Genomic DNA, 60,948 nt, shown 5'->3' with positions numbered 1-60,948 from the left:
TTCAGAGGGCTTCTAGAACACATTTTTCTTTCTTTTAAGAGTGAAGTATGTGAGGAGAAACTCTCTGCCCTTCACCATCCTATGCTTTCTTACTATGAATTCATCATGTAAGGATGTGATGCTTAGAGCTGCTGCAGCCATCTTACAGCCATGAGGCATAGGTGAAGTAAATCACAGGGTTGTTAATTTCAGTCCCACCCCACAAGCCAACATTTAGCTCCTTAACTAATGGTAGCCAAAAGCTGTACTCTGACTTTCAAAATTTGAGTTCAAATCAGAATTCTAGAGGAGAATCCTAAAAGAATTTCTAACAGATACAGCATCTTCTTTCATTTATGTTCCAGTGAAATACTTCCTGGATCCTATTTCCATCCATTTCCTTCAGGATTCTCCTCTGTCATTGTTTCCATACTCTCTCCTATATATTATAAATCTTTTCTTTCCTACTGACTTTTTGTTATGAGTATTAAAACATGCTGAAAACTCTACCAATTAAAAAAAATCCCCAAACCTTCCCTCTACTCAACCCTTCCAGGCACTTCCCTATCTTTCATCTGAACTATTAAACTAAGTTCCTGGTACCTTCTGCCTGCTCTTGCTGACTCCTCCTCCCACCTCCCACCTGCCTCTCAACATTGGCAATCTGGATTCTCCTGGAACTTTCAAGGTTACCAAGACCTCTACATTGCCATCCCCTCAAATCTCATCCCATCATCAACACCCTTTCCTTCCTCAGCTTCTGTAACACTGCCCCTCTTTGTGGAGTTTTCTCCTACCTTCTCAGCTGACTTTCAGTCTCTTGTATTGAGCCTCTGTCTTCTGCCCACTGCTTAAAGGGTTCTCTGACGGTTCTCTCCCCGTCTTTGTTCCCACTCTCTTGGAAATTTCACTGACAGCCCAGTAGTCATTTATCATCCATATGCTCCCACTTCTGTTTCTAGTCCAGAACTTCCCTGATTTGAGATTCACATATTCATCTGCTCTTAGACAACTCCACTTGGATATCACCCAAGAACCTCAGTCTTGATATGTCTCAAATCAATTTCAACATCTTCTCTCAAATTTCTTTTAGTCAACATCTTTTACCTAGCTGCCTAAGCCACATACTTGGGAACCACTGCTGACTACTTCCTTTTTTTACCTTTCTTCTGATCTTTCATGAATGTTGGAGTTATATTCTCTAAATATCTCTTTCGCTGGTTCCCTATAACCTCTCCCCTAGTTAATTTCTTCCTAACTTATTTCCCTGTCCCTGTCTTGCCTTATCATATATGTTACTCTTCTGCCTCGAATTCCATGCTGGCTTGTATGATATGGTCCAAACTCATTACCATGACTTAAGAGGGTCTGTCTCCTGGTCACTTCTTCCCTTATATTCTCTGAGGCAGTGTTGAGGCCTCAGCCTCAACCCTTTCTGGAAATGTCCCTTCCCACCTCCTCTACACTGCTCCCCACCAGCCTGGATGGCTACTTCACTTTGGAAGCTGTCACCTGTCATTCACTTGCCTGGATTAGGAGCCACCCCCATGCCCCACTACTTCCTCCTACCTTGGAGCACTGAACCCACTGAATTCAAGTCATTTCTTTATCTGTCTGTGTCCCTTTTAAGCTGTAAGCTCCCTAAGGGCAGGCCTTGTGTCTGACTTGTGACTGAATATTTGTGGAATGACAATAGCAGGATGAGCAAGCAGCTATGGACATGTCAAGGTCCTCCACTGCACCACCCAGTTGCCCTCTCCCTCTGCCAGTGGTAGGCCCCCTCCCTCCTTTTCCAAGTCTCTCTTCTGTGCCCCACTTCTGACCCACACTGTCACATATGTAATCTTGTCAAATTTCATTTAAGCCTTAGGACAATTGTTAGGTGGCATTATTATTTCATTGCAGAGATAAAGTCCAGAGAGGTGAAGTAAACTCCCATAGGTCTCTCAGCTGAGAATGGCAAAGGCAGGATAAAAAAACTCTGTCCTTTAAGCCCTGTGTTCCTCTTACACAGTAACCATACATGAATGTTTTATGGAGGTGTGTCGTTTACAGTGTTGTTTAACTGTTCCTGTGAATTCATTATATATTACCAGCTGGAGTGTTGGGATTGGTCTATTGAAACTAGTATATTCTCAGGAAATGCTTGTTGGTAGGTTGGCTGACAATTCCAACTTCAAGCTGGGCATGGTTTCTGGGCAGAGGGGCAGGAAGGAAGAGTATCATTTTGGGCTGATTCTAGGACTTCACCCTTTATGCCTGCAGGAGGAACAGTTTGCCTCTTAACTTCAAACTCCATTGTTGACACCAAACAGAAGCATAATAAATGTTAGTTCTCTTCCCTCTGGCCTGCAAGAACTTTCATGAAATCTCTCTAAGAACCCTTTGAGGAACCTGGTTTCCTGAAGTTTGCATGACTTAAAAAGTCCGCTTCTAAATTTGTGTTTCTAAGCTGCTGTTGCAATCGAAGTTTTGTAAATGGAGCCCCAGGGCTGTTCAACATGGTAAATAATAGGCTTGTCAGTATCCCAAGAATTCTGAAGAAGAGTGTCCCCAGCATTTAGATTCCACAAGACCCCCTTGAGAAATTTAATAGTACCCTATCTGTCATCATTGTCTTTTCAACAAAAGATATTTGATTTCCCTCTTAGTGTTCATTTGTCCACTTATGTATTTGCCAAATATATATATGTGTGTATGTGTATTAAGAGTTTGCATATACAATAGCACACTTTGCATAACCCACTGGAACATAGATCACAAACAATTACAATGACTGGAAAAATTCCATGGGTGGAATGTTAGGAAAGGCCCTCTGGGGGAAGTAATGACCCAGCTGAGATCTGGAGGGTAAGAAGATGTTATCCAGGTACGGTGTGGGAAGCACTGTGGCTGGCACTGGAGGAGGACTTGAGAGAAACACAGGGCTGTGTCTTCTCTTTCAGAAACTTAAAATTAAGTTAAAAGGGCAAGGCAGCCTTCTGTAATATGGTTAAGCGACACTGCTGAGCTGTAACTATTAAGTTTCCAAATGGATGAAATAGATTTTAAATGCTAAAGAATTCTTATAAGATGAGATCATTGAGCTTAAGGAAACTGGAAACTGGAAAGATTTCAGTTCAATGAACAGGAGAGGGCTCAGGAAGATAGCCTCGCCATCTGAAGCTACTTCCTAAGAAAGTGAGTTCTCCCTCGTCACAGGTTTTCAAGCAGGTCCACAGGGCCACTTATAGATAAGGTTGTCTTGTCAAAAGAGGTGGCATAATTCATATACAGGGGAGAACAATGTGTTCTGAACTTCAATTATTCAAATTTTTGCTGTATCTCAACTCCAACTGTATTATTACTTAGTCACTGTTTCAATTAAAGATATATATTTAAGAAGGAAGCTAATGTAGATCCATACTTATAATATAAATTATCTCTAACATCTATCAAGCAAGAGTAACAAGATGTGACAGAGGGATGGATCCCACCATTTGTGTTTAAAAGAATACATTTATATATGTATCACATGTGAACTATTGCTAGAAAGTATGAAATAAGCTGGTAATGTTGATTGCCTTTGAGTGGGATGCCAACAGACCAGAGTACATTATTACATATGCAAAGAAAAGAAGGGAATGAGAATCATTGTAAAAACCAGTATCAATTAAGTGCTCATTTGGTATCAGTATCAATTAAGTATGTGACATATCCACAGAAAGAAGACTTGAGTTGTAAACACCAATGGGCTGCCTTTATTTTTCTATATTTTCTAAAATTCCTCCAGGGAATATGTACATGGCTTTTGATTTAACAATTATATTAAATGATGCTGTTGGATAATGGAGAACAAAGCAGACAGATGTAAGAATTGAGAGGGAGCAGCAAGACGCATACACAGATGTGGAGAGTAGAGATAGGAAAGCCAATGGCTATGAGACATTTGTGATCTGAGAGAGCAGTTTAGCCTGTTGGAAAAGGTTGGACCAGGGACTGGGGGAGAGGGGAGGTTCCCAGTGTGGGATCAAAGACTGATATCACTGTCCTCCAGGGAGGGTGTTGAGGGTGGAGAATGGCTTTGACTGGAGAAGGAGTATGGGAGGCTGAGAGCTAAGTGACCCTATGGAAAGGCAACAGGGGAGGGAGGCTGGGGGAGATGCAGGGCAAAGAATCAAGCTGGAGGTAAGATAGTGGTGACACAGTGCCAAGTGGTTGTCCAGGCCACTGATCCCACAGTTCTAGGAGGCACTTCACCATTTGTGATCACATGCATAGCTTCAATAGGAGCAGGTCATGCGGCTGGTGGGGAATCAGGAGTGGTGCTATGTGGGGTGAAGAAGGCTTAGGGGGACCTAGAGGCGAGAGTTGCATATGATCAGATAGGAGTCTGGAGCTTAGGAAGGGACCTGCACTGGGGTGAGCTGGGACCCAGATGATAAGGAGGTCAGATTGCCAGTCTGGGAAAATCTGGCTTGGATAAGCTTGTGTCCCAGCTGCAGAGGTTGCATGAGCTGTTGGAAGCAATGTGACCAAGTCATGCCTATGATCAGCGGTGCCTATGTTTGGCACCTAGCGAATGGAGGCACTGTGTTATCTGTGCTTTGTTGCTTAATCATTCCCATTCCAGTTGTGGTGGGTATGGCACACATTAGGAAATGCTGGCTGCGGCAGAGGTTAACTAGGCAGCCTCCAAGGCCATAGAACACCAGTAGATCTATGATTCTAGGCAACTAAGGGTGCCCTAACTAACTGGCATAGTTGAGGCAGAAAGATGGTCTCTGGTTTCTGGAGACACAGATGTCAGAAACAAAAGAAATCTAAGGAAAGCAGGGCACCCTCTGAAAATGGAGTTACTGAATAAATCCACAATGCCCTGATATGAAGAATGCGGGCAGCAGAGAGGAGAACAGAGTCATTTCCCTTTTTCTCATAGCTAATGGAAGGGGTCCCACTCAAGTAGAGTTTAATAAAATCAACATGGCCTTCCACCTGGACACAGACTGTAGAAAGTTCCAGTTAACATAAGGCATCTCCCTTAGATTGCCTGGTCAGTCTTCTTGGAAAGGCAGTTAAGGCCTCTAAGAAACCTTAAATTTGAGGTTCTAAAAATCCTCTTTTCCATAGTTTTGAAAACCTAACACTGTATTTACCTCTCTGTCTGGGATTCCATCAGAGATGAGTGTTCATTCTCCTTTCCAACTAGACAATAAGAAAGCACACTTACCTTTTTTCCTTATTTCCCTTAGAAGGAAATGACATTTGCCTATACAGTTCTATTTTTTTCCTTTTGGTTTTTAATGAGAGAAAGCTTCTAGCAGCTGATTTATTATATAGGGAACAAATTGTGTCTTTGAGACCCACTGCACCATAATTACTTGAGTTAGCACTGCAGATATCTATGCAGGGGCCAGCAGTCAATTTTGACTCAGAATAGATAATACATGGACTGCTATTAAATTTAATGTAGATTAATGTGAGTTGCTTCCCTTTGCACGTATGTATGCAGGTACCAATAATTAAGATTAATTTCCACTGGATAGAATGGCCTTCACTGTGCACAGTGCCAGAAAATGCTCCTTTAATAGCTGTTAATTGCGTATATTTGCTTTGATGGTGAAATCCTGATTAGTCTTGTTACCCTGAAAACTCCCCTCCTTGCTTCCACCACCCGCCTCCCACTCTTCAAGAGAAAAAGAGATTGAGAATAGCAGACTCAGAGCTTCAGAGGTGATGTGCTCTTTTGCACCTCCTTCTCCAAACCCATCCCGTGTACTCCATTTTCGAGTTAATCAGTGCTAGCTGCTTCCTCTTACTGAGTGCCTACTATGTGCTAGGTACTTTATTTCCACGTTCATTCTTAATGACAACACTGTGAGGTGGAAATTACTACCCTGCTTATACAAATGAGGAACTTCTGGTTCAGCCATGAGGAACATGAGGAACAGTGAGGTCACCAGCTGGGAAATGATACTCTGGGGGCTCTAGTCTGGCCACTTTCTGATTAACTACATAAGAATTTCATAAATTGTCTTGTTGCTCTTTTCCTGTTTCTGTGAGGGTCTTAGAGCCTAAATTGAAGTTCCATCTCCCCTACCTTCAATATTATTTCTCCTTTTCCCTGTCCTGAATGGTTCAGGGCCAAATAGGAAGAAAATGGACACTCTCAGAGTTGGTCAGAGGCACCAGCAAAAGCCTTTTATTTCTTCAACAGGTCCCAGAAGCTGCTTTATGGAAGGCAAGCTTGTGAAATATTAACAGTTCTAGAATAATGTTTTACTTTTTCTTAGCAGTAATCCCCTTCCATTCCCAGTCTATACTGGGAGCTTCCTCCCATATATTTCTGTGTTTTTCACATAGCATAGATTCACTCACAAAAAGCAAAAGTTCCTGGCAACTGTTACTCATGACCCATTCCTCCTGGCTTAGCTGGTGGAGACAACTGTGCGAGGAGGAGAGGAGGCTCCAAGATGACCCCCACCTCTCAGTTTTGCTCCAGGCAGGTGGAGTCTTCAGACCAGAGGTCTCATCTGGGGTACCTAGAGAGAGGTGTATTTGTGGTGTCCAGCTTGCTGCTCTTTTGCGCTCAGAGGAGGGACTTGGCTGCCTGGGAGAGCCATGTTGGAAGTTTGCTTCTGCCACAGATTTGTTGTGAGATTTTTGTCAGCTTACTTAACCACCCGAGCCTCAGTCTCCTTTCCTTCAATACCACCTGTTTCCCATTGTTTGTTTTTTTGTTTTTCAGAGAAGAAATGAGACCACCTGTGTTAAATATTGCACATAATGTAGGATTTGGCATATTCAATGAATATTGCCTCCCTTTCCACTTCTGGGGACTGTGGCTCTGCTGATGAGTTCAAGAAGAAGCAATGACATTCAGGAAATTTCTTCCTGAAGAAGCTGATACACACTGACATCACTGGGCAGAAAGACAGAAATCTCCCTAAATCTCTTTTGCAAAAATCATTCAAATCCTTCTTCATCTGTAAAATGAGAAACTTGGGCTCAGTCTGTGGAGTGCCACTGGCATTTTGAATGGGCAATTTGTCATTACATGGGCCTGTCTTACATGTAGCATAGCCTGTACTGTCCACTAATTGCCCACAGCGTCCCCAGTCATTGCAGCAGCTCGCTGTCGCATTTCTGAGTGTGTCCCCAAGGAGATCATATGCCCCCTGCTCCAAGTAATACTCCTGTGAGTTCCTCAGTCCTAATATTCCTCAGTGGCTTCCTGCAGCACCCTCTCCAGAGTGTGCGGTGCCATGAGTCAGGCTTGCCTGCCTGGAAGTAGCCTGCGATAGTCTTGAGATGGTCTATGAGTGAGGCTTTGTTGCCAAGCAGACAGCCCCTAGCCCAGGTGTGGGCTTCCAGGATTGGCCTAACCAGCCACCTATCTTCCAAACCACTGGTGGAGGATATCAGACTGGATTCCAAGCCAAATCATTGCCTGGCATGCACTGGCCAAGGAGCCTTATGATTGGGAAAAAGTCAAGTGACTTGACCTCTACTTGATACTCTGCCCATTGGTTCTGAGTTGAAAGGGGTTATTTAAGTTTTGGGTCCTTTCTGCACAGAGTCTTATAGGCTGGCTGGCCTCTTTGATAAGGACTTGAAAGTGAAATTAGAAAAAATATTACTGAGTTTTAGATAGCGGGGCATAATCTGGTTGGTAAATCAACAGATTATTTCATAGCTATGCAAGTTTCTAATTGGGGCTAGATTCTGCTTTCAAAACTCTGTAAGGCCCATTACAGTTGTAAGATGACTACGTTAAACTATGTTCTGATAGGAGTATAACCTGGTGTTTGGTAGCTCCAGCTGTGGAGTCTGGCTTGGGGTTAATCCTAGGCTGTTGTTTGCAAGCAGTGTGATGGTATGTGAGTTACTAAGCCTCTCACAGCCCCAGTTTCTCGTGTGAAAATGGGAAAAATGGAACCTACTTGGCAGAGAGTGGATGTGAGGATCAACTGCAATAATGTCACAAAGCATCCAATAGGATGCCTGGCATATGGTAGGTTTGCCATTAACAATGCAAAAGACAGTAGCCTATTAAAAGGCAAGCATCTCAAGCTCACAGAATGGGCTTAATTAGAGCAAGATGGGTCAAAATTAACTCTGAAAAAAAATCTCAAATGTGTATGTTGTTTTATCTTAGGACAAAGAGTAAGAGACTGCCTGGAAATCCTGGAAATCTTCTGTAATATATGTTCTATTCTAGTAGAAATAGTTCTTCTATGGCTTAACCCAACAGACAGAGAGATGTGGGGTTTGTGGTTTTCAAATCTCAGACCATACGTGATGGCTACATCTTCCTCACCTTCCACTGCACAGCTGGTGGACATGGATATATACCAGGAAGGTGTGCTGTGGTCTTGGCCAGCCACTAAGTGATCATGACTCCAGCATTTCCTGGTCAAGGATGTATTTGTGCAATTTTACCTGCATGGATGTGCACAGAGCTGACTTTTTAAAAGAATCAGAGCAGAGGCCCATTTTCCTTCCTAAGAGGGCCACACTTAAAAGAAGGAACTTACATACGCCCAAGAGAGTCCAGGAGATGCTGGATTCAGAGGTCTGCATACAAAGAGAGAACCTGGCAACAAAAATCACTTCAAGGTATGAATGTTTGGGACATGATACATTAGCATGGAGCAGGACTTGAGTGGGGCCCAAAAGACTAACCTCAGTATGACACAAGTAATCATAGAACTATGCCCTCTGGTGGTGCCAAGTACTCATGGCCTCTGTGAGGGCTACCTGGACATAGCAGGAGAGCTCAGTGTGATTTTTCTTAGGAATACTTAGTACAGAATTGTTGAATTTAATTCTGTGATTTTGGAATGTGTGATCAGTGAGAACAATTGAGAGACTATGCATGCTTTGAGGCTAAGGTATGGACATTAGCCCACCCACATGGGGCTTATGAAGATGTCATTGTTCACCAATGACACCGGGATTGGCACTGCTGGCAGGGCTGGAGTTTATGGCATTCCATTGTTAAGGGGCATCATTCACACCCAAGCTACACAATGGCATTCCAATTTGCGATATTTGAGGTGGAAGGATGGATGGATGGGGGGAGGACAGGTAGATGGAGGGAAAGTGGGTAGGAGGGACAAAGAAGGAAGGGAGAAATGGATAGATGATGTATAAATTTGAATCAAAGTGATCTGTGCATTTCTGGGTTTCATGATTGAGAATGGAACCTCAAAGCCAGGGAAGACCCAGAGAGGGACAAGGACCAAGGAAGAGTCATAAAAGAACAAGGGGAAAAAAACAAAACTCTTCCCTACAATCAAAGTGAGCAGGGTGTGCTCAGAGCCAGTGTTGAAAGATAAGATAAAGCCAGCTTGGGCCATCACAAAGCTCTTGGATTTTAGTCCAACAATCAAAATGCTTCAGGAAGGTAGTTTTAACATAAATTAAAAGGAACATTTATTTTCATTCTGTTAAATTACTATACGGAGCATGAGGTGGTTATGAATTGGAATTATTACTGGGACTAATGGATGGGATTTATATGGAGGCAGGTGTAGCAGGACATTTATCATTAAAAGACCATCCAGCAGTGAGTCAGACTTCCGGGTGACATCTGGAGCTCCTGGTCCTTGAAAATGAGCTGTGGTGAAAGGGGTTCCTTGTACCAGGCAGGGGGTCAATGGGCAGACCAAAGACCTCTCAAGTCTTCTTTTAATTCCTTGAATCAGAAAGGACTTCGGTAAATTCCTGTGTAGCAGATCCCATTACAAGTTGTTAGTGGAGGCTGTAAGATGGTATAATACAAAGTTTCTATTACTTTAAAGGATGCTAACCAGCATGTATTGTGCTAAGACTTGTGCTGAAGTTTCTATTACTGTAAAGGATGCTAACTAGCATGTATTGTGCTAAGACTTATGCTGAAATTTATATTGTTCCATTTAACCCTCACATTTAGCCTGTGCAGTGGGTGTGATTAGCCTCATTCTTACAGATCATGAGACAGATGCTCAGAGAGGTTAAGTGGCTTATCTGAGGTGACACAGCTAATTAGCAGCACAGATGGATTTTTGGCTAACTTTTTTGAAGCCTGAATCCAAGCTGTTTGCCATGTCACATGCCTCGTAAGAGAAAAAGTGACCTTGTCTGGAATCTCCAGGTGCTGTTGTCCAGCATGGCTCTGGCCAGATGGCCTTGGGTCTGAAGTGGTGCCACCTGCTTTACCTGCCGTCATCGTAAGGAATGCTCACCTTGGGGCAGGACAGTATGGCGGCTATTGAATCTGAGTAGAAGTAAGAATGCATTGCAGGTTCTCTCATTTGCTCAATTAAACAAAATCATCCACGAAGTAAGCAGATCACAGTCATGTGGATTCTGGTGTCAGGCAGGCTCAGGTCTGGGTCCTGACACTCACATTCCCAGAATCTTAGGCAGGTTATTCAACTCTGAGCCTCAGTTTCCTTACTGTAAATAGGTACAACTTTCTCCCAACTGCTCCTCAATAAATACATTATCAAAGAATTTTAATTGAGTAACATTCTATTACCTATAATTTATTGGTATAGTATTTTGACTTGGAAGTCAGGAAACAAGTTTCTTACCCCAGGGCCATATTTTATTCCTTCTGAGATGCAGTTACTTTATTTTAAAAGGAAGGGAAAGAAGGAAAAGCTAAATCATCTCTAAAAACCTTTCAAATTATATATATTTATTATATAATATGTAAATTATATATCTATATATGTATTTGTATATGTATGTATGTTGATATTTAAATCGACATCTGCTTATCTACACTTATATCAGCAACAGTGATATGATTATGCAATAATCAAAACCAGAAAACAGATTTTTGGTTTTGCCTTTGGAGTGTATTATTAGTGAGCCTGCTGCAGATTTATTTAAAATAATAATAAAATGAAATTTTATTCCCCAAAAGCACCCTAATTGTTTGGTGCAAATAAGTAGCCCAGGAGAACTGAAAAAAATTCACTTGGTTTGAAACAAAATCATCCACGAAGTAAGCAGATCACAGTCATGTGGATTCTGGTGTCAGGCAGGCTCAGGTCTGGGTCCTGACACTCACATTCCCAGAATCTTAGGCAGGTTATTCAACTCTGAGCCTCAGTTTCCTTACTGTAAAATTGTTGAAATTTATGCATGTGCTGTGCTGGGACAGGCTGGCGCCCCACAAATGTTAACTGTTATTGTCACATGGGTCCTTGTGATCATTCACATCCTGCCCTCAAGGGCACAGTCAGTGTCTCTTCTCTTGGGCTGGCATGCTGTGCGGGAGTACAGAGAGGCAACTGCCAATCATTTGGGTGAGTGGCAAGATCATCTTTAATGTAGAAATGAAAGTCTCTGAAATGCAACCTCTGGAAAAGTCATTCCTCATTTCCTTTTAGCCATGCCACTGGGTGTTCAGGGTATTCCCCCTCCCTCTTTGAATGAACCCCTGGTCACCAGCATGGCCCATGTTCTGCAGTGGCAGGCACTATTCCAGCACTCCAGCCAGGAGGGGGTTAAAACCAACATTTGCAGATAAAGAGGTAAACATATTTACATTCCTCTCTTCACACTTTATGCATATGTCATGCAGTGAATAGTTTTAGAGGTCTGTTTGTACTATCTCTCCAGAATTTTTACAGTCTGGAGGACACAAAATCTCTATAAAGTGACTTATTGAAATAGAAGCAGATTGGTAAAACCGTTTTCCTCTTATGAACTGTGAAGAATGATCCTCTAAATGAAATCAGGAAGGAACTGGACAGAATCTTGTTTAATGGTCTGACAAAATGAATCACAACGATTCCAGACATCCATCACTGCTAAAAGGGAACCACAAATGATCTGTGAACCACTATATATTGATTACCCATGTAGTACAAGTGTCGGATTTAATGTTCACACACCATAGAGAGGCGGCGGGGACAGATGGTGCCTTAACTCTTCTTTGATAGATTTTAATGGTGAAATATTGATTTCTATCTGGCCAAGGCCTGCTGTTAGGGGCCAAAGTCATTTGTTGGGTATTGCCGGACACCCAGTTGGCCCAGTGTAATCAATCATTTTTGGCAAGGCAGGTGGAAATCCAGAGAGAAGCACCTTGGAACCCAAACTGGAGCGTGAAGTGTCTGAGTCCAGCCACCTAGAGAAAGAGAGAGAGAGGACTCTTGGAGATGGTGCTTGTAAAGAATTATTAATGATGAGACATGTTTACTGAGAAGAGCCGCAGCGAATCAGAGCTGACATGAAATAGTCTGCGAGCCTCGTGGAGAAAATGAGCCTCTTGCTAAGAGGGACTATATTTTATTTAAACATCCTTCTCAGGCTGAGAACTCAGGTAATCTGTTGTGTTACAAGCCACTGGCTGTTCTTGCCATCCAGAGAGATAACACTGAGACGCTAATAGGAACACATCAATCACAATCAGGCTGCAATTTCAGTGGTGTCTCTCCTCCCAGCTCCTCTTTAAGCTCCTTAATAATGGTGATAACATAGTTCCGGGGCTGCTGAGAGGGGCCCTCCCCTCTGAGGGTCATACTCATAAAGTGAGTAGCTCGCCAAGTCACCGCCCAAGGAAACAGATCCACACCGGGACCTCTGTGTACGGAGAGAGACAGGAGCATGGACTGGGAGGGTTGAATCCAACAGAACAATTTTCTGTCATCTGTTGGACCCCTGGGTTCTGTGATGTCATTCCTACCTTCTTCCTAAGAAAGGGGTGTGAGTGTGTGCCTTGTTGTAATTATCAAGTAACAAAACTCATTTTCTCAGGCAGCTTATGAAAAGGTCTTGAAGGCATTCCCAAATGGGGCTCTCCACCTGTCTGGAGTGATAGCAACCTCATGGAAATCAGTGCGTGGCTCCCCAGGAAGACAATGGGAGGTGGATGTGGAATGCTGGTGGCAGCGAGTAACCTCAGCCTCTGCAACTTTGTGTAAGTCTCTAACCTGTCCCGTGCAAGGTCAAGCATCTGTTTGCTGGTTTGCTGTCCTCATAAGCTGTAAGCTACATGATGGTGGCAGTTGTGTCAAATTAATTGTTATATCCTCAGTACTAACACAATCTCGGGACTAACAAGATGCACAATATGTGAATATGGCTGAGTATATAAACGCAGGTGTTTTTGTTGAAAAGAATTCAAGTCACATTGCTTTGCACTTTTGTGTATCCACACAAACATTTGTGTTCTGTGTTTGTGTAAATGTACACATTTATGAAGGAATGCACTGACCTTATAAAGACCTATAACACATTTTATATGTATTTGTGTGATTTACTTTCTATGAGACATTATAGCACAGTGGATGACAGCCTAGACCCTACAGCCAGATTGCTTGGATTCAAATCTTGGCTCCAACCACTTACTAGAGGATGACTTCGGACAAGTTTTGATTCAACCCTTTGTGCTTCAGTTACTTCATCTGTGAAGTGGGGATAATCATTCTACCCGTGTTTCAAGGGCTGAATGAAGTAGTACACATAAAACATTTATAATAGTACCTTGCATACAATAAGCATAAATGTTTTGTATTGTTTTAATTTTATGTTTAGCCATGGCATTATATTCAAAGTCTTTATGGAAATGAATACATATATACGCATGAAATACAGAAGCCTTTAAATGGTTAGCATTAGGAATCCCAGCCAGTATTTGCCTCATTTTCAATGACACAGCAAGCCTGAACTCAGAGCAGTAAGTTTAGTTTGGTGGTAGTTTGGTGGGGTGGCAGGTGTTTTGATTCGTTGTAAATTCATATACTTTCATGCTAGGGTTTCAATGAGTCTCTGTTTGCTTGAGTGTGTTTATCTCCCAGAGATGTCTCTAGCTGCACAAGTGTATATATTGGTGCACACATACAAAGGCGCTGCAGGGCAGGATGAGCCGAGCTTTGGGGACCGCCCAGCTGTGCAACCTACCCCAGATGTGAAAGCACAGCCGGCAGATTCCACTTAGATTATCTTGCTTACCTAATGATTTTTGCTTCACCGCCTTGCTCGATTGTGTTCACCAGGAAGGCAGGTTATTAAAATGTCAAGGCACATTGAATTGTTGTTATCCAGGAGAGAGACCTTTCCAATCAACTTGTGTTCTGGGGGTTGCATAAACTCCGAGAAGGCGATTGGAGAAAGGCTTTATGGCTTTTTTACATAGCTGGGGGTGAGGAGGGAGGTTGGGGGAGGGCACAGGAAGGGGGAGGAGAGGTGGAGAAGGAGCTGGGTTCAGGCAGCTGGAGTGTGCTAATTAAAATGCCATCTCCTCAAACAGGTATTGGTAGCTCCTCGCCCTTGCATTTATGGGTAAATGCAATAGGGCGTTGCTGAGTGATGCGTGGTTTAGACAAGGGAGGGGAAGGTGACTCACAGTGGGTGGGGGTGTAGGGCAGAGAAGCTGCATCGCTGACAATCAGGGGTGGGGGGTACAAGAAGCAATTTTATAAGGCAGCAAGCAGTACCACGGAGTTATATCCCTGGCAGGAAGGGCTAGAGAGAAAAACAAAGGTTTCCCTAACGCTGCGCCTGTCACAGCGCTGAGAGGGCCACGTTCTCTGCCCCATGGACGCCGTTGGGCGTGCCGGGGGTGACAGGACGGTGCCAGTGTTCCCCACGTGGCACCTCTGACCCGGCCCCGCCAGGGCCAGCCAGAGCAGTCTCAAGACGTTCTTCTTTTATGCCATCAAGTCTCATTTGGCCAAGGATTTATTTTCCTTCGGGGAGAGAGGGAGAGCACGGGCAAAGGACGTTCTCATAAAGTACCCAGAGATCAGAGAAGCTGAACAGTCCGAGCAGAAACTCAAACTTCCCTGGATTGATTTCTCCCCCTTTGTTCACATCATCACAAATATTTAGCTTTCCGTGGGCACGTCTGTTTCATTTTTGTTGCAAAGAGATGGCTTTGTTTTTGCTTGAGTACGGTTCTGCGAGGCGCTCCAGGTCCCTCCTCTCGCCACGCGCGCCACCGGCAAGCGGCGCCAGCTGGGGGGCCGCGGCGCCGCCCCTCACCCTCGCCTTTGTCAGTTTAATCAGAGCGAGTTTCAGCTGCGCGCGCGCACACTAACCTACTGCGCGCGCGCACGCACCCCCCTCTCATCCCCAACAGACAACCCCGCGCGCATGCGCTTACTCACCCTCCACCCAGTGCCTGCCCTCCGTTCAGTTAAGTCTCATTCGCCCTTCCTTCTGAACTTGATCTCCCTTCCTCCCCAGCCGAGCCCTCCCGAGCTCACCACTTTATAGTTTCGGGGCCCTAGCTCAGCCCATTCTTACGGCTTGAACCAAATCTTGAATTCCTCTCCCGCTTCCCTTCCTCCTTGCTTGTCTCTCTCTGGTTCCCCGTGACTTCCCTGCCCTTGGGGCCTGCTTCCTGATGAATGCCAGGGTTCCGGGGCTTTCTCAGGTTCGCCAGACCTGCGTGACCCGTTTTTCTCATCGTTTGTCCAGAGACGACCGCTGCCCTCACAGCACACCTTTCAGAGAGCCTTACCTAATGCTCGCTCCTCCTCCCTTCCCGGGCCTTCAGTTCTTTCTTAGCTCTATCACTCTATTGAAAACGTCTGTTTGCCTCTCTTGAACCCTATAAAATTGGTAGTTCATTCATTTAGTCAACACGTATTTATTGAACATCTTCTCTGTTATGTGTTAACCTATTGTTATGTTTGGGGAAATAATAGAAAATAAAAAGCCAGAGCTCCTCCTCTCAGGGCAGATAAAAGATGCTTTCTGAGACAAAAACCATGTTATGTTTATATATGTGACCTGGAACACACAGATGCTCAATACGTTTTGAAGAGATGGATGAAAGCAAAAGTAAGTCTTCTCATCCTCTTGAGCAACCTTACCAGTATTTTCTGTTTGATGTTTCATTATTCAAAATACAAGTTCATTATGACAAGCTGGGTAGAAGATTTTTACCTTCTCAAATTCCTGTATATTTATTCTCTCTCCTAGGCTCTGAAGCCACCCTGTAAGGTTGCTGTGGTCCCGTTCTAGTGCTCCATTTTTTTAAGGCTCAGTGAGTACAATGTCAAAAGTCAAATTATTCATTGGTGATGGAGCCTAGAACCAGATGTGACTCTGGATCTGCTCTCTAGTTTCCTATATGCCACATGTCTCCATCTCCTATGCCTGCCATGACTCCCAACCAGAAACTTAGTAAAATGGTAATAGGGAAATGGGCTGATACCCAGTTTCCATTTAATATTCTTCTGGATTCTTCCTGGACCCTCTCTGGCAGAAGAGGTATTGCTTAAGAGGGAGATGCATTTAATAATAAGATATGATTTTCTTTCTTAGCTTCTCCTTAGTCCCTACCCTCATCCCCACTTATCTTACTGAAGCATGGGAGGTCCATCTCTATTTTAACTGTATTTTCTGACAATCTCCAGGAACTTGAGGCTGAGTGCTATGCTCATCCACTGGGGCAGTTTATTTCCATGATTAGATTTGTTTATTAACATAACAGGGAAGCCCCTGTACCTGGGCTGAGAGGGACAGGCAGCTACCCAAACACTTGTGGACACTGCTGATGGCAGCTTTGGCTCTATGCCAGTGACCTTAACCTCACCCACTTTATGGCACTTGAGACCCTTGCTGTGTTGGTGAGGCCAGGGCCTCTGGATCCCTGGGCTGCTTCCTTCAAGCAGCCACAGGAGGAAGGAGAAGAGAGCCATTGGAAGGACTGAGTCAGCATCAGTAAACAGCTCTCCTCTCCTGTGGTGCGCTGCAGACCGGGTGGGCTCTGTTATCTATCAGCTGGGGCTTCCTGGGCTTCATCTCTCTGAATTTAGGTTCCTTATTTGAAAAATGGGATTAATAGAGACAAACTTATAATATCACCACAAGGATTCAATGAGACAATGTCTGAAAAGTGACTATTTCAGTGTCTTGCAGAGTGCACCCAACTGCATTGCACACACACACACACACACAAGCTTCTTCATCCCAGCTGGACTCCCCTTCATTCTCTCACTTCCATTCACCCTTTGCTAATATTCCTTAAGTTCCCTTGCTCTGCCTCCTGCATTTCCTTTCCTCTTGCCCCACTTTTCTAATGCATCTTTTCACGTGGCTAGAGGTCCTTATAATTACAAGAAGTTTCCTCCTTTGGGCCCTGCCCAATGGCAATGAGTTGTATGATCTGGGGCCAGTTTCTTATGTCTTTGGGCAAATACTCCTCCCTCTCTTCAGGAGTACCTTTCTAGCCATGGTGTCCTGTTCTGGTGTCTCTCTAGTATTATTCACCTACATGTCTGGCCTCACAGCAGACTCAAGGCTCTCTGAGGGAGGGACTGTGACATAGTGAGCTAGCAAATAGGGAAGGCTTGAGAGGATTGGTGGAAGGAAGGACAGAAGAGAGGGAGGGAAGAAGGAAGGACTTCAAAGTTAGTCTTATGAATGCCTAAAGATGCACATGGCCATCACTGGCTCCTGCACACCTTTATGCAACTCCAAAAGAAGTGCTTCCCTCCTCCAGCCAGGTGGCCAGCTTGCTGAATGGGGCATGGGCTGGGTTTAGACCTTCTTTGTCTCCTTGGCACCTTAGCAGGGCACACGACACAACAAGTGAGTTCTGTAAAGGAGCTGAGGATGCGCCGTGGGCTGCCTGGGCATTGGTCTGGCTCATAGCCACTGAAGTGGTCCAGGTTTCTCCTGTTAAAGAAGAAGGCTTCTCCTTGGCCTGCTGTATGGTCATGCAAACACACACACACATACACACAGAGGGCTGCAGTATAGCTCCTTCCAGTGTGACAGCACTGCCTGCATCCCACAGACATGAGATGATGTGACTATGGCTGCACTTTCATGTCAGTGAAAGGAAAGGGTGCCTTCACCCCTCACATACTCTGATGTCCACCCTTGCTAGAAGACCTTTCTAGCTTTATTATATAGAGAATGGCAATCATATGGGTAGCTTCATTAATCAAGTGCCTAGTTAATGGTAGTTAATACTAGTTAAAAAACATACGTACTTAAAACACTGTAAAATGTTTTTGCTCCCCACAAATCCCCATGGAGTAGGCAAGAATCTCCCCATTTCACAGATATGGAAATGAAGGCTCTGGGAAGTAAGAGCTGGTGGAAGACACTTTTCAGCATTCTGTAGTCTCCTCTCCCTGGGGATGGGGCCCAAGCTCTGGGGTCTCTGGTCTTAAGATTCTCTTTAGTGTCCGCCAGATATCCTGGAAGGACCTAGCAGTTAGGTGGGAAAGGACCTCTCTGAGTTGGGGGCAGATATGATTTGACAAACTGGTTGGGTTACAGCTTTGTTTTGCCAGAGCCTGGCCCATATCAAAACCACATGGATACTCCTCTACTGTAAAAGCATGCCAAAGAACAAAAAAAGAGATAGAAACTTTGAACTCCCAGGAGGCTGTGCACATTTGGAGGCACTTGGGCTAATATAGCTTGTAGGAATATGAAACACTTTTGTCTCTGTTTGGAAGCAGAAAAAGGTCATATTTTCATCTCTTCAAGTTTCCAGTAATAAAATGAAAATTTTTTCTTTTAATCTCCTTCCCTTTCCATATGTCTCAGTGCTCTCAAGTTACTAATTTTTCCATTATTTCCTGAAATTTCAAGTCTCTCTCCTCTGTTGAGGGCTGATGTTTGCCACAGCCTCAGGCTGAGTTTACTGACAAGTGACTTTTGAGATAACTTTAAACAAGTCTGTTAGGAATGCAGCATTGAAGGGACTTGGGGGTTTTGAGGGGTGGTGAGCATACTCCACAAATCTACACAGAAACCACAAGACAGACCTGAGTTCAAAAAACTGTCCTGCCGCTTATGCAGTGATTTCCCAATCTTTCTCAGCCTGTTTTTGCTTCTGTAAAACAGCAACTCTTAAGTGCATTACAGAGACAAAATGAATGAAATGACCTGTGTGAAGGCATGGGACAAGATCTAGCTCATATTGGGCTCTCTATAGATGTTTACCACTTTCCCTCGCAGCCATTCTCCCTACCTTCATTCCCACTATAGGCTGCTCCTATGCAACACCTGTTTTTTTTTAGCTCCATGCAGCTGTTATTGGTTCTATACCTATTTATTGAATTCTCATTTAAGTTGGTTTTTCTCATACTCCCCACTACTAGTGGGGTTCTGTCAAGGATAAATCTGCTCTGCATTTCTTCTATTAAATCTTGGGTGTTGTCTTGGTCTTTCAGCTGCAGCTCACAGAGAATGGAGGCTCTGACCCAATTCCTTTCTATCTCACGCCATATGGCCACTTGACTTGATACACTTGTCTTTGAACAACATAGGACCACTATAAACTTTTGGTGGAGGTAGTTTTGCTTAGTGGTTATGAGCAGTGAAAGAAGCTGCTGACGCTAAGTGCATACCCATTGATAAATCCCTCTGAGCCTCAGTATTCCCATTGGTACAATGGGGAAAATGGAGAGCATCTACAGGGTTAGTTTAGGGATTACATATGATCACAGATTTAAGGAGTAAGCCCTATGTCCAGTATAGAGCAAGCCTCTAATAATTATTTGTGGTTATTTTTATTCTTTCTTTTTTCTTACATGCTCTTTTTTTTTTTTATTAAGGTATCTTATGCTCAGGTTTCACGTGAGCAACATTGTGGTTACTACATTCCCCCCTATTATCAAGTCCCCACCACATACCACATTACAGTCACTGTCCATCAGCATAGTAAGATGCTATAGAGTCACTATTTGTATAGCAACACTTTCTCTGTGCTATACTTCCTCCCCCATGCCCCCCCATATTATATATGCTAATCATAATGCCCCTTAATCCCCTTATCCCTCCCTTCCCACCGATGCTCCCTGACCCCTTTCCCTTTGGTAACCACTACTCCATTCGTGGGTTCTGTGAGTCTACTGCTGTTTTGTTCCATCAGTTTTTGCTTTGCCAATATATTCCAAAGATGAGTGAAATCATTTGGTATTCGTCTTTCTCCACTTGGCTTATTTCACTGAGCATAATACCTTCTAGCTCCGTCCATGTTGTTGCAAATGGTAGGATTTGTTTTCTTCTTATGACTGAATAATTGTCCATTGTGTATATGTACCACATCTTCTTTATCCATTCATCTACTGATGGACACTTAGGTTGCTTCCATGTCTTCACTATTGTAAATAGTGCTGCGATAAACAGAGGAGTGCATATGTCTTTTTGAATCTGTGATCCTGTTTTCTTAGGGTAAATTCCTAGGAGTAGAATTCATTGGTCAAATGGTATTTCTATTTTTAGTTTTTTGAGGAGCCTCCATATTGCTTTCCACAATGGTTGAACTAATTTACATTCCCACCAGCCATGTAGGAGAATTCCCCGTTCTCCACATCCTCGTCAGCATTTGTTGTTGTTTGGTCTTTTGAATGTTGGCCATCCTAACTGGTGTGAGGTGATATCTCATTGTGGTTTTAATTTGTATTTCACTGATAATTAGCGATGTGAAGCATCTTTTCATGTGCCTGTTGGCCATCTGAATTTCTTCTTTGGAGAAGTGTCTTGTTCAGATCCTCTGCCCATTTTTTAATCAGGTTGTTTGCTTTTTGGGTGTTGAGGCATGTGAACTCTTTGTATATTTTGGATGTCAACCCCCTTATCAGATACATCATTTATGAATATTTTCTCCCATACTGTAGGATGCCTTTTTCTTCTACTGATGGTGTCCTTTGCTGTACAGAAGATTTTTAGTTTGATGTAGTACCACTTATTCATTTTTGCTTTTGTTGCCCTTGCTCAAGGAGATATGTTCATGAAAAAGTTGCTCATGATTATATTCAAGAGAATTTTGCCTATGTTTTCTTCTAAGAGTTTTATGGTTTCATGACTTACATTCAGGTCTTTGATCCATTTCATGTTTACTTTTGTGTATGGGGTTAGACAGTAATCCAGTTTCATTCTCTTACATGTAGCTGTCCAGTTTTGCCAACACCAGCTGTTGAAGAGGCTGTCATTTCCCCATTGTATGTCCATGGCTCCTTTAGCATATATTAATTGGCCATATATATGTGGGTTTATATCTGGACTCTCTATTCTATTGCATTGATCTATGGGTCTGTTCTTGTGCCAGTACCAAATTCCAAATTGTCTTGATTACTGTGGCTTTGTAGTAGAATGTTAATCTATCTATCTATCTATCTATCTATCTATCTATCTATCTATCTATCTATTTATCATGTCAAGTACTCCTAGTGATTTCCATTATTATCTCTTAAGATACCATTCTTCACAAACAATGGCTCCAAGACTGAATAAGAGTTGTACTGTAGCCACTTCAAGGAGCATTATCTCCTGTGTAGGTTATGGACTAAATGCATTTAATTTGCTCACTCTATCCTTAAAGGAAATCATTTAATGCCAGTCATTTAAACATTTAAAATTTTTACTTGCACTTTGCAAAGCAAATGCTGCAGTCAAATATATTAATGTAAGCAAACATCTAATTAGCCTTCAAAAGTTAGTTTATATGCATAGCAATGATTCATTTTCTTAAAAACAAACTGTTTCTTCTAGAAATTCTGTTAACTGTTTTCCTTCTTTGTGTCAATGAATGCTTCAAGGAAGTTCTCATCTGTTCATTCCATAAATATTTGTTGGGTCATAGAGGATATGGAGATAAGCAAGACATCATTGGTCCTTGTCCAAGAGAAGTCTCAGTCTGGTGGAGAGACCAGCCTGGATCAATATACCTGTGCTCTGGTAGAAGGATACCAGGAATGTTATGGAGGCAGAGGGAAGGTAGAAAAGGAAAAGGAACATCAGGAAAGGCTCTGTTGTTCTACAGTTTCACAAAGGAGGAAGAAACACAGTGTGCATGTTGGGAGAAGTAGTTAGATGGGGCAAGTGAAGGAAAGGGAGGCAGAGAGAGTCTGAGTTCTAAGCTGGTTGCCATGAGTCAGGCAAGAAGTGTGGAGAGGATCTCAAGAGTTGCAAGTGGGAAAGTGCTGTGATTGGTTTTGTGTCCTGGATTACTGGGAGGATGGAGGATGGATTGGGGAGTGGGGGAAGGAGTGCTGCTGAAGCAGGGAGAAAGTTAGAGCCTTTTTCTCAAAATATGGTCCTGGGGCTAGCAGCATCTGCGTTACTTGAGAGCTTGTGAGAAATACAGACTGATTCCACTCTGGACCACCTGAATCAGAATCAGCATTTACCAAGGTCCCTGAGTGATTTGTATCCACACTGTGTTGGAAGGCTCCTGAAAAACTCAGGACTGAATTATCATAGGACACTGCCATTGGAGACCGAAGGGGAAGACTGTTAATCCTGTCAAGTCTTTGGTTCCACCGAAAAGTGGGAAGACTTAGTAGGGAGTAATTGAAGAATTTTTCGGCAAGTTCTTTCTAGAAGCTGCCATGTAAATGTGCATTTTGTGCCATCAGATATGTAAATTAGCTCCCCATAGTTTATTAAGAACTCCTAAAATGTACTCAAAGAGAATGTGAAAGATGAATTACTTATGCAGGGCTGTGCTCAGAGTGGGTGCTGGGTAAATATCATTTGAGTAGACAATTTAAAATGAGCTGGGTCTTCCTTAGCTTGTTCTAATAGCCTTATGATTATATAATATACTAGGGAGTAGGGGGCAGGAGCCATGGATTGAAAAACGGTATTTGACCAGTGAATGTCTAGCAAAGCCTGGGGAGTGACCTCTATTTTAGAAGTTCTCTATTCATTCTGATATTCGTGAATATCTCATTTAGATCTCATGCCAGGCACTGAGAATACAGAGACAAACTAGACAGAAGTGTAAACATGTATTACAAATGGAAGGTGTTTGAATAGCCATGTGCATGGATGTGATGTGTACAGCAAGGATGGAGGGCTCAGCACCTGGCCAAGCTTTGTCAGGCAGACTCCAGACTCTAAACCCTTCCTCCTGGGGTAGCTTGGGCAAGTGTTGTAACCTCTTTGTACCTCAGCTTCCGCATTGCAAATGAGGAAGGTAACACTTCTCAGGGTGGCTGTCAGGAAGAGATGAGTATGTGTGTGACATGCTCAGTAAGGAAGGCCATCATCACCATCATCATTGCTGCTGTTATATTATCCTTAACTTTGTCTTCATTCTTGTGAGAGAAACAGAAGAAATGCAAAATGCATTCTCACCTCTCAAGAAATCTCCTAGCTATTTGGAGAAAAATACTCACCCATGGGTGATGGATCACCAACATCAGAAGCTAACTACAGGACCAGGCCTGTCTGTGGGGTGGACTGTCAGTGTTGAGGGGTTCTGCAGAGGGTGCCCTTCATGGGTTGGCAAACCCAGGAAAACCTCAGTAGAGACGCTATTAGGCAGGAATGTGAGTTGGAGAGCAGAAGTGTCCTATAGTCACACCAGTCTGTCTGCTGTGTTAGTCAACTTGGGCTGCTATCACAAATACCATTGACTGGGGGGCTTAAACAACAAGCATATATGTCTCACAGTTCTGGAGGCTGGGAAGTCCAAGATCAAGGTGGTAGTTGACTGGGTCCTGGTGAATCTCTCTTGCAGATGACTGCCTTTTGCTATGTCCTCACATGGTGGAGAGAGAGATCATGTCTCTTGTGTCTGATCTTGTAAGGGCACTAATCCCATTCATGAGGGCTCTACTCTTACAACCTAATCACCTCCTAAAGTCCCCACCTCTAACTACCACCACATTGAGGATCATGTGTCAAAGAGGAGCTGTGGGGAGGCACAAACAACTCAGCTGTGGCACCTATTCTGTAAGGCTTTGCTCTTTCCGTTATGCCCACCTGTGCTCCTCATCCAGCAAGTTCACCTTCATTGATTGCACAGGCCTCCTCTCCTGGGCTCCTTTCTTAACCCTAGGCCCAGCTAGCTCCTATCCTGCCTTCTCCCAGAACCTCCTCCACCGGCCAAAGTCTGGAGTTGTTTCTGGATAATGAGGAGGTTAACCAGTAGGAGTAGCTGATGTGGGCAAGAAAAGGAGCAGAAAGCTCCAGGCTGGAGGGATAGCAGCTGGGCAGAGCTGTGTCCACTGCCTTTCTAGGCTGTCATTCCAATTCCTCCTCCTGTGTGGTGGTTTAGCTTCTACACTCTTGTTTCTTTTTTTAATCCCTAACCCCTGTTGGTGGTGCCCTTACTCAAGTACTTGGTGTCTTCTTGCTCCCTGGACTACATCTAAAACTTTCTTGAGAAAGAAGACACTACCAAATTTTTACCCATAATGCAAACAGAAGTCACAGAATTCTCACTCTGGTCTCTGAGTAGGGACTGAAAATCTTTTTCCCTGTGGAAGTAGCTGGGATGAGGAGGCAGGCATAGGAGTGGAGGGAATATCTATCCATGTAGCTAAAAACCTCTCTGGAGAGAACTCTTCCATACCCAGCTCTGGGCACCAACCCTGTGATTGCTTATCCAGAGGTCTATTTCCTTTCCATGTGAATCAGAAATTATCCTTTTGCAGCCACTATTTGCCATCCCAGCCATGTAGAATTTTAAAGGGGCAAACTATGAGGTCTCTGACCTGAAGTGGTGTTCATGAGATTGATGGCTGAGCAGACATGAGCAATACAAGTAACTGAAAAAGAGGGATGCATGTGCCCACGCATGCAGAAGACATGCTTCAGACAGGCCTGTGGAGTCAAAGGACTGAAGGCAGTGAGTCCTGGTAGGGGAACCTGAGTAGACTGCCTGGAGGAGGTGGCAGAGGGACAGATCATAGCTGGAAGAAAAGAATGGTCAGGAGTGGTCTGAGAAGGGAGATATTAAGTAATGAAGCTAGAGCTAAGAGTCTCCATTGGCAGCCAAGTTTGGGAATGGGAAGAGTCCTGAGTCTACACCAAGGAGAACTAATGATGAAGCTACTTTGTTGCCCAGATGAATTTCCTTTGCCCTCTGGATCTCACTGCTTTCCCCACGAGTCCTGCCAATGCAAGCTTTTGGTAGCTAATACAGAACCTTGGTACAAGTTAGAAAACTACGCTCCATCTGGGCTGCCCTGGCCCTGTAGGCACACAGTTTGGCCAGCTGGTGGTGCCGCTCTGTGACTTGGACAAGCCGTGGCCAGGACTCGGTCCCCCCGGAACTGGTACGTTTTAGATTCCCTTAGTGCCTTCAGCAGTGCATCTTCATGCATGACACCCTTGTCTACACCTCCTGAGCTCCACGTTATGGACTTTATGGACAAGTCAACCCCTTTCACAACTCCACAGCCTTGACATGTGCCGTTCCTTCTACTGGGAGCTCCTGTCTCCCTCTGTGAATTCCAACTCATCCCTCCAGACTCAGTCCAAGTGTCCTGTCATCGGTGACACATTCTCATTGAGGCAGAGGGCTGATTTGTCCCTTGAGTTCCTGCATGCACCACAGGGCCTGCACTGCTCATCCACCCACAAATTCCAGACCAGTCCTGGCCACCCAGCAAGGGCTCAAAAACATCTGTTGAGTGAGTGGGTGAATTGGGCAATATTCCTCAACACATCTTCCCATGTCTTCTCTTGCTCTATTTTCTGTTACCAGGACGGTGAGTAGGGTAAGTACTATTAACTTTACTGGGCAGAAAAGAGACTGATAGTCAAGTGGCCTGCTGGAGGTCCCAATCTGTCTTTGCTGTATTAGCTCCTGCAGGAACCATGCCAACCCTTATTCATGATATGCTCAATCAAATAAGATTACTTCCTGCTTCTTGGAGAGGCTTGGCGCTGTCCTGCCCCTCTGCCTTTATCATGCTGTACCCCTTCCTGATTGCCTTTCCCATATCTCAGTTAATTAAAAACCAACCCCAATTCAAGGCCAGCTCAAATGCCAGCTTCTCCATGAGGATATTGATATTGGGCCCAGGCAGAAGTTTTCAAGGCACCTGTTCAGTACTTGTACTGCATTTTCCCTAGAATCAGTAAGACGTATGCTCATGTCTTACCTTTTCTGAGAGTTGGAAATGCTGAATTCTGGGCCTTGTTATTGTGTCTTTTGGAGTGCCAAGGACAGTGCCATCTACATAATAAAATGCACAACACATACTTGCTGCAGTGGTGATTGCTTGCATAAGCTCAGTTATACTCCCTTATTATTGCAGGTAAGTATTTATTTACTGCCCACCTTGTTCCAGAAAGGGTTAAGGTGACATCTCATTTTGAAGTAATTAAATCAGCACCTCTCAAATTATTTCATCCAAGACCCATATTAACAAATACTTTTTGCAATACTGTGTGTGTATATATATATATATATACTTTTCCAAAACAGCATTAACTTTTCCAAAACAACATCTCCCTTGACAATGTACAGCACACTCTCATATTTCCTATTCTATTCTATTTTGCTTTTTAAAATGCTGGTTGTGGCCTATTACATTGATTTTGCAACCCACCAGTGGGTCACAGCCCACAGTTTGAAAAAACACTAACTGAAACCACCAAGAGAGGATTCTGAGAAAGCATTGGCCAGTGGGCTGACCTGAATTCTGTCCTTGAATAGGTATGGGAGATGGCCGAGGAAGCCAGGGTCATTGGGGACCTGGAGTGAACCTGGTCAGTGGACCTGGAGTTAGACTGGCTGTCCCCCCATGGCCATGAGCAATGATGTGGGCAAATGCCCTGGCATTTTTCCACCTCCCATTTTGTTTCCTGTCTGGCACCCAGGATCCTCCTGCTACCCATGGGTGCCCCTCTGATGACCAACAATGGTGAAGCCCTTCCTCTCTACCTCTCCATGTCTGTGTCACTCCTTCCAGGACCCCAGCACTATTGTACTTATTTGTCACCCAGGACTGTGAGGAGGGGAAGGATGTGTTTTGTGTACTTGTGGAGAGCCTGGCCTACAGGTACTCAGTGAACACAGGCTGAATAAATGAGTGAGCAAATAAATAAATGGGTGACAAACTATAGCTTCAGAGTCTTGCTTAATGAAGAGTTCCAGGGATTACCAACTGAAATGCTCGCAGTGGGTGGGCAAGCAACATTACTGCATGAAGCGGCTCAGTGTCTGTATGTACTACTTTCCTGTGGCTGTTGTAACACACCACCACAAACTTAATGCCTTAAACAGCAGAAATTTATTCTCTTACAGTTCTGGAGGCTGAATGTCTGGACTGAGTATTCAAATCAGGGCTTAAATCAAGGTGTCAACAGGTGGGTTCTCCTTGGGGCTCCAGGGTAAAATCACTCCTTCTCCCAGCCTCTGGTGGCTGCTGGTGTTCCTTGGCTTGTGGCCACATCCCTCCAATCTCTGGTTCTGTGGCCACACGGCCTCCCACTCACTCTCTGTGTCAGGTCTCCTTGTGATTACAGTTAGGGTCCACTCGGATCATCCACTTGGATGATCTGCCCATTTCAATTTCCTTAATCATATTATCAAAGTCCTTTATGCCATCTAAGGCAACATCCCCAGGTTCTGGGGTTAGGACCAGGATACCTCTGGGATCATTCTTCAGTCTACAATACCATGGCTGGGCAGAGTCAGAGGGAGGGTTGGGGCCAACAGAAGCCTGAGATTCTTCTGGTCTGGTCTTCTTATTGTAGACACAAGAAGGTGCAGACGGCAGGGAGCAACCAGCTTGCCTGTGGCCATCTGCTGCTTCCAGGGCTCTGCCATTTTCACAGCAGCTACTTCTCTGAGGAATCCTGTGGCTCTGATGTATTTTTTTTTTCTTGCAATGTATCCTCTGCCATGGTATCTAAAATGCCAGACAAAGATTTAGCACTTGTATTTTTCCACCCTAAAAGTCAGACATGATGTCAGTTATTTCAGGACTTTTGGAGTTGAACTAATACGTGAAAAGCTGGTATTACTTCCCACAGAGATGGTGCATCCTTAAGTCTTGAGGATTTTTAAAGCCCCTGTGAGCTGCCAGGAGCACCTTAAAATAAATGTAGGTACTCTTCTCTCTTAATCCCATTAATTATTCATGTCTTACTTTCCATTCAAACGACTCATATCCCAAGTACTCTATACATTTTTTTCCTGGTTGTAATCATGCACTTCAATAAATCCAAGGAAGGTTACAGCCCTTATGTTCTGAGGGCCCAAATCCCCTCAGTTCTGCATAGGGAGGATTAGGAGGTTTAACCTTTTCCTTCTAAGTTGAACCAGTCTCAGAAAAGAAATACAAGAACTAATTTAGGAAAAAGCACCAGAGAAGGTGTGATTGGCCAGTCCCATGGGACACCTAGCCTGCTGTGTCCCTGAATATTTGTGAAGGGGAAAGTCCCCCTTAATAGTCTCTAAACATGCCCAATTATCCTAGTTTACTGTAAGAAACTCACAAAGAGTTTAGCCACTTTAAGGGAGAGAGGAGAGAAGCAGATTGTACAAATACACATCTACATACACACACACATTATATAGATGTGCATATGTATATGTACATGTGTGTGTTCCTATAAGACCCTTTTAGAATAATGCATTCTCTAACTTTACTCTGATCACCTCTGTGTAAAGTGGAATTTAATGGTATTGGTTTTCTGATACTCAAAGCAGAGTGTTGTAAATGGAGAGTCCTTTAAAAATATTCTGGATGTGGAGAACCATCCATGTTTCCTTTGTGATTCTTATTCTTAGGCCCATCAGTTGGCAAAGGCAGATGAAACCTAGATGTACCTCCTAGCAAATGTCTGAATGGGAAAGGGAAATCCTTACCAAGAGCTCTGGGTACCCAGACATCCCACTGATGTGTCTCCCAAAGGAAGACCTAAAAGGTTTGAGCTACATCCTCACGGAGATCAGGGCAATCATGGTCTGAAGGGTGGGATTATTACTTTGTGCATCTCATGCAGCCCTGATCATGTTGAACATTTAGGGTGAATGTTTGTGCTCTTAGTTTTTCTCTCCTAACATCTTGTGAGCTGCACGTCTGCCTCCCATCTGTTTCTCCCTCTGAGGACTTGGCACCAAGCTCTCCACAAATACTTGTTGTATGCATGCTTTAGTTGAAATTGTCCTGTTTTGAGGTTTTTATGTTTTGTCTTTTATAGGAGACAAACTTTGGGGCCTTCTATAGCAGAAAATGTTAAATAAATATCCACAGGAGACAGCAGGGTGGCAGATGAACGTAAGTGAGGCAGGTGATGAAAGGAAGCAGGGAGCATTGGCTTCTGGGCCCAGGGCGCGCTCACCCGTCCGTGCCGGCCTACTCAGCTCCAGCCACTGAGGACACTTGTGAACATTGGTTCAGTATTTGTAGTTCATTCCATTTTTCAGAACCGAAGCTGGAATATACCAATGTTAATGTGAAACTCTGCCTAGATTAGATGCAGAGGCCACCACCTTGAGAACTTGCCTGTCTAGAGTGACTCTCTGACGAATCAAATGATCAATTCTGTGCAAGTTATAGTCTAGAGCAATGGGCAGTTTGACTTCTCTCTCTCTCTTTTTCTCTCTTTCCTGTCTCTATCTTTGTCTCTCTCCCTGTCCTTCAAAAATACTTAATTTTGTTCTGGGAATGTTACATTGTTAAATAATTTCCTTCTGTTTTGCTACATTCATGAGTTGCTCTGGAATTACTTACTTTCTTGTGAAACAATCATTTGGGAGACTAAACTGAAATAAAATTAGAAATAGCTTGCATTACTTTGCAATTAACTATGTCAAATTTACCAAATACTAATCACTTGCTAAGTGGACGGCGGATTCTACACAGGATTCAAAGATGAGGAAAAGCATTGTTCCCACACTCCAGGACTTGTCCTGCCCTCAGACTGGGGGAAGAGGTCCCTGCCTTGGCTCTGTGTCTAGGCCAGCACTGCTTAGGCTTCATATGCACACAGATGTCCCAGGTAACCTCGTGAATGTGCTGATTCCAATTCAGGAGGTCTGGCGTGAGGGTGGGAGTCTGCATTTCCGACATACCCCAGAATACGTGGGTGCTGCTGGGTCAGACTACGTTTCATGTACCAGGCTTAGAGACCCTGCTCTGGCCTTCTTCCGGCTGTACCCCTCCACACAGGCTGAGGAGTCTTGGTGGAGTCAAAGGGCAGTGCCCATGTGGATGCCTTGTCCCCATCTTCTCGGTTGTACTCTGGGTGCTGGAACTCTGAGAGTCCTTCTTAAAGAGATTCAAGTCCTCACTGAGGATGTGCATGGTCCTTTTTTCTCGATTAGGCTCCCAAGAGCAGATGGTGCTGCCCAGATGCTCACCCTTGGGCCTGAGTGTTAGCTGAGGTGTTTAGGGGGTGCAGAAGGAGACTGATGTCAGGTCTGAGATGTCTTTATGCGTGGACACAAGGTCTAGCAAACCCTCCAGGTGATTATTCTACACAGTCAGGTTGAGAAACACTGCTCTAGCTGAAGCAGGACCAGAGGTAAATGAAAGTTGCTTAGAAATCTCCCAAAATAATATGAGATCAGTAACCCAGGGACCATGTCATTCCTGCCCCCTTGGCTACTGTGCAAGGAAACCTCTTCTCTCTTTCCCTCCTGGCTCTACCACTAGCTTTTGACTTTGGACAAGACAGTTCCCCTCCTAAGCTTTCAAGATTTTAGCCACAAAGTAAAAGCTGAGCTATGAATCATTGAAGAATTTCCAGTTCTCATTTCAGAGTTTAGATCTTCTAGGTCTAGAAGGTAGTGATTCTGAAAAGAAATCTCCCTTAAAACCCCAGAAATATTTTCATTTTCATTTATCCACGTTCAAGTCTCATTGACTGGTTTTATAAATTTTTCTTCTTTAAAATGTGAGATGAGGGACAAAGGACATTTACTTTAAAGCAGCAGATCTTATATGACCCAGGGATCTTATTAAAAATGCAGATTCTGATTCAGTAAGTCTGGTATAGATCCTGAGATTCTGCACTTATAATAAGCTCCCAGGTTTTTGCCTATGCTGCTGGTCTGGAGAGCATACTTCAGTAGCAAGTTTTCTGTAATGACAATAAATTCAATCACATGCTCCCCTCTGAAGACCTGGCATCAGTCTGAAAGAGAAATCGTGTTTTATAGAGGTAGGGAATAGTAGGAGAATAATTTATAGCAGGGTACACAAAAGGATGCCATTTGGTAGGTAATGTACTCAGTGAACTGTAACTAGTCATAAAGTGGAGTGAATGTGCCCCATTAAAAGTGGGTGGGCACTACTCAGCTCTGCACTAATGGTGCCATGGAGCAATATGGCCCAATAGTGCCAGATTTTCCAGTTTTTTTAAGAGAGTCCAGAAACTGAGTTCTATGAAATGTTTTGATTTTCAAATGTTGTCAATTAGTTTACATTAAACTAAGTGACCAATTAAAAACCAACTATTTGACACCATGTAAGCCAAACAAATCATGTGTGAAGACCAAATGGCCTGCAAGAAGAGAAAGGAAGAAGAGAAAGAAAGAAGAGGAAGGGAAAAGAAGTCTTTCCTGGGCTCTGGCTTGGGGAGGAGAAGAAGGAGAGGGTGGCAGACAATCAAAGCCTGCTTGAGTCTAATCAGTGCAGAAGAAGGAGACACAAAGGCTAATGGTTAAAAAGAAAGGGGTGGAGGAACTCAGAAGACCAGCTTGACTATTTGCAAAGCTGTGCCTACTTATTCTCTCTCTTCCTTTTAGGGCTGATACAGGAATCCTGCCTGTGGAACTTAGGTTGGAAAAATTAAAAGGAAGGGGCTCATGGCTGAATCTGAATCATGAGTCATATGCTTTCACTTGTACATAGGAAGGGGCCCTGGACCTTCTCTTCCCTCTAGTGGCACTGCTGTCCAGGGGGGGATGTTTCTGCATCCACCTGCTGAGCTTACTGTGTCTTCACTGGGGGAGGCTCCATGGACACAGATTGTCCAAGACCATGTGGGTGAGCTTTTGGATGGGAAGATTCCAGAGGATATCCCCAAAGGAGAGGTGAACAAAATAAGCTGGAAAGACATCTGGCTCAAAGTCTCATTTTGTGGGATCTCACATCTCATTGAAGGCACAGGCTAAAACCAATCTTGTGAAGTCAACTTGCAGTGTCCTTTTCAATGCCACCTCTTGGTTATTGAGAAGATATGTGAACACATGTGACAAGTGCTTTGTAAACCGTAAGGTGATGCAAATATGTCAGTGATTGTTGGAAGGCAGCAGGAAGCCAGTTAAGCCTAAATTAGCATCCTATCTCTTACCAACTTTGTAAACACAGTCAACTGAGTTAACTTTTCTGAACTTGTCTCTTCACTTGTAGAATAGGGACAGGCAAAGCCTACCTCAGAGGTTAGGAGGAAGTGAGGTAGCACAGATAAAGCACCCAGTGCTTTGTTGACTTAATTAATAGTAACTAATATTATGATTTTATTATTCCTAATACATTCAAATGCCTCAAAATTCCTATTTATATCTTGAAATTCTTTATATATTGATTTAAACAATTGCCATCCGCCAAATCAGAAAAGACTGATAAATAGAAAGAAAATATCAGTGATGTTTCCTATATCTGGAGGTTAATCACTGATACCAACTCTAGACACTCTTCTAGATTTTCGTATACATAGTCTACTTGTAAAAATATAATGTTTTGCAACTTGCTTTTCAATTAACTCAATAACATATTATGAGGAAATTTCTATTAATAATTGCATTTTCACATCATTTAAAGGGACCGCAGGGCTCTTCTACTTCTGGGAAGAGGAGTAAGTGAACTTTTCCCTGTTCTTTCCCCTAAGTAAAACTAAAAACCCTGTACATTATATATAAAACAATGTAAACAGACTCTAAGAGGTGAAAAGAAAAAGATAGATTGTATAAAGACCTTCGGGATCTGAAGAATGACTTTGAGATGAGCTCCCTGCATTTTCTTTTCCTCATATATCGCAGTATTGGAACCAGATAGGCTGGCAACTTGGAAACACCCATGGGTACAGACCTAAAAAAAAACATGAAAAGCCTGTTGTCTCTGGCCAAAGGATAAGGAAAGAAGCAGCCTAGAAAGGTAGAAAACTGTTAGGCAATAACGAATCTACTCAAGTCAAAAACCACAGAAAATACTGTGTTCCTGCTCTCACCCATGCCTGCAAAGGCCAAGTGGCCCTTGATCCCCACCCTCACGAGGCTGTAATGAGGCAGTGCCAACACACACCCACACTGGAGTAATGTTAAGGCAGGCCAAGCAGGGAGCCAGGACTTCCTTCTCTATAGCTGGAAATAAATTCTCCCCACCCCAACATCACAGCCTCACCAGATGACCTGCTTTAAAAGAACAGCCAGAGCAAGTGCCCCCAAACACAGGAGGGATGATGACAGAAGGAACACTGGAGCACCAGTAAGGAGACAGAGTAAGATGATCAGAAACATGGGTGTGAATTCAACAGGCTTTCCATCCCTTGACTTTTCTAAATTATGTTTGGTGGTTGAAAAAAGAATTACAACACTCTTTGATGTGGTTCTAAACATATGTAGAGGAAATATTTAAGTCAATTATAAGGGGAGAGGGTAAAAAGACTAAATGGAAATAAGATTTCTATTCTTCACTCAAACTGGTGAAATGTCATCACTAGTAGACTATATTAAGATATATAATATGTACATATATATGTGTACATGTATATATATATAAAGTAATATCTACAGCAATTAGTTAAAAGCTACACAAAGTGATGCATTTAAAACATATGGATAAATGAAAATGGAATTCTAGAAAACATCCAAGTAAATAACAGAAAGACAGAAAAGAGAAAACAGAAATGAAAAATAGACCAAGCAGAATATAAAATATAAAATGGTAGACTTAAGCACTAGCATATTAATTTATAAATTCAATCTAAATAGTCTAAAAACATAAATTAAAAGGCAGAAATTGACAGAGTGGATTGAAGAGTATGGCCTGTCTATTGTTTAAGAAAAAAATCACTTCAAATACAATGATATAGGTAAGTTGAAATTAAAAAGATGGAAGGTACATGATGTAAACATTAATCAAAGGAAAGCAGAATTGGCTGTATTAATATTAGGCAAAATGATTTCAAAATGAAGAAAACTACCAGAGACAGAAAGGGACATTCTCTAATGGTGAATCTAACAAGAAGATACAACAACTCTAAATGTGTATGCCATGAACAACAGAGTTGAAAAACATGTGAACCCAAATCTGATAAAAATGAAAGGAGAAATAGACAGATCTACAATAGTAGGTAGAGACTTCAACACCCCTGTCTCAAGAGCTGATAAAACAGTCTCTTATTTTAACAGAAAATAAGCAAGGATATAGAAGGCTCAACAACACCATCAACCAGCAGGATGAAGTCAGGATTTATAAAGCGCTCCACTCAACAACAGCAGAATACACATTCTTTTCAACAGCCCATGGAACATGTACCAAAATAGATCATACTTTGGGCCATAAAACAAACTTCAACAAATATAAAATAGTTGAAATCTTACCAAATGTGTGCCCCAATCACAATAGAATTACACTAGACATCAATAACATAAAGATAACAGGAAAATATCTGACTCACTAAACTAACAGCACAATTCTGAATTTGGAAACTACAACACAATTCTAAATCATCTATAAGTTAAGGACAAAGTCTCAAGAGGCAAGGAGGGTGTGGGGATGAGCAAAATAAGTGAAGGGGATAAAGAGGTACAAACTTACAATTATAAAATAAATTAGTCACAAGACTGAAAAGTACAGCATAGGGAGTATAGTCAATAATGCTGTGTACTATATTGTAATATTATATTGTAATATTGTAATAAATTTGTATGGTGATAGGTGGTAACTACATTTATTGTGGTAAGCATTTCATAACCTACATAATTGTTGAATCACTATGTTATACATCTGAAACTAATATAATATTGTATGTCACCTATACTTCAATAAAAATAAATACAATACAAAGAAAGAAAAAAGTCTCTTCAGGGGTTTATTACTAAAGTTTGATATATCAGAATCTTTTAAGAGCTATTACCACCTAAGATGTAGAAGATCATATACACAAATATTTTTTTAAAGATTAGTAAACTGATTATTATACTATGATTAAAATCCAGTCTAAAGCAAGAAAAATAAGTCAAGATTTATAAAATGCAAATAAATCAGTGCTGAGAGGAAAATTTTTATCACTAAATTTTTGTATCAGTATATCACTAAATTTAAATGCTAAATCATTAGAAAAGAGTCACAAATCAATATATAACTTCCACCTTGAGAACCTAGAAAAGGAAGAGCAAAATTTAACCCAAAGCAAGCAGAAGGAAGGCAATAATAATGACAGGAACAGGAATAAATAGAAAACAGGAAAAAAAAGAGAATATCAATGAAACACAGAGTTAGTTCTTTGAAAAGAGCAGTAAAGACAACAAACCTGTAGCAAGAAAAGAAGACAGACAACAAAGGTTACCAATACCAAGGCTGAAATGGGAGGCACCAGACAGACCCTGCAGATACCTAAAGGATAATAAAGTAGCACTATGCACAACTCTACACACACAAACTTGACAACTTAGATTAAATGGATCACTTCCTCAAAAAAACACAACCACAACTCATCCAATATGAAATAGATGATTTGAATAACCTTATAACTATTATGGAAATTGAATCATAATTTGAAAATTCCCATAAAAAATCCCCAGGTCTATATGGTTTCACTGGGGAATTATACTAAATGTTTAAAGAAGAATTGGTACCAATTTGACATAATCTTTCCAGAAAATAGAAGAGTAAGGAACACTCCCAGTTTATTTTATGAGGTCAGTATTACCTTGTTACCAAAACCAGATAAATACATTATAAAAAAGACAACTTCACACCAATACCCTTATGAATATAGGTACAAAAATCCTTAACAAATATGGGCAAATAGAATTCATCAACACATTAAAAATTATACACCGTGTCAAGTTGGCTTTATTCTAGGAATGCAAGATTGATTCATTATTTTAAAGGCAATCAATATAATCCACCATATTAACTTGTTAAAGAAGAAAATTACATGATCATATCAGTTGATACAGAATTTGAGAAGATTCAGCCCCCATTCATGACAAACTCTTAGAAAAGTAGAAAAAGTAGAAACAGAGGAAACTTCCTTACTTTGATAAGGCATGTTTATAAACAGCATGTTTATAACCTATAGCTAACATTATGCTTAGTTGTGAAAAACTTAGTACTTGCTCCCTTAGGTTGGGAATAAAGTAGAGATATGAATTCTCACCATTCTTATTCAAGTGCTGGAAGTTCTAGCCAGGGCAATGAGGCAAGAAAAGAAATAATATCATTTCTAATCTTAGAAAGGAAGAAATAAAACTCACTACTTGCGGATGACATGATTGTCTATGAGAAAATCACAAGGAATATAAAATAAAACAGAAAAACCCTCCTAAAATGAGTAAGTAAGTTCATCAAGGCCACAAGATGCAACATCAACAAATAAAAATCAATTGCACTTCTACATATTAACAAACATGTGGAAACTGAAATTAAAAAATATAATACCATTTACAATCACTCAAAAATTTAAATACTTACATAAAAATCTAACAAAATACATGCATGACCTGTATGCTGAAAACTACACAATGGTGATGAAAGAAATTAAAGAAGTTTCAAATAAGTGGAGAGACATGCTATGCTCATGGATTGGAAGGCTCAACATTGTAAAGGAGCAAATTCTCCTGAAATTTATACAAATTTGATACAATGTATATAAAATCCTAGCCAGATTATTTTGTAGATATAGTCAAGATTATTCTAGAATGTATATGAAAAGGCATAGGAACTAGAATAGCTAAGACAATTTTGAAAAATAATAAGTTGGGAGAAGTTACCCTACCTGATTTTAACATTTACATGTCATCACTGTGATATTAGCAATAGAATAGACACAGATCAATGGAACAGAATGGAGAACTCAGAAATAGACCAGACAAGTATGCTCGAATGATGCTTTAGAAAGGTACAAAAGCAATTTGGTGAAGGAAGGATGGCTTCCTCAACAAATGGTTCTAGAACACTTGACACAAAACAAACCTCAACCTAACTCTCACACTTTATACCAAAATTAATTGAAAATAGATCATGGACTTAAAAATAAAACATAAACTACAATACTTTAATTTGAAAAGCAAGACAGAATCTTCTGGATCTTGGGCTAGATGAAGGGTTCACAGACTTGACACCTAAAGCATGATACATAAGAGAAAAAAACGAATTGTACTTCATCAAGATAAAAAACTTCTGTGAAAGATCTAAATAAGATAAAAAGATACACTACAAAGTGAGAATATTTGCAAACCACATATCCAACAAAAATGTACATATACAATTCCACATATGTAGAATATGTAAAGTACTCTTAAAATTCAACAGTAAAAAAAACCCATACAACCCATAAGAAAATGAGCAAAACACCTGAACAGACATCTTACCAAAAAAAATATAGAGATGGCAAATAAGCATATGAAAAGATGCTCAGCATCCTATCCCATTAGAGAAATGCAAATTAAAGCAACAGTGAGATAGATACCCCAGACACATATTGGAATGGTCAAAATCTAGAACATTGACACATCAAATGCTGGCGAAGATGTGAAGCAACAAAAACTTTCATTCATTGCTGGTAGGAGTGCAAAGTGGTACTGTCACTTTGGAAGAGAGTTTGGCAGTTTATTACAAGACTAAACATACTCTTACCATCCAATCCAGCAGTTGAGCTCCTTAGTATTTACCCAAATTAGTTGAAAAGATATCCCACAAAAAGAACCTGCACACATACATTTATAGCAACTTTATTCATAATTGCCAAAGTTTGGATGCAACAAAGTGTCATTCAGTAGGTAGATGGATAAATAAACTGCATATATCTGGACATTAGAATATTATTCAGCACTTAAATAGCTATTAAGCCACAAAAAGGCATGGAGAGACCTTATATGCATATTTCTAAGTGAAAGAAGCCAATCTGAAAAGGCTACATACCATATGATTCCAGCTATATAACCTGGAAAAGGCAAAACTCTGGAGAAAATAATAAAGATCAGTGGTTTCTGGGGCTTAGTTGGGAGAGGGAGAGGAATAAGCATAGCACAGAGAAGTTTTAAGGCAATGAAACTATGATACTATAATGGTATATCATTATATGGATACATGCCATTATATACTTGACAAAACACATAGAATGTGCAATGCCAAGAGTATACTATGGATTTTGGGTGTAAATTATGTATTTAAACTATGAGCTTTGGGTGATGATGTGTCAATGTAGATCGAGAGATTGTAATAAATGTACCCTCTGGTGTGGGATGTTCATAGTTGAGGAGGCTGTGAATATGTAGGGGCAGGAGGCATATAGGAAATCTCTGTATTTTTCAATTTTTTGGTGAAGCTAAAACTGCTCTAAGAAGTAAAGTCTATTTAAAGTTAAATGTATATACACCCATACACCCATACACCCCACCACCACACACGCATGTATTCAATATTTCAATTAATCATTAGGGAATGAAAAATCTAAATTAGCCATTAGAGAATGCATATTGAAACTCCAACAAAATGTCACTATACTTCTATCAGAATGACTAAAATAAAAATTAATGACAACATCAAGTTCCGGCAATGATGCAGAGAAATGGATCTTTCATAAACTGCTGGTGGGAATATAAAATGGTAGAGCCATTCTGGAAAACATTTTGGCAGTTCTTAAAAAACTAAACTTGACACTACCATACAGTACAACAATTCATTTCTGGGCATTTATCCCAGAGAAATGAAGACCTATGTGTTCACAGAAAATCTTGAGAGGAATGATTGTGGCAGTTTTACTTGTAATAGCTCCAAACTGGATACAACCCAGCTGTCCTTCAGTAGGTGAATGGTTAAACAAATTGTGGTACATTTGTGCCATGGAGTACTATTCAGCAATAAAGAGGAACAAATGATTGATTCATGTAACAACCTGGATGAATCTCCAGAGAATTAAACTGAGTGAAAAAAGCCAGTCCCTAAAGGTTGTAAGCTGTATAATTCCATTTACATTTACATAGCATTCTTGAAAAGACAAAATTATAGAAATGTAGAAAGAGATTAGTGGTTGCCAAAGATTAAGGAGGGAAAGGAAATGGGAGGGTAGAAGGTGTGGCTATAAAAGAACAACATGAAACATTCTTGTGATGTTGGAAATATTCTGTTCCTTGAGAAATTGTTCTATAGTTTTGCAAGATGTTACTATTGAGGGAAACTGGTAGAAGTGATATTGGTTCTCTCCGTATTATTTCTTACAACTGCTTGTGAATCAACCATGATCTCAAAATAAAAAGTTCATTTAAAAATACAGTTTGATAGGTTAAAAAAAGGACTGCAGATGATTGCATCGTGAGTGTACTACAAGTTATTCAACCAATTTCTTACTGTCTTATATTTAGTTTATTATGATTTTCTTATTTCAGAAAGCACTGGTATGAATGCCCCTGCAGCTAAATTTTGACATATCTCCTTACCCATTTTCTTCTGATATACCCCTTGAAATGGAATTGCTGGTCAAGGGCTATGCATTTCTTCACACTTTCAGGACACCTTTGTATCCAAACTAGAGAAAGACTTGATATTTAGAAGCACTTGAAGTTATATGAGCATTCAAGATGTGAACAGAAAGAAATTTTTAAAAAGATGCTGGTCCCCTTTGTTTTATCTTGAACAATTTAGGCATAGGAGGTTGCTAACATTGTACAATAAGCACATTTTAAAGGCTTTTAATACACATTTCAAAAGTTTTTTGTTTGCAAAATGTGGATAATAATAGTATTTACCATCTGAGGTTGTTGTAGGAATTAAATACCTGGAAAGCACTTGGAAGAGGGCTTAGCACATAATAAAGGCTCAATAAATGCTAGCCATTATAATTATGATTATGACTGGAATTCAGAAATGATGCAGTAATTTATATCTGCCTGTAGGAGGAAGCCATTGCCTCACATCCTTGCCAACAACATTCACCATCAGCCATTTCCATCTCTGCCATGTCTCATTATTTTAATTTGCATTACTGAGTTGGAATACATTTTTCATGTATTTATTGGCCATTTATATATATTCTCTTGTGCCTTGCCTGCTTATATTCCTTCTCCATTTCTCAATTAGGATAACTCCTTGTTGCTTTGAAGGAATTTTTATATAATAAGGTCATTAACTCTTTCATATGTGGTATTTTTATTAACTTGTTCAGCTTTTAACTCTTTAAATTATGTTTCTTGATGCAAAACGTTTGTCAAGTTCTAGGTAGTCATATTTATCAATAATTTCTTTATGGTTTTTGCTATGAATGATATGTCTGTAAGGAGCTTCCTCATAAAAAAATTTGACAAACACCTTCATTTTTCACATTTTAATTTTAGTGCCTATCAGGTGCAAAGACTTGCTTATTCATGACACATGCTCATTGTCCATGCATGGTCCTGTTATATGCATTCATTCCTTTGGCTTTAAGAATGTAACCAGCACCCACTAACCCACCAACAATTACTACAACCTGGAAGTAATTTACATTCTTCTATGTGATCTGCCCTCATCCTATCCTCCTTCCTTTTTTTTGCTTCAGAAGACTATTCAAAAGTCTGTCTTTATCCTTTTCTTGTATATAGTTATATCTTATCTACATGCTTTCTGAAGTATTTAAGTTGTTTTTATTCTTACAAAGAGAGTATCATGCTGCATGTAATCTTTTAATATTGCTGTTTAGTATTGTTCAGATTAATCACTCTACCTCTGTCTCACTGTACTTTACTTGGACTGCCTGTATATGAGCAGTGGTGCCCACTATCTCTATTTTTTTCATGCCCTCCTCCATTGATGAGCATTTAGGTCACTAGTATGCCTAGCACTGTGAATACACATAGACATATCTTTTTGTGATGTACAGGTGAAAAGATTTCTGTTGGGTATACATCCAGGAGTAGAATTTCTGAACTAGGTAGTATGTGCCTAACTGTTTTCCAAGATGGGCATATCTTTTCCTTCTAGAAGCATTGTTTAAGAGATCCTGTAGGACCACATCCTAACACCTGGTATTGTTAGACTCTTTAAAGTTTTGGCCAATTGAATAGTGTTATGGTGTTTATGAAAGAGTAACGGTATGACTATTGAACATACACTGGTATCTCTTTATGCCCTTGCTTTGCATGTCTCTGGTCTCTTCTTATATTTATTGGCTTCTGAGTTTTCTTTGCTGTAAGATGCCTATTTGAGTCTTTTGATCATTTTCTTTTTACATCGTGATCTTTGCATGTAAATATTTACTGATATGAAATTTATTTTTGGTTTAGGTGTGTATTAACTTCCTTTTTTGACCAGTGGGTAATATATTTTCCTAACAACTATCTTACTTTGGAATATCCCTCAGGAAAGATTGTGTGTTCTAGTATGATTTCTTCACAATCTTCTTAAGTTTGTACTAAAGGTCTTAGATTATGTTGATGATATAATTGTTGGTCGGCCATGATGGGGCTGTCTTAACAATGTGCAAATCACCAAACAACCTCATCTGGGTAGGTCCCTCGAACACAGCTCTGTTGGAAAGCCCCTGCTAATCCAGGTGAAGACAATTTCACCCGCTGTGCAACTAGCCCATGACAGCCAGCAGGGCTGTGTCAGCTTCACAGATCTGGCACATAGCAGGGGCTCAGTAAGTGCTTGTCAGTTAATATAAAATGAATAATTTAGCAAATGATTTCAGTAATTTCACCCAATTGTACACCTTTCTCTCTCTCAGCTCAGTTATGCAGGTGAAACACTTGGGCCCTTCTTTAATGGAACACAGTCTTAATTTTCCCTAGTCTTTAAAGCAAGTCATCAAGTTAATTTTTCCCTTGAATGAGAGATCTTTAGGAAGGAGAGAGATACAACTCACACATATATGCATGCACATAGAATAGGGTAGACATTCTATTATTACAAATCTAGCTTGGCTTTGAGGAAAAAGTATCAATGTTTGGACCCTGTAGTCTTTATCACCAGGCAGAAAAGCCATGAAAAATGCTCCCTATCTGAAGGCCACGAACCCCCTCGGCCCCCTGGTGCTGACCAGCACTTTTGAGAGAAGCAGCAGACCCAGGAAGCTGGTAATGTGTACTAATGAGCTTGGTATCCTGAAATCCATATTGCAGAAGGGATTGAAATCTACAAAAAGCCACATCTGTGTGCTCTTTGCCAGACCCGAGCAAGAAGTCTGAATACAGCATGTCATTATGATTAATTGTGGGTAATGAGGGTCTTATGAACTCAAGAAAGAAGAGCGTTTGTTTCTCTACTGCTACAGTTATAGCTTCCGATTTGTTTTCAAGGACTCTGTAGAGGAAAGCCAAAATAGAACAGGGCACCATTCTATAGCGATCCTTTACTTCCCCACCAGGCATTCCAGTTAATTAACACACAGGGACCAGTTAGGGACTTGGTGAGCTCTTCTAAGGATGTGGTAAAGAAAAGGTTTCCTGGGTCAAAGAATCTTTACAAAATCAGGTTGCAGGAAATCTGCTGTGAGTTCTCAGAGAAGCTCACTGGTGCTCTGAGTTCAGATACAGATAAAACAATATTCATGGAAGCAGGATGAATAAAATAATTCTTTTATGGAAGCAGCAGTGTTTTCATCATTCTCTAACATACCAGAAGGTGGTGCAAATTCACTGCCAATACAGTAAAAGAGGACGTGGCTTTCTTTTCTTGAGTTCTGCTCTGTGCAAGTAAAATAGAAACAAAACAAAACAAACAACAACAAAACAACATCCACAAAACCCCTCCCATATTTAAAAGTAAATTAAACAGACAGAAGATTTAAAAAAAAAAAAAGACAATTCCTCTTCATATCAGATAACATCAACTTATTTCTTGCCAGACTGTTGATGTGGGTCAAACTAATGAACAATACAAAAACAGACAAAGCAAATCAAGCACGGGATGAAGATTTGAAGAAGACAATTTTTAACATCACACCATAAGCAAATGAACAAGATGGGGTTTGTAACGTGTTTAGACAATCACTACATTAAGGAAATGGCCTTGCTGGAGATTGTCACAACGGAATGGTTACTCAGACACACATTTCATTCCATTTAAAAATATTTATTATTGCATTTTAGTATTTGGACATTTAAAACTATCTTTAGAATGAAACACTGTGATTTCCCTTTCCTGTGGCAACGTGGACATTTTTTAAATGGAAATTTAAACTTTCCCCCATAAAGATAATATAGGATGCAGAAAACCTAACGAGAATATTTGAAAAACTAACAAAAGCAGAAAAAGAAACAAAAGTCCCCCCAAATAACAACACAAATAACAAAACCCTCTTCTTTTGGCATGAGGGGAGCAGCTGGAACGAAGCCCTGGCATAAAGCAACTTATCAGATGTCTGCACTGGTCCCACTATTCAAAATGTCTTTTCAAAAATGTTTTTCAAACATTTTTAGAGATGTGACATCCACCTGGAAATGAGAAAGTTTTTTGAGAAATTATTTATTATTTCAGTAAAATAAATGTCCTTTGGGGCATTTAAAAAAAATTCTGTCCTAAATCCAGTTTCCAAGACCACTCGGTTTAAACAGAAAGGGAATGTTTTTGAATCAAAACAAAACAAAACAAAACAAAACAAAACATCCCAAACCTTTCTATATGGAAAACAAAACAAAGACCCCCAAAAAGGCTTAACATTTTCAAATTAGAATTTCCAAAGAAAACAGCACACAGAAAGTGACCTCTAAGTTCTGGGTTAGTACTGATTTTTCAGCGCGAAATCCAGCAGTTTTAATAAATGTAACCAGGGACAGCAGTGTAATTTTTTTCTAACTAAACCTATCTTTTAAAAAATTAATTTGCTCTCCGTATTGCCGGATTACATTTTCATTTAGTTACGATGCCGGGTCCTGTAATTACTTTTTCTTGATCTGTTTCTTGGAAGAAGAAAAAAAAGTAGAAAGAGAAAGAAAAAGAAATGAAAAACAAGCTGGTAGGCTGCAGTTAAAATATTTTCCTTTATCACGCCTGGCGGGAAACGAACCAACAATTGAACCCCGGCAGCGGCGAGTCACACGCCCGCTCTCCCCACTCCCAAACCTCAACATCTTAAAATCTTCGGGACTTATGTGAAGCCAAGGGCGCTTGGCGTAGGAAGAGAGTGTTTGTAATTTATTTGGGAGAGGGATGGGGTCTTGGGAAGGAAACCGGGGGGCTTCGAGGAGGACGGGTCGGCTCCCTGGACAGCTCGCGGGCGTGCTCGCGGGCCGCAGGGCTGTCGCGAGCCTTCTCGGCTCACCTGGAGGAGCCCCTCCTGGCGCCCGCTTTGTCTGGCGCGCCTTTAAAAGCCTCCAGTTGGCAGAGGGGCCCACGATGAAACAAATTCTCATTTTATGACGTCTTTTTCCCTGTAGGAGTCCGAGCAATGTTTAGGGGGCTCAGCACGCACAAAGATAAAAGAGTTTTATTTTAAATGCGATCCATGTCAGGATTAGACAGCTTTTCCTTTCAGCTAAACTACAGAGCGGATCTTCATTTCCTATTTCTCTGCTTCCCCCGAAAGAAACTTTTCTTTCTCTTTTTTCTTTTCTCCCCTTCCCCCTCCGCCCTCCCCCCTTCCCCTCGCCACCTCCCAGAGGCAGGGAGACCGTCCTCGGCCCGGCGCTCGACCCCGGAGCCCACGCGGAGCTCCTGGGCGGAAACGTCCGGGCAGCCGGGGCCGCGGCCGCCTGGGGGTTCCGTTTTCCTCGCGCGGCTGCCGCCCGTGCGGGCTGCGGGGAGCGGCCCGGGTCCGTGCGGGCCGAGCGCGGCCGAGCGCGCGCCGGGGTCCGGCCGCCTGAGCCGCCTGTCGCGCCCGCGCGCCCTCGCCGGGGCCGCCGGGCCGCCGCTCGTCCAAAGAGCGGGGGCAGAGGGCAGCAGCCTTCGCTCTTGCGAGCGCTCGGCCGTACTTCTGCCCCAGCGGCCCCGAGGGGACGGGGAGCCTAGCAGGGAGCCCGCGGCGTGGGGCGCCCGGTTTTGGGCGGGTGGCCGGGGCCCTGCCCCATCCCGGCCGCGTCGCCTTCGGCCCGCGCCTGCACCGCAGAAAATGAGCACAAACAGCATTTTGCACTTTAACACCCCTTTAGCGGGAAGCAGAGGAGCCCGGCGAGCAAACCCGAAAAGGGAGGCGGTAATTTATGGCTGGCGAGTTGGAGTCTGGCACCATATGGTGGGATTTATCTGGCCTGGGCCGCCTGCAGCCCCCAGCGCCCCCCTTCCCCACCGTCGGGCAGTTCCTGGCTGGCAGTGTCGCCGGCCCAGTCCGCGGGCTGGCAACGCCTTGGCGGCGCCTGCCCCGCTTCCAGTCCCTCACGTTTTTGATCCAGAAGTTGATGGAAAAGAGGGTTTTATTTTTTCTGACATTTCTCGAAATTAAACAAAAAAGTGATTAGTGATCTTTGGGCATCACTAGGCAGCCTTCGAGGGCCAGGGGCACCCTCCCTTGCCGTTGGAGGAGGCTGGGGAGGGGCGCTGCGGGACAGGTGGAAGGTGGTGTAGGGTTAAGAAGCGTCAGACCTCAGAAGGGCCTCACTTCCTCTTCGTTTTGTCGCCCTTTGTGTTACATACTGGGGGCAAGCAAGGTCTGCCAATCACTACCATTTCTCTTTCTTGTTCTATAAAGACAGGGTCGTCACAGCAACAGGGACATGACAGGCTGGTATCTCTCTCGAGCTCCAGGGGGCCCCTAATAGGATTGAAGCAAAAGATCAAGTGAATGGTTTCCTATTTTAGGTCCGTAATAACTCCCAACTGCTTGCATATACATGGGCCTTACAGTATTATGAGGCAATTTTTAATCCCAGAAAAGAGTAGCCTGTTTTCTAGCACAGTCTATTTTAGAAAACCCTATGGGATCCACCCTCCCTCACCATCCTCCATCCTCATCTGCCCATATTCCCTTTTATTTGAGGAGAGGGAGGGAAATCTCCCTTCCCTCCCGATTTCACTTACCACCCCTCCCCCAGAAGCTGAAGGTGTCACTTCCTTTCATTAATTCATTTTACCAGCTCAAAGTAAATACTCCATTTAGAGGGAACAAAGGCACCCCTTTTTGGTATTCAGATGAAGTCCCTGGTAGGATCAGAAGTTTGCTCATCTTTTGGGGAAATTGGCCTTGGATGTGGTTTAGCCAGACACCCCCACTCCTTCCAGGCCCCCAACACACACACCTAGAAAAATGCACAGCATCCTAAGGAGCACTGAAAAGGCTTCACTCCCCCAGGCCATTTATGTTCAAAATGCAACGTGAAATCACGTGGGTGTGGGGAGTGCGGGTGATGGTGGGTGGGTGTCCTTTACATGTGTGCCTGCAGAGGAGAGAGGGGAAACAAATGAAATGCATGGGACAAGGGGATGGTTTGTGTTCACCCCCAAGACCTGAGGAAACCCGTCAAACAAGACTGACTTCAAAAAACCTCAACTGCCTGGGAAATCTGAATGCAAACAGCCCTAGAATAATCAGCGCCACAAACATCTGTCACCACAGCTGTTTCCTTTCTGGTTGATGAGAGACCCTGTCTCTCTCCCATGGGCTGGCAGTGAATTCCAAGCAAGGGGTCCAGGGTCTTTCTCTCCAAACATAATCCTCTGGGTCTCTGTGTCCTTAGTTTGCTTAAAAATAAAACACAAAGCAAAACAAGCATGGCATTGCCACATTTTACATGAAAATAAGCAATCTGGTAACTAGGTTAGGAAGAAATGTTGCTGTCTTGTGGTCACAGATGGGGAAACTGAGGTACAGGGCAACCAATGAACTTTCAAATTAATATCCAGAAAAGAATCGGAATTAATGAATTAAATCTTCAACCTACTGGATTCTGCTGGGTGGGAGCATATCTTTTAAATCTGTGCTCATGGAGTAAGAGTGGAAGCAAATGAAATGCATGGGACAAGGGCTTGGAAGGCACTGGGTAAAGAAGAAAGAGAGGTGAGTGTTTTTGTTCTTTTTCATTCAATCAAAAGATAATTATTGAGCACCTAGGTTGTGGAAGACAGAATGTTTTGTGTGTGGAGTGATAAAGAATGAAATTCACTCTCTGCCGGAAGAGAATATGTCTTCTGGGAGGGGCACAGATGCAGCAAAGTGGTGGCTTTGTCTGAGGTTATGGGAGGGAGGTCTTTCGAGGGAACATGGGCTATTCAGTGGGAACAACCAGCAGACGCTTCATGGGAGAAGTAGCACTGAAGTTGCTAGGAGTTGAAGGCAGATTTAGATTTTGGTTAAGTAGACTTGGGAAAGGATGTGTTCACAATCACAAAGGAACAGCGAATTCGTTTTTCAGGGAATAGTGGGAGGCAAGGAGGGAATGAAAGGGGAGAAAGTTACTGTCAGGCTGAGACTTTTGGACATTGGGCTGTGGACAAGGGGAGCCCTTAAGTGCAGAGCGAGGAGGTGGTTATGGAGGGTGAATATAGGGCTGATACTCAGGCAGGGTTTGGAGTTGGGGAGAAGGCATGGATTCTGAGATCCCAGTGGGGAGGACGTGGTAGGCATGAGGTGTGAAGGTTGCTGCAGACCAGTGGCAGAGGGAAGGAAAGAAAAAATGATGGGGCATGAATTGGATGAACCATGGGCTCAGAGCAGGGAGGCAGGTCAGAGGTGACTGGGCCTTCAAGCCTGGCTGACCTGGGAAAAAAAGCAGCCTCCATATGTGCAAAGAATTAAAATAACATTTAAATCCAGCATTACATGCAGAGCATTTTAAACATTGAGAGCTTCATGAAAACAGAAACTCAGATACCAACATCGATAAGCTTTTCCAACACTGTAGAGCTTTCTTTGTCAAAGCCAGACACTTGGTCTCATGGCTGAATCTCAGCCAGACTTAAAGCCAGGCTTCCAGAGCTCATGGCCTTTGTGGGGTAAACAGAGAAGCAGCCAGTAGAAAGCATATTTTTCCTGACACATTATTCTTCCTTAGCTCTCATTTCAATTTTTATACCATAATTGAGAAAGGACGTTAGAGAAAGATATCCCAGAGGCAGTTTCTCTGCAACTTCCAGGTATGAGGAAATGCTCACGTGTTAAAACCGATCTGGCATTTATTTGCTTATTTTTCAGTTGTATCCAATGTTTGCTTGAGAATGTTCCAAAGGGCAGATGCCTGGATGATCATGTAGCCAGCTAATGAAAACAGTGAAAAGGCACTGAATGGGCATTTGGGTCCAGAGGTGCCTTCCTGGTTATGCTGACTAGGTTGTGTGACCTTGTCCACAGAGTGGCACTCTCTGGGCCTGGCTTCCTTCCCTGAAAAACATGGGTGAGTTGAATGATCCTGAAGGTTCTTTCAGGGTCCAGGCCAGTAGGTCATTGATGTAACTCTTTCTCCAAATTTTCCCTTTAGTTTCTTCCTTAAGAAGGAATACAAAAATAGAATTTTGTATTCTACTTTGCATGTGCAAACAGAAAGGATATTTATGTCGGATAATTTAGACTTTATTCTGGATTTAAATAACTTCATTTGCATTGAACTTTATAAATATTTTGAAAGCATCATGCCATCCATTTTTACTTGATCCACAAAATTGCCATGTAAAGTGAGAAAGCCAGGGATTTTATCCCCAAATGCACAGACAGTGATAATCATTTCCTGAAGACTGGTTTCAAGTCTTGGCTCCTTCGCCTACACATGCCAAATGATGCCTTTTCATTAAATGTCTCATTTAATCACTACAATACTTGGTAGGTATTATTCTCCTCATCTTACTGAACAGGGCCTGGGACTCACTGAGTGCCTCCTGCTGAGTCAGGACTTGAAACCACATTTGTCAACTCCAACTTTGTGCTTTCTAAGACCTGGGGAAGTCACACAATCATTGCTGACTCTCTCCCTCTCCAACCTAATAATCAAAGAACACTGTTGGCCAGTGAGGCCATCTATGGCCTTGCCATGTGAAATACAGAGCCAAGATTTAAACAAGGCAAGCTGGTGACAGATGTTTATCAAGCACTCAATACATGAGTCTAATACTCTATCAGGGGCTTCAGGACCCTGGAGAAATATTCATGAGGATTTTATAATCTGAGAGGAAGAAACCAAGTGAGCCAATAAAACATCTGTGAACAGGCAGTGTTTTATATCCGAATGGAAATGACCAAACTTGCTCACTCTACTAGATACTGGGCTTAATTCTCAGGGCAAGCCTGTGCAGTGGGCGCTCTCTACACTTCTTTCACGGAGGAGGATGTTGATCCAGGAGAGTTTGTCACTGCCTGGAGGCCCACAGCCAGCGAGTGGCAAAGCCCAGACTGTCATCAGGCCCTCTGACCACAAAGCCTTGCGTGGCCAGCCTCCTGGTGTCGCATGGCTTCCCATTCTTGGCAGCCTTATGCGTGGGCCGGAGTGGGATGCACAGACCCCTGGAAATAAAAGAATGCAGGGTCTGGAGGTGTGACGGGACCATCTGCAATATGCTGCATAGGAAAAGAGTGTCATGGTTTCACAGTCTTACCTCATAGTGAAAAGGGCTATTTCTGTGGGGAATTTTTAAAACACCTCAGGAGAGAGAAGAAATCAGTGTCCAGACAGCTTGGAATTTTGGGTAGATGGGCTTTGGGTCTGAAGACTGGGTTCAAGTCTTGGCTCCATCATTTACCGGCTGTGCTTAATCTCTCCATACCTCAGTTCTCTTGTCTGTAAATAGGGTAATGATATGTCTCTGTTCACACTCTGTTAAGATGTGGCATTTGAAATTTCTGACAGATGACTGGCTTTATGGCAGATGCTAAGGAAAACGACAGCTACCTGAGGCAGCTGTACAGTGAAAGCCTGTTGACAAAACCTGCAAATAATCTCTTGGGCCAAAGTGAAGACAATTGGAGAATTTGTTATTTGTCCAGTGGCTTCCTTGTCTGGGGTTTTGATTCATTTCCTGGTGTTTTTAGCCTTGGAATTAATAGGTAAGCCAAGCAGATCCTTTCTGGCTACCTGTTGCTGCATAATAAACCACCTAAAACAGTGATTTAAAGCAACACTCATTTATTTTGCTTATGAATCCAAGGGTTGACTAGGCTTAACTAGGCAGTTTCTGCTTGGTGTTCCTCAGACAATGGTAGTCAGATGATTCTGGGGCTGGGGTCACCTAGAAAGCTTCTTCACTCACATATCTGAAGCATGGACTGAGAAAATTCAAACAGCTGGGGCTCCTTAGGCATCTGTTTCTGGTTGGTCACCCCACATGGTCTCTGTAAAACTAGCAGAAGATCTTGGGGAACTCTGGGTAACTTGCTTGGATCCTGTGCCCATTCATAAACCCGCAGCCAGGAGGCAGGTGCTTTGACTGGAACAGGGAAAGTCCCTGAGCATCAGGCTCCTCACCATTCCTGAGGGGAATGTGCCAGGGTAGCCACAGGGCCGGGGGTGGGGGGGATTGGCTTTTACACAGGATGTCTCTGTACCAGAACAGCAATGCCTTTCATTCTAGAAGGGAAAGAGATCATCCTCTTGTAAAGCACTTTCTGGTATTCCAAAAGCGTCTAAGGAGGAGGAAGAGCAAGTGTGAGAGAAAGAGAGGAGGGAGAGAGAGGAGGAAGAAGAGGCAAGGAAGAAAAAGAGGGAATAATGGAAGGAAGGGCAGTAGGGAAGGAGGGAAGGAAAGAGGAAGAAACTGCAGTTCAGCCTGAAAGGGTTTTGATTCCACAAGACAATCCTTCCAAAGACTATCCAACCGGTGAACAAGCGCTGTGAGGATCATAAATCTAGCCCCTCAGCAAAGTCATCAGGAAAGAGGGCCACAGGAATTTGGCAGAAGCAGAGAGGCAAGTCTTCAAAGGCAAGGCCTGCCACTTACCCACTGTGTCTTGGGTGAGTTACCCTTGAATCCTTAATTTCCTCATGTAAGCAGTCAGGATAACAAGAGTGCAGATTTTTTCATACCGTGAGAGGAAGAAATGAGATCCCCAAGGAGAGGTACCAGCCCAGTAGGGGGCGCATGGGAAGCTCTGGATGGATAGAGTTCCAGAAGGGGTGGGTGAGTCCGGGTCCGCCCGGGTCCCTGAAGAGCAGCCTGTTCCGCACCTCCTGCGTTCTGTGCCTGGCACCTGCATGTCCAGCTGGCTCCACCACCCCTTGGTTTTTCAGCCATTCATGGTAGTAAGGAACCCAGGACACCACTGGGCTCATTTACAGACTCTCTGAGACCCACAGTCTAATGACAAGGAGTCTGGTCTAGCCATTGTGAGAGCCAGGACTGGATGACACTGGCTTGTTCTGTGATATTGGAAAGTCATACAGTGTTCCTTAATCTGCATTGCTTTTTTTAGATGGTAACAAGAATTCATCCTCTCCCCATGGAGATATCTGAACAGTAAGTATTAGAGTGAAAAGTGCCCTAAATGAGAGGATGGTACAGGGGGCTGGAATCTAAACATTTTTGTTGTTATTTAAAAGGACTTCCTAATTTTCAAACTTTTTAGCAAATATTTATATTCTGAGGCTCTGTGCCTAGACATGAGATTAACAAAGGAACCCTAGGACCCCCTCCTGGCTTTCAAGGATAAGGAGGTACAGGCAGTTCTCCAGGACATTAACTATGTAGCTTCACACTCTGCCCCTGAGGCTCTTGAAATATCACATTTGGAATCCACTGGACTCTGCTTCTATGTTCCACTCCATCCAAGGCAAGCTGTGCATTACACAGTGTTAGAGACTCCGGTGGGGGGCCAGGAAGCTATGGAGAAACCGGCTCATTGAAATCCGGATAATCCCCAGCCCTCATTTTCCCCACTGCATATGACTGCCTCTCTGCCCTGCCCCCACTTACAGGATTGCCAAGAAGCTACTAGACTGCTTGGCCGCTTGGCCTGGCACTCCTTTTATCTTTCTGGCCCGAGGGGTCCATGGGCTAATGATCAGTGAAATCAGGAAAGGCCAAAGGCTCAGCTAATCCACACATTGGATCATCCACCCCTGAATAATCAAGAGTTGCTGCACAACAGTTGTTTCTCTCTTTGATCGACAGAACACACCTACATTTGCTTCCTGTGGGAGTCCTTTAGGGAGTTAAAGGCCAGTTCTGTTGGTTAAGTAAAATTCAGATACAAGACTAAAAGAATCAGTGTCCCACTAGCTTAGTGATGGCGATGTAGTACCGTGGTGCTGACAGTAATAATTCAGGCATCCATTACTCTAAGAAAACCCCATGTGAAGAAACCATAATTCTGGGGTAAGAAAGAAGATGAGAAGTCATTATTTAAATTATAAAGATGATTCTCTTTTTCTTTACTAAAGCTTTCTCTCAGGCTTTTTTTAAGTAGCAAGCACATCAGTGATTTTTCAAGTGACTTAACTGACAAAAACCCAAATTTACCCATGAGTTGTCATGAATGGGTTCATGTGGAACATGCTCCTAAGAATCACTCTGTGAAATAATCATTATGAAACATCTGCCTACACTTATCTTGGCTAAAAAGCTGAATGTAAGATGCTCCTTTCTCAGGCTAGGAAGTTCCCATGCACCATGCTACAATAAGGCGGGTTCTAGAGCAGAGGGAATCTAAGAGGCTTGGTGGGGCTTATGCTCTGAGAACTTTCTGGGGAAGAAATGCCCCCATATTATGCCTTTGCAATAGCATGGACCCTGGACTGTATTTGGAGTCAGGTAGATGTGAGATTAAATTCCAACTCTGCTACTTAACGGTAATGTAATTTACTGTCTCTGACCCTCAGTTTCCACCTGTGCATCCACATCCTGGTCAAAACACTGGTATTTTCCTCTCTCACCCAGAATAACATCCAAAGGCCTCATAACCTGGCTGGTGCTGTGACCTCTTTGATCTCTTACTCACCAAGCTGTAACAAACTCACTTCTGCTTCAGGACCTTTGCACATGCTCTTTCTAATCCTGGGAAGCTATTTCCCCAGGGTTTGCATGACTGCCTCTTTTAGTTCATGGGGGTCCTTGCTTAAATGTTATGCCCTCAAAGAAGTCCTTCCTGGCCACACATCCTCAAGTCCCTCCCTCTTTTACTGTTCTGCCGGCTTGCATTTTCTTCATGGTACTTATTGCCTGAGACACACATAATATTTATTAATACGTTGATTAATTTGTTGTCTGCCTTTGCTGATCAAAGTGTAAGGCCATGTAAGCAGGGGCTTTGTCTTGTTCTCCCCTGAGTTTCACTGCCTAAGACTTTGCGTGTGGTATAGTCACCCAGTGGTCACAGAACAAATGACCTTAGAAATAGCAATCAAAAGATCGACTTTGCAGGTGTTATCAAGATTAGGAATGATGTAGGTGAAGCCTGGGACAGGGCAAGTAAACGGTATTTTTATTGTTAATATTAGCACAAGCTTAGTAAACTCTAAATTCTTTGTATTTGCTGTATCTGTTGGACTTGAAGGTTTTTACTGGACACTGTTGGACTTGAAGATTCTTGAAGGGCCTGTAATGGACAGTGAGTCAATTCCTCTTAATGAACACACCTCAGGGACCTGGGTTTTTGAGGCATCTTTCAAAACCCCCTCCTCGTGCTCAAGGGTATAAAACTGAAATGCTAGCAGAGGCCAAACAGAAAATGCAAACAATTGAAGCAGTCTGGGTGGGAGCTGCTGAACTGGGGAAGCCGTGCTCGTCCACATAAAGATCAAGGGCTGTCAGATTTTTGCTTTTTCAAGAGAAACTGGACATCCAGATTTTTGCAAAAAATTTCCTTAGTTTGAGATGATAGTAACTGTATCGTAGGTCCCCAAGACCTACCCAGATTTGGAGATCCACTAGGACTCACAGGACTCAGCATATAGTCATACTCATGGCTAACTTTTACTACAGGGAGGCTACAGGAGATGCACAGATGGTAAAGGGAAAAGTCTCTGACAGGACCTGAGGGAATCCATGCCAGGCTTCTTTCTTCTCTCTCCCTCCCAGGAGAGGGCCCATAAAGCCCACTCTTACTGAGCAACAAAATGCAGTGGCGTGTGTGCTCAACACCCAAGGTTTTTACCGGACACTGGTCACTCCAGTGAGCACATACCAAAATTCCCCACTCCCCGGAGTAAAGCCAGTGTCCAGTATAAACCATCTTGTATCACATTCTAGGCACAGTGGGGCACTCTTCTCAGTCAGGGAATGTTTTCTATCCATGTAAGGCACTGTTTACCAGCCATGTTCCCAGTTGCCAGCCAAGGCCCAACCTAGAAAGCTGGCCTTCCCAAAGAGAGCAATTTCAGATGTGCTATGCTAACTCTTGTTCAAGTACTAAGTAAAAAAGGTCAAGCTTTTTGTTATAGAACATTCCAAAGATACACACACAAAAAGAAAATCATAGGAGGAACTTCTGTGTAGCCATCACCCAACTGCGGCTGTTAATATGTACCTATGCTGACTCATCTGTGTCCCTGTCCTGAATTATTTTGAAGCAAATCCCAGACATCATATTCCATCTGTAAGACTTCAGCCAGTATCTTTAAGCAATAAGGACTCTTCGAAAAGTGATCTGGAGTGCAAACTGCCAGATTGCACCCTCTGCCCTAGCCCTGTGCCAGGAATCATTTCCAAATGATGATTCTAGGCTGACTGCCTGCCTTGCCAGATCCTCCCCCTGCCAACATCACTACCACGAGGACTTGAGCCTGAACAGAGGGCAGGAAAGTACACTTAGAGGGTTCCCTTGTGTACTAGGTGTTCAGGGCAACACAACCTGGCACTCGGTTTTAACAGAGTATTTGCTTTGCCAGAATCATTCTGGTGGCTGTGAGTGTGTATGATGTGGGCATCTTTGACTTGACTGTAGGCCATTGGAGGGCAGGATCTGGACCCACTCTCGGCTTAGCTGCCTGAGTAGGACCCATGAGAAGCTCCCTGTTTACAGAACCCAAAGAAGGCATGACCCTGAGTCTCAGCAGAGTGAAAGAAAACAGGAGGATAAAGCAGCCACTTCCTGTGAACTGAGAAAGTTTACGTCAATAACCCTGATCTTGCTGCCAAGAGATACTGCACAGAGAGAGGAGAGCCCTGGGTGGGGAGGCAGGATTCCCAGGATGCTTTTCCTTGGGCGGGTGCTGACTGGCTGAGTGTTCTTGGCCAAGTCACTTCACTCCTCCAGAGCAGTTTTGATGTTTATAAAAGTACTGGGGTTTCCATTCATTCATTCATTCATTCATTCTCCCAGTAGTTATTATGGGGTATGTGCTGAGCTTGGCACTGTGGATATGAAAATTTTAAAAGTCTTTAGATTCAATCCCTGCACTTTAGGAACATCCATCCAGTATAGGGAGCACATGCATGCATGCACACACACACAGAGGCTATAGTACAAGAGTCATATGTGATTAAGTCCTGTGAAAGAAAGGTAGGGGATTGGAGGTGTTTGGAGAAATTCATATCACTTATTGAACTCTCATTATGCACCTGCCCTGACTTTCTCAGACCGTCTTAAACATATTGTTCTAACTCAAGCTTCACAACAAACTTGCCAGGGAGATCTAGTGTTCTCCACTATGTTCATTAGCTAGGGACTGCCAGCACAAAATACTACAGATTGGGCAATCTAAGCAACAGAAATTTATTTCCTCACAGTTCTGGAAGCTAGAAGTCCAAGATTTTGGCAGGGTTATCACTATTATTTTCTTCCTGAGACCTCTAGCCTTGCCTTGTAGCTGGCCACCCTCTCTCTGTGTCTTCCCACGCTCTTCTGTGTGTGTCCTAATCTCTTCTTATAAGCACCAGTTGTATTGGATAAGGGCCCACTCATTTGATCTCATTTTACCTTCATCACCTCTTTAAAGACGCAATCTCCAAATACAGTCACATTCTGAGGCACTGGGGATAGGGTTCCAACAGACATATTTCAGGAGGACACACTTCAGCCTATAATACTACTGGCTTCCCATGAATTGTAGATTGTTCAGTTGAATTTTAGAGACTGCCCCTAGGAGCCAGGGATGAGACCAGGCCTGTCTTAGGGAACGGCCAAATTCTTCTCCACAGCTTTCCTTCTTTGCCAAGTCATCCTTCCAAACTCAGTGCCAGTCCTGGCTGCCTGAACTTCCCCAGCCACCTGTGTTTGTCCATCCTCTAATCTCCCATGGAACTGACTCTTCTTAATAGACAAGATCCCAGTCAGAAGTTGTGGTTAAGAGCACTAGCTTTGAGACAGACACTGTGTTCAATTCAGACTCTACTACTTAGTCATTGTGTGACTATGGGAAAATTACTTAATCTTTATGCACCTCAGTGTTAGCTATGATTTTTGATAATTTTTATCAGTAATTAACCTCATATTTACAGTTTATGTGGTATTTGTATCATCAACTGACCCTTGATTTTGTCCTGTTATTGACCTGTTTAGGTCTTAATTCCTATGTTGTGAACTCTTTAAGTGGAGGGACTTTAGCACTTTAAGGTAGATACTAAGGCATTGAGGACAGAGTGAATGGTATGTTTTTATTCTACAGGAACTTGTAGATTTACTTTGAGGAAGAGGGAGGAGATAGGTAGAACAATAATTATGGTGCGATGCAATTTACCCTGAGCTAGAGGTAAACTGCGTTTGTTTTGGGACCATGCAAGAGGTGGAGGATATAGTTTGGAGTTAGGGAGAGGGTGGGTAGGAGGTCAAAATGTTCTCTGAAGGAAGTGACACTAAACTCTTGTTAAACTAGTATGATTCTTAGACCTTGGTGTATATTACAACCATCTGGGAGCTTGTTGAAAATATAGGTCTCAGGGCCCACTCTAACCTACTGGCTGGATGTACAGGGATAGACCCAATCGTCTGTTTTTGTTTTTTATTTGGTTTTTAACCTGCCTGGCTATTACAGGTATTTGTGTTTTGGGGCCAGCAGGGAAATTCAAATGTTTTGATACTTAGCTGGGGCTTCTTTAACAAAGTACTATAGAGTGGGTGCCTCATAAACAATAGACACTTATTTCTTTCAGTTACAGAGGCTGGAAATCCATCAGGATACCAGCAAGGTCGAGTTCTGGAGAGAGCCCCCTTCTGGGTTGCAGACTGCTGACTTCTCACTGTATCCTCACATGCAAATGAGCAAAGAGAGGAAGCAATATAATAATAAGGGCCCCACCCTCATGACATCATTTAATCTAATTACTTCCCAAGGGCTCCCACCTCCTCATGTCATCACTTTACAGGGTAGGGTTTCAGCATATAAATTTTGGGGGGACATGGACATTCATTCTAGATCATTACTTGTTAGGGAACAAACTACTGGTTTCAGCAAGCTCATCTCATTATTAAAGGAGATATTATTTAGCTAATTTAAACGAACCACTTCTGGAAGAATTTTTGAAATGTAATGAGAGATATTAGTGGCCACAGACTTACATATTGACAATATGACCCAGGACATTCAGAATCCGAAGATGGAAGCTAAGACAAAGAACAAGACTGCTGCCAGAGAAAGGCACTCAGCCAGCCACAACTTGCTCGAGGGACTGAGAGGTAGGTACAAGAGGCTCATGTTCAAAGCTAATGTGCAAGGAACCCGGCCAATACCTCTAGTGGGGTAACTGGGTGGTTCACCTGCATGAAGTTGTATTTGGGGTGAGAAGTGGTGAGACCTGTGCTGGACATGGTGTGTGCCTAGCAAGGTATATTGTCATTAAGACACAGAACATCTCTGGATCAAATCCCACAGGGAAGAAATAAGTGCAGGATGCCCCCACCACTTCCTGAACAAGTGAGCAGGGGGGCCTTCATTTCTATCACTGAAGTTAAGAAGGAGGGTAACAAGTTAGTAAAAGTCAAGCTAGAATCAAGACTTCCTAATAGATTGGTATTGTTTTCTTTTGAAGAAAGTGTTCTGAGACTAGAACAGTTTGCTAGCTGCTGATCTTATTGAGCCCCTTCATGTTGTAAACAGGCACTGGGAGACTCAGGTGAAGGATTCCGACCAAGCTGTTCAGCTCCTGCTGCTTGAGTCTTCAGGGGAACCCAGGCACAAGGCCCATGTGGAGCTCTTGCCGCAGTTCTGTCGGGCCTCTCTCATCCCAGAAGGACCTGGGGTGGGCACCACTCAGCTCTGCAGACAGGAGTGTGAAGGACACTTGGTCTGAATATGCTTGTGAGTTACCTTATTCTCTACCCAGCCAAATTGCAAAAACCTTACACTTTTGCCTCCTGAAGAAATATTCATGAGGATGCATTATGGTTGTCTTCTTGTAGGGGAAGGGCTTTACCAGAGGCTCCCTAGGCTTCACAGGAGCCCAAGCAAACCCCAGGCAGGAATCTCTCAGGTACCACAATCTATCTTCCTGGAATGCTGGGTAGACAATGCAAATGGCCACCAAAGGCTCTGAGATAAAGGTGGATCTGCAAAGTTTTGGGGTCATAAACAAAGAAGGTTCACTCCTGCCCAAGTAACATTGGTCCTGGGGCCATGGAGGGGTGCTGATGATTGGTTGAGTTTTAGATCATGTTCTGCAGTAGCCCTTGCTGAAAAGAAATGGGGCTAGGAATTATGAGACCCAGGACTTGAGTCTGACTCATCTCTTGCTAACCTCATAATCTGGAACAAGTGTCTTAACCTCCATGAGACAAAGCAGGAAGCTCCATAAGGCAAGGGCTGATTTTATCCACAGCATAGAGCACAGTGCCCAGCACACCGAGCATTCAGGGTCCCAACAGAGTCATGTTTAGGGGGAGCTTTAGAGCCACTGCTTACAGGAGTAATTCCCCACGTTTTGCCTTTGGGAACTGTCTCTTCCAGGTACTAGCACTGCTGTGCCCCACTTTACTCAGTATCTCCTCTTCCTTCTTCTCACCCTTCATTCAAAACACATGTCTCTCTCACCTATTCAGCTCTCTCCTTCTCTCTACTGAGGGTGTCATTGTTTTGTGAATGAGACAAGGGCTGTGTGGATTTTGTCCAGCTGTATGGGATGCTGTTGAAAGAACATGGCAGCACAGTCCACTGAGTGTGTCTTACATGCTCACCAATGTGTTATGGCTGGATGGTGTGGAAACACCAGCCAGCAGCCCACAAAATCACTCAACAACTGTATCTTCTGATGTACTAGGTACCTTGGGGCAAGGGACAGAACAATGTTGGATACCTTCTCCTCCAAAGGAATATAGTTCACAAACAGTGAACTACACTACGAGAGCTCTCTGCCATAGAAAGCAATAGTGCAAGATGTGGCACATGGTAGAACATGATTAATTAGGAATGTCGAGGATCAGAGGTCGAAATATCTCAGATGAAAGATACTGGCAGTCCCTTCCAGGCAGTATCATCCTGGAAGAGGAGAAACATCCTCTCTGTGGTTAGGTTGAAAGTGGAACTGAAGCTTCATAAGGCTATTATGTATGGCCAAGCAGGATGACATGTCAAAGGGTTAAAAACCTCTGTACTAAAATAATCATCTTGACCTTACACTCTGCCCTGTGGAGAGGGACTGAGTTGTCTGCCGCATAGGTGGTACTCACTGATCTACAGTTCTTGCCTAGTGGAGCTAATTTACTCAAGGCTAAAAGCATCCATGATTTGGCCTCTTTCTTCCCTTTTCACCCTGGGTAGTTTGAGGTAGCAATTTTGGGTGTGTGTGTCTCTCTGCCTCTGGTGGGCTGTCCATCCAAACTCAGAGGGTAGGGGTAGCATGAACAGGGAGGCTTAGCAGAGATCCAGAATCATGTTATCTCAGGGAGCTATGGATATGGATGAGGATGTAATGAGGAGCATATAGACACGCCATTCTCAGTGTCACCTCTCATACGGATGTGTTATTGTTAAAAATAAATGAAAACAGAGCAAGTTCATGCACAGACCAATGCTGACCTTGTAAGCAAACCAAAGAGCATGGTCAATCTAAATCTACACACTGAGGCTGGACAGGGGGCAGGGTCCAGGCCCTGGAGAGCCCCTAGGGATGCATGAAGGAACATAGCCTTGAAAGGAACAGAAGAGCCAACTGTGAACTGGAGAGTGCTCTGTTAGATGTGCCTGCTCCCCTCTCCTCTTCTCATTTTCTTTATCTTCTTTTCCTTTTTTTTTTTTTTTGAGATAGATCATTGTGATCACATGGAGAAGAATAACTGGATGAAAAAGACTAAAGTTAGGAAGCTTTTATAGTAGGCTCTAAACTAGTATGGGACTAAGGATGGAATGCAGAAGGCTGACTTGAGACCTGGACAGGACAATTATTGTCAGGGCCTTATAACTGACTGGATGTAAGAAGTAGAAACAAGTGTAGGGTTCAAGGTTCAAGACTGACTCCTAGTTTAGTTTTTGTTCTTTTTGTTCTTTTTAGTTGCTCCTTGAGTTTTTATTCACTGTCCTACAGGAAGTATTAACAATAAAGCTTTTAGTTTCATATAAATGATGTAGTCCAAAAAGTAAAACACACTTGTTACTCTAAGGGGTGAGGGAAGTATGACCCAAGTTAGAGGAACCTGACTGCCTGAAGACCTGTGCTTCCCTTTCTTGGAAGAAACTTGAAACTTCCTGGCTACTGGGAGGCCAGGGAAAAGACCAGAGCTTCTTACGATATACAGCCCCGGCTATTATGGTAATTTGGGCTTCTTGTTCTGCCCTGAAGGACTGCCTTTTCCCTGATGGAAAGAGAAAGCCTAGGGTCTTTGTGTTCCAAGCCAAGGACCCAGATGTAGGCTGTCTGCTCCCAGATGAGGCTCCCTGGGCTCCCTGTGCCAGCCAGAACCAACACTGTGTGCTCTGGGTGCAAGCCCAGTCTTTAGTGTTGTCCTGAGCCCATGAGCCCTTTGCAGGTCCAAAGAGCTGCAAAGAAGGTTAATATGCTGCTGTTAAAAGAACAGCTGAAGACAGGTGGGGTATGTGGTGCTGGCATAGATGGAAAGGGAGGTGAATGTGCAGCTTCCAACACCCTGGCACACTGAGGACCACTCAAACTCCAAGAAGTATACCTTCTACTCCAGAAGCCACCTGGCAAAGGTAAAATCTCTTCATGACATCTCAGCCAACTTGTCTACCACTAGGAGTCACACCTTAGCTTTGGTAAAGGGCTAGATTTTAAGGTCACCAACTGAGCTAAGAAAATAGGAGGAGAGGTCAAATTAATCATGACAGATAACATTTAGTGAGCGCTCACTCTCTGCCAGGCACTATGTGAAGAACTCAGTAGGTAAAATATATTGAATTGTAATGGAAATGCTTTGCTGTATTATTGCCATTTTACAGATGGGAAAACTGAGGCTCCAAAAGTTAAGTTACTTGTTCAAGTAACGAAG

The 60,948-nt window shown here is 42.8% G+C and overlaps 1 long non-coding RNA gene across 3 annotated transcripts; it reads left to right on the top strand.

The window, feature by feature from the left end:
- Window positions 1-2,625: 2,625 nt before the first annotated feature.
- LOC108396038 (uncharacterized) lies at window positions 2,626-34,662 on the top strand. Of its 3 annotated transcripts, XR_012133360.1 has the most exons (5): window positions 2,626-2,848; window positions 12,024-12,283; window positions 12,718-12,880; window positions 15,892-15,955; window positions 31,382-34,662. It is a non-coding gene; the product is annotated as an uncharacterized lncRNA (long non-coding RNA). The 3 variants fall into 3 exon arrangements; XR_012133359.1 differs by lacking the exon at window positions 31,382-34,662 and having other exon boundaries at window positions 2,629-2,848; window positions 15,892-26,884; XR_012133358.1 differs by lacking the exons at window positions 15,892-15,955; window positions 31,382-34,662 and having other exon boundaries at window positions 2,630-2,848; window positions 12,718-13,269.
- The last annotated feature ends 26,286 nt before the right edge of the window (window positions 34,663-60,948 follow it).

The sequence above is a fragment of the Manis javanica genome, chromosome 7 (assembly GCF_040802235.1).
Source record: "Manis javanica isolate MJ-LG chromosome 7, MJ_LKY, whole genome shotgun sequence".
Taxonomy (NCBI): Eukaryota; Metazoa; Chordata; class Mammalia; order Pholidota; family Manidae; genus Manis; species Manis javanica.
Note: the sequence above shows the minus strand (reverse complement) of the source record. Positions and strands in the feature narration are given on the sequence as shown.